Source organism: Clupea harengus, chromosome 7, assembly GCF_900700415.2.
Source record: "Clupea harengus chromosome 7, Ch_v2.0.2, whole genome shotgun sequence".
Classification (NCBI taxonomy): domain Eukaryota; kingdom Metazoa; phylum Chordata; class Actinopteri; order Clupeiformes; family Clupeidae; genus Clupea; species Clupea harengus.
In genome coordinates this window covers 18251143-18323231 of record NC_045158.1, presented here as the reverse complement: position 1 = coordinate 18323231, position 72089 = coordinate 18251143, and the positions used below count along the sequence as shown (strand labels likewise).

General features: G+C 42.7%; 4 protein-coding genes and 1 non-coding gene across 5 annotated transcripts; 2 read left to right on the top strand and 3 right to left on the bottom strand.

Moving 5' to 3' along the window:
• The first annotated feature begins 922 nt into the window (after window positions 1–922).
• Window positions 923–12228, top strand: LOC116221106 (zinc finger protein 883-like). The gene is made up of 4 exons (XM_031570716.2): window positions 923–2332; window positions 9381–9454; window positions 9900–10221; window positions 10628–12228. The coding sequence occupies exons 3-4, from the start codon at window positions 9969–9971 to the stop codon at window positions 12226–12228; spliced, it is 1854 nt and encodes a 617-aa protein (XP_031426576.1). The 5' UTR covers window positions 923–2332; window positions 9381–9454; window positions 9900–9968.
• A 5591-nt stretch (window positions 12229–17819) lies between these two features.
• On the bottom strand, window positions 17820–45711 carry LOC122133009 (NAC-alpha domain-containing protein 1-like). Its single transcript, XM_042708179.1, has 4 exons — window positions 45628–45711; window positions 44783–44923; window positions 44402–44491; window positions 17820–18515 (listed from the first exon to the last, which is right to left on the bottom strand). The coding sequence occupies exons 1-4, from the start codon at window positions 45709–45711 to the stop codon at window positions 18357–18359; spliced, it is 474 nt and encodes a 157-aa protein (XP_042564113.1). The 3' UTR covers window positions 17820–18356.
• Window positions 44571–44645, bottom strand: LOC116221224. Its single transcript, XR_004164070.1, has one exon. It is a non-coding gene; the product is annotated as a small nucleolar RNA SNORD59 (small nucleolar RNA).
• Window positions 45712–53736: 8025 nt separating the features above from the next.
• LOC105904452 (zinc finger protein 678-like) lies at window positions 53737–54989 on the top strand. The gene is made up of 2 exons (XM_031569978.2): window positions 53737–54154; window positions 54236–54989. The coding sequence occupies exons 1-2, from the start codon at window positions 53854–53856 to the stop codon at window positions 54838–54840; spliced, it is 906 nt and encodes a 301-aa protein (XP_031425838.1). The 5' UTR covers window positions 53737–53853; the 3' UTR covers window positions 54841–54989.
• Window positions 54990–62752: 7763 nt separating this feature from the next.
• LOC105906883 (hydroxycarboxylic acid receptor 2-like) lies at window positions 62753–63697 on the bottom strand. Its single transcript, XM_012835117.2, has one exon. The coding sequence runs from the start codon at window positions 63695–63697 to the stop codon at window positions 62753–62755; it is 945 nt and encodes a 314-aa protein (XP_012690571.2).
• Between the last annotated feature and the right edge of the window lie 8392 nt (window positions 63698–72089).

The window sequence follows — 72089 nt, the reverse complement described above, 5'->3', positions numbered from 1 at the left end:
CATAAAGAAGCCAGGAAAGGATCCCACTCTACCTGATAGTTATAGACCAATAGCATTGACCTCTCAAATGGGGAAAGTTATGGAAAGGATGGTCAATGATAGGCTAGTCTATTATTTCGAGACTAAAGGTATGATTAATGTATATCAGAGTGGTTTCAGAAGGGGTAAGAGCACTATGGATCCCATGGTATGTCTGGAACATGACATTAGGAAAGCCCAGGTAAATAAGGAGACTGTGTTGGTGGTATTTTTGGATATTGAAAAAGCCTATGATATGGTGTGGAAGCAGGGCCTTCTTATTAAGCTAAAACAGTTGGGAATAAGAGGGAGAGTGTATTGCTGGGTTAAGGATTTTTTATCAGAAAGGAAAATAGCAGTTAGGATTCATGGAGCTCTTAGTACACAATATGAGGTAGAGAACGGTATTCCTCAGGGCAGCATTATAAGTCCTCTACTATTCTCAATTGCCATTAATGACATTTTCAAGATGTTGATAGTTCTGTTGAGGTAGCACTATTTGCTGACGATAGAGCGGTATGGAAAAGAGGAAGAAATGTTGAATTCATTGTTAAGTAGTAGTAAAATTGAAAAAATGGGCATTTGAGTGGGGATTTAGATTCTCTGTGAATAAATCCAAGACTGGCTTTTGTTTACTAGAAAGAGGCATAGTAATGAGGTTCTAAAGATCAGAATATATGGCAATAAATTAGAAAGAGTGAGTTATTTTAGGTACCTGGGGCTGTGGTTTGTTCACAAGCTTCTGTGGGCATATCATATTGCTAAGGTGGTGGGAAAATGCAGGAAGGTACTGAATGTGATTTGAGGGGTGTTGATTGCGGGGCCAACCGGACTACATTAAGAACAATTTACACAGGATTAATAAGGTCTGTGATTGACTATGGATGTTTTATTCATGGGTCTGCTGCATCGACCATTTGATGAAACTTGATGTAGTCCAGTACAAAGCCCTGAGATTGTGTTGTGGAGCATGCAAGACCACTCCTGTAGCAGCAATACAGGTCGAAATGGGTGACATGCCATTAAGACTGAGAAGGGAACAGTTGGCGTTGGTTTACTGGACCAATCTTAAGGGACACAATAGTGAATAGGGCCACCCAAGTAAAAAAGTTTTGTTGCCCTGTCAGGAGAAGAAGCAGAGCTCAAGTTTTGGGTGGATAATAGAGCAAATTGCACAGGGAATGGAAGTTTCTGCTTTGAACGTAAGTTCAACTGCGACGTATTCCAGGGTTCCTCCATGGACGCTTGAGGAGGTGCCAGTAGATTGCTCTCTATTAGACCGTAGGGAGAAAGGTGATTGTGTGGATGACAGCGCTGTTGAAATGCATTGTAGGGTGCATTATCCTAATAGCATCCAGGTGTTTACAGATGCATCAAAAATAAGCAGGAAAGTTGGGGTGGCTTTTGTGGTCGCAGAGCTAAATGTAAAAGTGGCTAAAAGGATATCTGATGACTTGGCTGTGTTACGATTAGCTTTATTGTGGGTGGAAGATTATAGGCCCAAATGTGTGGCAATATGGTCTGACTCCAGTTCAGCTCTAGTCTCGTTAAAAAATATGTACTCTATATCAAGACAAGATATTGTGTATGAGGTGTTGCAGTTAGCAAATAGACTGCAGAAGTCAGGAATCAGAATTTCCTTTGGGTGGATTCAAGCACACATGGGAGTAAAAGGGAATGAACCGGCTGATAGATATGCAAAACAGGCAATACTGAAACAAGAAGTAGATATTAATGAACAACACAGTAAAGCAGAAGTTGGAAGTATCATTAAGAACAAGGTCAGATATATATGGTAATACAGGGGGAACATATCATATCACAAATGAGATTTGGACATGTGGGACTCAATAACAAGCTAGCAATAATTAACAAACATGCTGATGGACTCTGTGTTTGCGGATGTAGTCAAGAGACCATAGATAGATCATGTAGTAGTGTCCAATGTATCATCGGCAAATAAAGATACTTTGTAGTCTCCTGCAACAGGAAAAAGTTATACGGAAGTTATCAAACATACTACAAAAAACTCTGGAGATATTTGTTTTAATTTTATTTTTAATTTTCTGAAAGAAACACGTTTATTTGATAGGATTTAGTGTGTTCAGATCCACACTCCAGCTCAGAAGGTGGCGGTAATGCACACCATAAGTTACTTGCCAACCGCCATAAAACAAAAAAAAAGAAGAAAATAAGGTCAGTACGCGGCAAATCACGGCACGGCAATAGTTTGCTCGTTTGTTTACAGTTTAGTAGTGGATGTTAGTCCTGTGTCCTATTCCTTTCCGACATGTTTGTGCGTCACTGACGAACTGTAAGTCTGTTTTCTTGTAATATGAATGTACTCGAGAATTCCGTACTGTAATAACGTTGTTGGCTTAGCAGCTAGAATGTTAGTGTTTGTTAATATGTGGAGATGATAGTTATATGTCTGGCTACTCCAAACACAGTTGAGGCGAACTGTTACTGATGTTGGTGAATATTTTACACCTGTGTCATATATGTCACCTTCCTGGTATTATTATTTGTAGCGTGAGTAAGGATTCTATTCCAACCGCGATGATGTACGTTAATGGCATCAATCAAAGTAGTACTTCTAAAGCAGCTTGCACACTGCCCCAACAAACGCCAACATTCTCCAACTAACGCCAACATTCTAAAGTTGGCAGTTGTTGGCAGTAGTTGGTACCTGTCTTTAGAATGTCCAGTAAACCAACTGCCAGCTCCACACTGCTCAGACTTTTTCCAACTAGCTACTTATTTTTTCAATTGTGTGTTAAATTATTTTAAGATGGATGAGGTTGATACCTAGATTAACGTTTGCTTGTCAAAACATATTTGGAAAACAAGTAATTTGATTAGGGTGCCTAAATATTTGCACAGCCTATTTTTCACATTTGATTTCATTTCACACAACTAAACACTGCTACACTCAGTGGTTAAATTGGCTTTTGTGAGGAGGGGGAGCCCTTGTGTCAATGGTCATCTTTCAAAAGCATCTTTATTTATATCGCTCTCACATAAATTCTGAATTAATGCATTATTACACTAAAGGGGCTCTTTTTCCACTTCTAATGTGTAGGGGTTGAATAGTTTTTCAGACAAACAGGCTACAATTCAATTTATTATATTTTTAATATCATCAAACAACATTAAGAAACCTATTTATTATTAGCACATAACAAAGCTGCATGAAGAATATCAAATGTATGTTCATGAGTACATTAGTGCAGCTATCATTAATACAGACATTGGTATGTATACAGTATATCATCACTTGTTTCAGGATCATTGGAATCTATTACAGTTTTTCAAAATGACTTTGCACCAACAACCTTAAGTTAGCCTAAGTGAACTTAAATATTGTGTGTAATTCAGAGCTGAAACCACAACATAGGGACACATGTCCTTATATTATATTATCCTAGTATTTTAGCTAAACTGGTATTGTCAAAAATATATTTTTAAGCAAGTATTGGAAAACTAATAGTTGAATTTGATTATTTCAGTTAGGCCTATATTGCAAAGATCATAGGAATCTAGGTAACACTAAAGACCCCTTTGTTAGTCAATGAACTATGAAATAGGCTAACTAATTGTGTAACTTAATTGGAGACTGTAAACAGAGGCAATATTTTATTTATTTGTCAAAATTGGGATTATTGGCCTGATTATACAGTATGTGACAAGATCATTACGTGAAGATCCCCATCAACATGTAAACTGGATAATTTGATGATGCTATGCTGTCTTCAGAGTGTCAAGAGAACACGTAGGCTACAGGATTTGACATTTGCTAGCGGCTAGCTAGCCAGTGGTTTGTATGGTGTTGCTTGCTTTTTAGTGCGGGCGTCATTGGCCATCATAGGCGTTTGGCTGTGCCCTTGTTCACCTATGGATATTTGCTCCTTGATGCGAGTTCAACTGCACTTTGTCGCAAAGTTGTGCCATGTTTTTTCTTTGGGTTAGGATAGCTTGGCTAGTTGGCTATTAGGTTCTGTTCTGAATGAAGGCTAAGCTGCTTGGCTGCGTTCTTTAAGTTAGGTTAGTTTATTTGTTGTTTCAGGCTGAACTGTCAGTCTGAATACTAAAAACAGATCATAGAACACTAACCTTCTTCACACATTCTAGTGGTGGCGCTTTGATGGACAACTTATTAAAAACAACAATGATCCTTTAGAAAAACGTCTTAACAATCACCAAAGATTATAGGTGTCGATTTTTGACGTTCACTGACGTGCACTTCACGAGAGAATCAGTAGAATGCCTCTCATAATTCCATGTATCATTGATGGGCTACAGTTGTCTTGTGAGTTATATAATATCATATTGCAATGCGTTTGGTCAGGAGATGAAAAAATATTAAAAGTAGTATATGATTATTTTACACTGAGGGAGACGGGTCTGAGCTCCGGCGGGGTTTGTTGTGGATCTAAGGAGACGGAGCGCTCCGGCCCAATTTAACCTCTGGCTACACTAAATATCTTTGTCTGGAAAACACCCCAGTACTCAGTGTTAACTAGAAAATGAACAATATACCACTGTGATCTTTTTTTGGTGAAGACAGAGTAAATTATCATGCAGCCTCAGAGGGGTGCCAAAACTTTTTCATACAACAGCATAAAAGCAGGCGGCGTGCATATTAATATTTCGAAAACCAACGCGGTAAGTGGAACGAAGTGGGAGTGGCCGATAGCTAACCTAAGTGCAAACGTACTCCTGTAAAGTGTCAACATTAATATTAATATTTAGAAACACGTTTTCTTGCAGTGTTAAACGAGTCGTAGAAGTTGAAATACCGGTAGACATATCTCGAAAATCGTTCGTTTGGGGAAGCTAATACATAACGTTAATCTATAAATAGACTAGGACAAACTGGCCGATAACCATCATAACTTCGACATCCAAGAGAGCTCGAGGATGTTATGCACGCAAGTTGAGCCTAGTTGTCAAGGTAATGAGCTGTCAGAATGTTGGAGTTGCTCTACATTGGTCAGACATTCTCCAACTTTACCCGATCCGACCCGATCCGACTGAACATGTTGAACTCTTCCGACAATACCCGACTAACGCCAACATTCTCCAACTAACACCAACTGCCGGCCCACACTGACCCGACTGTTGGAGAATGTTGGCGTTAGTTGGAGAATGTTGGCGTTTGTCGGGGCAGTGTGGAAGCTGCTTAACGGTGCAAACCCATGACAGCGTAGCGTGCGAAGCGTAATTCTAAATCACATGCATTTCAACGGGAGGCAATATATTGTGACGTAGACCACCGTTTTGGGCGAAATAAACGCGATTTTCCCCGGCAGCGGCCTATCAGATTGTTTGTCTGACGGTTTGAAAATTGCAGGACTGTGGCGTTGTTTGGTCGTTTAATTTGCTAAAAAGAAAGGCTTGGATGGCCTTGTAAGGGCTTGTTGTTGTTGTTCCTGGTATGTTATATGTTTAATCCTGGGCTTATTTGAACAGAATGACAGTTTTGATATAAAGACAAGTGACTAGATAGCCTACTAACTGGCTAGCCTGCTAACTAGCTCACTAGTCCTGTCTGAAATGCTATTATCAGATTGTTTGGTGTTGTCTCTGACGATTTGAAAATTTCAGGACTAAGGCTATCTAGTCACTTGTCTTTTTATCCAGAAAAAAAGTTACAATAACAGGGTTTTTACATTGCTCAGTGTCTATTTCTCAGTAACTGTTAAAAAATCTGGAACCGGAAAAGAAAAGAATGGGCGGATAAACAAACATGGAGAAGGGCATAGACATATATACATAGATTGACTGCTTCAGAACGTTGCTGCGACGTGCCAACTCGCCGCCATCTTGGGGAGGTAAAGACTGGACTGTAAACAAACGCAAGTGAACGGTGGAGCTGCAGTGTTTCTGGATAAAAAGCTTAATAGCGTTTACATTTCTCAACCGATTTAATTGAGTCGTTTTTATATTCAAGGGTTTATGATCTACGTGGAGTACCAAGCAAAGTTTTGTCTCCATGTTACTTAGAATCTCGATAGTTAGGCTAAAATCGCCATAGACATATATACATACATGTGATAATGATGATAGACGCTCACTTTTCTGGTGCGCCCACAGCTCATTCACTTTGAAATACTGAAAAGAAATATAAACTCTCCAGTCTAAAATATCACCTAAATGCAAAACACACAGTTGATACCAGCAAATCATTCAACAAAACAGACAGTGGAGCGTTTTGTTTAAGTTAGAAGGAGAGAGAGAGAGAAAGAGAGCATGTATCTTGCAAGTATCATGTCAAAACTAGCGAAATTCACTGAATGTCCTAGTTTAATATAGTTACAACTGAATACGCAATTGGTTTGAAAAAACACGATTACCCAATTTATTTATTGTTTTCGATGCCATAGACTCAATGAAGCCTAAAAGACGATTTGCGAGTGACTGCTGGAATTTCGCCGCGACCACAGTCAAAGTCAAGGTCAAAGTAGCTTTATTGTCAATTACTTTGCATGTTAAGACATACAAAGGAATCGAAAAAACGTTTCCCACTCTCCCACGGTGAAACATATAAAGTGCACACGCACAACAACAGATAAGACAAGACATGTCCTACATATAGATATACATATAGATATAGATATAAACATACAGATACACGTACAGCAGCATAAGTTTTCTTAAAGTGAGGTTATGGTAGTGCAAAAAAAAGGCAGCAAAAAAGACATCCTGTGAGATGCATTTGTTACATTAGCAGTGCAAGTATAACAGTAAGTGGTTATGGTAAACGTAAGTGATAAAAGTGCAAGAGACAGTTTTGTTGCAGAGTCCTGAGTGATTTTTTTTTTAGGGAGGGTGGTGGGATTTCAGCCTCATATCAGAGAATTTAGCTTCCTGACAGCTTGGTGTATAAAGCTATTTCTGAGTCTGGTGGTGCGGCAACGGAGGCTCCTATACTTTCTTCCAGTGGGTAGGAGGCTGAACAGACTGTGTGCGGGGTGGCTGGTGTCACTCGCAATCGAGGTAGCTTTCCGGGTGAGGCGGGTGGTGTAAATGTCTTGCAGGGAAGGGAGTGGGAGTGGGGCACCAATGATCTTACCAGCTGTGTTCACTATACGTTGCAGTGCTTTCCTGCTGTGTTCAGTACAGCTACTGCCCCACACAGTGATGCAGCTGGACAGGATGCTTTCAATGGTGCCCCGGTAGAATGCGTTCAGGATGGGTATGGGAGCTTTCACTCGCTTGAGCTTGCGGAGGAAGTAGAGGCGCCGCTGGGCTTTCTTCGCCAGTGATGCAGAGTTGGTGGCCCAGGAGAGGTCCTCACTGATGTGCACCCCCAGGAATTTGGTGCTGCTCACTCGCTCCACAGCAGCACCATCGATGGTCAGTGGTGGGTGTTCAGTGTGGCTTTTCCTGAAGTCAACCACAATCTCCTTTGTTTTGCTGACATTCAGCAGGAACTTGTTGTTTCTGCACCACGTGGTCAAAAGGTTGACCTCCTTCCTGTAGTGGGTCTCATTGTTCTTGGTGATGAGACCCACCAGAGTTGTGTCGTCCGCAAACTTCACCATGTGATTGGTACTGTGGGTTGTTGTGCAGTCGTGAGTCAGCAGGGTGAAGAGCAGGGCCCGGTATGCGAACTGCTTGTGTAATTTGTTGCTTCGAACCGTGCAAAGAAGCTGTTGAGGTCGTTGAGCAGAGAGATGTTGTCGTTGCAGGCTTGTAGTCTGTTATGAACTGGATGCCCTGCCACAGGCTGCGTGGGTCTCTGCTGTCTTTGAAGTGGCTGGTTATTTTTTTTTTTTTTTTTTTTTTAGTAGTCCTGTTTTGCCCTACTGAAGCCACTGGACAGGCTGGCTCTCGCTGTTCTCAGGCCAATTCTATCCCCGGCTCTGAAGGCTTTGTCCCTGGCCATCAGCAGCCGATGGACAGCTCCTGTCAGCCATGGCTTCTTGTTAGCCCGAGTGATGATGGTCTTTGTGTGGGTCACATCATCTGTGCATTTGCGGATGTAAGAGCAGACAGTGTCTGTAAGCTCGTCATTGTCTATGTGGTTGTTGTGTGTAGCTGCTTGCTTGAACATGCCCCAGTCTGTTGTCGCAAGACAGTCCTGAAGAGCACACATTGATCCATCCAGCCACACTGAAATCTCCTTCCGAACCGGTTTTTCCACTTTCACCCTGGGCCTATATGCTGGCATTAGCATAACAGTGATGTGGTCGGAAAGTCCGATGTGGGGGAGGGGGGAGGCCTTGTATGCTCCTTTGTGTGAGGTATAGACCAAGTCCAAGGTGTTTTTCTCCCTTGTTGGGAAATTGACATGCTGATGGAGTTTTGGTAGTACAGTTTTAAGATTAGCCTGAACATTGATTTATTTTGTATTTAATACGTCCTTTAAGACTTTAGTCTTTAGGGGTGTGAAATGCTGTGAAAAATTATGCAATTTTGCCAAAACTCATGTTCATCTTGTTAGCTGAATGGCTGCACTGATATCCACTGTTTTGTTTTTGCACAGTACCTTTTGAAAAGATGTCTGGAATGTGTATGGGGACACTAGTTGTTGCACCATGACCATAACTTGCACTTTATTATGTTGTGCTATGCTCTATTGCACATGTTTTGTATGTCTTATGACATTTTGCTATCAAATATTTTAATAAAGAAGTACATGGAAAATCCTTTTTTTTTTTTTTTTACCGTGGTATCGAAATTGGCATCGAGAATCGTGTTATTTTACTGGTATTGGTACCTGATAGGTGAAAATTCACCCTAGTTACCTCAGGACTCCGGAGCTGCATATAAGTATATTTATTAGACAAACAACAATTGCAATCGGGCTCACTCCCAGCACAAGGCTGAAAGTGAAGCAATGATAAACACATTGCACAAGGTTTATATAGACAGAAGTTGAGCGTTCAGCAGAGATAACCACGTGGTGGATTTCTCACGTCCGAGGCAAGGATCAAGGTCGGAAGAAGCACAGTTCGACCCTTCTTATCACTTCTGGTCTAAACATGCTCTTGTACATATGCAGACTAAGTGGCACCTAATATTCTAAGTTACACACACGCAGAAACACAGAAAAGCCATGTTCCTGCTTACATAAGCACATGATTCATACAAGGAATATATTAATACAAAGCACTTGATTATTATATTCTTAAGTCATTAACAGTGTTTGGAAATTATCTCCATCAGTACCGACTACTGAATTTTTGGTATCGTGACACCCCTAATTGGCTGTTGAGCTCAAATATCATCAACCTCTTGCCAGAATCACAGACTACAACTTTTAATGCTTAACATTAACAAAAATGAATACATTTGTATTGCAAAAAGGTAAATCCATGGTAACCTTCTCTCTTTACTCGCAACCTCTTCTCCAGGTGTCTATCCTATTGTATGAACATAAAGATAAAGGTGCAGTACAAGAACAAGTCAGCAAGCATCTCAGAGAATTGTGAGTAAATAAACTTTTTCTATGCCAGTCACAATAGATGTACAGGCAAAGTTTTGTTGTAGGCCGGCCAAAGAGAAAGCCTTTTTAATTAATGTAAATTGTATTTACTAGTGTTACATTCTTAAAGTAAGGTACATCATCTCCATCACCGTTCAGGACACACATCCACCCCACCCCCCTACTACACTCCTTTGTGTAGTCTCAGCAGGTTGAGCTATGGCCATAATCCTTTGTCATGCTAGTTTGCATTCGAAAAGCTCCTACAGCTGATTGGCAAGTTTTGAATCCAGTAAGCTTATAGGTCAGAAAGAAGAACCATTATATTAACACCACAGAGTCAGATTAATGAACTCACATTTCTAAGGCTGGCACTGGGATGGTCTGCAAGTATACTGTATGTGTTATTCACCAGCAGTACAACTATACTGTTGTTCTTTTTTTGCAGATTTTCACTATATCGTTGCTTTGAAGGATAGTTTGAGTTTCCGTTTCCAAAACAGAACTAAAGTCAGAAATGTCTGGATTTACTGAACCATCACAACCGCTCATGTCAGTGAAGGAGATAAAAGAAGAAGAATTTGATTATTTCCTACAAGAGTATTTGACAATTCAGACAGTGGAAGAAAAGCCTGGAATGGAATGTGAAACCAAGACTGAAATGTACACGTCACCAACCATGAAAGAAGAGAAGTATTCACCAATGGAAATTAAAGATGAAGAAGAATTTGATTTAAGTGAATCTGGTCACCATGTCTCTTCTCCTACAAGTAAGTTGCTTGTTAATCGTTATGTGTTATGTATAGTTACACTGCTTGAATTTTAGAGAATGGCTAACTTGTGCTTTACAATGCGAGACCTATTCAGAGAACAGAGATACTTTGGGAATACCTTCCATATGGGATACTAGCTGCAGTCTGTTACATTCAAAAGAGAGAAAGTGTCTGTCATCATTTTTTCTCTAGCTCTGCAATTCATGTATGTGTATCTCTATTAACATTTACATAAATTCTCTAGGTAGTCACTTATCTTAAGTCACTCCCATGTGATGTACATTTCTAGCAAATAACCAATATATAAAAATAAATATAAAAAATATGTATCTGTTTTGTTAGAAATTACATCCCAGTGGGGAACAGTGAAGATATTGCTGATATTTTTTAAATAATCTTACAGAGGACATTCAAAGGATCCAATCTAACAAGAAGGGGAACTCTGAGGAAAAAAGAAACCTAGAAGACCTAACCGTGTATACGATGAAACATACTGGAGGAAAGCCAGTTCAGTGTTCTCAGGGTGGAACGACCTTTAATGGCACACCTGACCTCAAGAAACACCAGAGGATTCATACCACCAGTTGTGAAAAAAACGTTGGCCAAATGTCTCATCTCAAGACACACCAGAAGATCCATATTGGAGAAAAGCCACATCAGTGTTCTCAGTGTGGAAAGGCCTTTGGCCGCATGTCTCATCTCAAGAGACACCAGAGGATCCATACTGGGGAAAAGCCACATCAGTGTTCTCAGTGTGGAAAAACCTTTAGCTATCTTTCCAATCTCAAGTCACACCAGAGGATCCATACTGGGGAAAAGCCACATCAGTGTTTTCAGTGTGGAAAGACCTTTAACCGCATGTTTAGTCTCAAGACACACCAGAAGATCCATACTGGAGAAAAGCCACATCAGTGTTCACAGTGTGGAAAGACCTTTAGCCAAATGTCTAGTCTCAAGACACACCAGAAGATCCATATTGGAGAAAAGCCTCATCAGTGTTTACAGTGTGGAAAGACCTTTAACAGCACGTCTTGTCTCAAGATACACCAGAGGATCCATACTGGGGAAAAGCCACATCACTGTTCTCAGTGTGAAAAAACCTTTAACCATCTTTCCAATCTCAAGTCACACCAGAGGATCCATACTGGGGAAAAGCCACATCAGTGTTTTCAGTGTGGAAAGACCTTTAACCGCATGTCTAGTCTCAAGACACACCAGAAGATCCATACTGGAGAAAAGCCACATCAGTGTTCACAGTGTGGAAAGACCTTTAGCCAAATGTCTAGTCTCAAGACACACCAGAAGATCCATATTGGAGAAAAGCCTCATCAGTGTTTACAGTGTGGAAAGACCTTTAACAGCACGTCTTGTCTCAAGATACACCAGAGGATCCATACTGGGGAAAAGCCACATCAGTGTTCTCAGTGTGAAAAAACCTTTAACCATCTTTCCAATCTCAAGTCACACCAGAAGATCCATATTGGGGAAAAGCCACATCAGTGTTCTCAGTGTGGAAAGACCTTTAACCAAATGTCTAGTCTCCATAATCATCAGATGATCCATACTGGGGAAAAGCCACATCATTGTTTTCAGTGTGGAAAGACCTTTAACCGCATGTCTAGTCTCAAGAAACACCAGAGGATCCATACTGGGGAAAAGCCACATCAGTGTTCTCAGTGTGAAAAGGCCTTTAGCGAAATGTCTCATCTCAAGACACACCAGAGGATCCATACTGGGGAAAAGCCACATCAGTGTTCTCAGTGTGAAAAGGCCTTTAGCGTAATGTCTCATCTCAAGGCACACCAGAGGATCCATACTGGGGCAAAGCCACATCAGTGTTCTCAGTGTGAAAAGGCCTTTAGCGAAATGTCTAATCTCAAGGTACACAACAGGATACATACTGGGGAAAAGCCACATCAGTGTTCTACGTGTGGAAAGGCCTTTAACCAAATGTCTAATCTTAAGAGACACCAGAGGATCCATACTGGGGAAAAGCCACATTAGTGTTTTCAGTGTGGAAAGACCTTTAACCACATGTCTAGTCTCAAGACACACCAGATGATCCATACTGGGGTGTTACGACCCCCTGTGCCCCTGCGCACCCTGCCTGCAGTCCCTATACTGGCCATATGGAGGCAGCAGGCTGTGGACATGCAACGGAGCATAATGACCGGTGAGTATGGCGCCAGGTGTGGATATAAAAACACTGCTACGCCTGATGGGAGGCCCCTTCTCAGCTTCCGCTACTCTCACACACACTTTTGACAAATGCTCCTACTCACGTACATACCCACTTCACGCATCCACGCATCTTTGGAAACCCCTAGACTTTCTCCTTTGGATCAAACTTTGTAGTAAATAAATAGTCTTTTGTTACAATCCGCCACATTGTCTGTCTCTACCGTTTTTATGTTGCGACCCACGAGCCGGTCGTAACATGGGGAAAAGCCACATTAGTGTTTTCAGTGTGGAAAGACCTTTAACCACATGTCTAGTCTCAAGACACACCAGAGGATCCATACTGGGGAAAAGCCACATCAGTGTTCTCAGTGTGGAAAAACCTTTAACCATCTTTCCAATCTCAAGTCACACCAGAGGATCCATACTGGGGAAAAGCCACATCAGTGTTTTCAGTGTGGAAAGACCTTTAACGAAATGTCTAGTCTCCATAATCATCAGATGATCCATACTGGGGAAAAGCCACATCAGTGTTCTCTGTAGGTGGGTTTTCCTACCCATGTTTTAATGCTCATTTTCTCTATGCAAATATTTAATCCTGGTTGGAAACGCATGCGATGCGCATTAACTTCCCCAATGCGCATAGAAATACGATTCGTTGGAGGGAGGTAGTTTAACTAGTTATTCGAATTTAGTTAATGCGCTTAACGTAGATGGAAACAGTTTATTTGAGCGATTTGCGTCCTTTGTGTTTATGTTTACTGTAAATCCTCAAATAAAGACGGGATTCAATTAGAGGCCGGGCTTCAGATAGTAGCCGGGGGCGTGGTCGATACGGACAAATAAAGGCCGGGCCACGAATGCAGGCCGGGGTAAAATAAGGTACTGGTAGCCTGTTTTACTGTAGCCTACCAGCATCAGTCCATCAGCACAAAGCAGACATCACAATTTAATTTAATGCGTTTCATAAATACATGTTCTTCTCATGTTTAATGTTGTTGACTAATTTCATGGGCTGTTAGCAACAAAAAAAAGAAATGTTTCAGCCTACTAGGTGAATTTGTTATTATACAGTTACTTGCCAAAACGATAGAAGACATTCCTCTAAAATACCTTTTTTAATGATTTTGTTGCCGTTTCGTGATTTCCGCTAAGAAAAAAACTGTTCTTCAGGCTAATACAACTTTAAAGTTCCAGGTGTTGCGTAACAACCCATTACTTGCTGACTTCAAGTTACAATGACTTTCCTCTGCGTTAAATGACCGGACTACTTGCGGAATGATATGAAAGCTGTGAATTAGTCATTGGTCATTAACTTTTCGCAGTGGTGAATATCAACACATTGCAGACCTGCGAATGTTGGGGTGCCCCATTCAAATCAACGGAACTTTTTAGAACATTCTGAAGAGCCGTATAATAAGTAAGGAATAAAGGCCTGCCCCTAATACAAGCCTGCCCCAAAAAAAGGCCTGTGCGCTGTGCAGCCTAAGTAAATAAAAGACCCCGGCCACAATTTGAGGATTTACGGTATGGTCGGAGTTGGACTGTAGACTACGTCCTGTTGCAGTGAGACACAACCGTGTTGCTGGCTGCCCCGAATGTGATGTTCCTCTACTGCTTCTCAAACTGCCAGCTAATCAGGGGGTTATTCGTCGTAAGGGCTTAAGTTAAGTCGATCACCAAAACCATGATTTTCTGACGGTTCAGTGGCTACTGAACTCAAAGAAAAAGCCTCTTTTTTTTTCTCTGCTGGCGAGAACGCTTATGAAGAATACAAGACCATAATCATGGCAAAATCAAACACCGCCACCGCTGTGAGAGCAAGACAAGAAGCTGTGTATGGGACTGTGTATGGGCGGATATCTATGTATGTATTAATTCATCCAAGTGTGAGAGTGGTTGGGTGGGTAGAGGGGACGCTTAGTAATCTCAAGATTGCAAATTCGATTCCCCTCACCTCCTTACCAAGTGTAGTTTTACATTTCCTTGTAAGTCGATTTGAATAAAAGCCTCTGCTAAATGACTAAATGTAAATGTATTAATAAGAAATGCAATAACTTGTAGCAGTGAAAATAAATTGTGTGTATTTCTCTCTTCTTATCCTGAGTCCACCTTAATCATTTTGTACGATAATGATATGCTATGGTGTACTAATAACACTGTCATATCATTATGAGTGCTTTGTTCTCCGCATCACCGACACTACAAAAATGTACCACTCGCAAAAAAGCGCGAGACAGTCAATGCTCGGCTGTGGTGTTTGCAATAAATGGCTCGAGAAGGTCTTGATTCCTTGTCGGCTGCATCTGTAGCGCTCAACCAAGAACTCATCATGATGGACTAATGGATCTTGGCGATCGCGAAGAAGTCTCTCCCTATGAAGCGCCAATCTAACTAATATCGCTCCTTGGTCAATGGGATCACTCCTTTTTCCGGGGGTGTGGCAAGCGTATCCAGTTTAATTTAAATGAGCCTGCGCTGGAGCAGGTTAGAGCTAATTTATGTGTTGCTATGGTGATTTTATCAAGTTGCTTCCACGAACCTAAAGGAGGGACTTATATTATCTCATCCTGAAAATAATCTCGGTAAGGAGCTACGACAAATAGGGCCCAGACCCTCCAGGATTTCGCGATGTTGCGATCGCAACTTTTAACACAAATTCAAAGATGCCCCCGGAATTCAGCGCAACTTTCCAGCAAATTTGACAAATCATCATCGTCTCCCACAACTCCCTCCCTTCCGTGGCTACACCAAGGGCGGAAATTCTGCCCTGCGGACATGGTGCAGACACTAGCAGAGTTCTAATCCGTTGTAAACAATGAGAATGGCTACACCAGACGTGGAAACGGAATGCAGCCCATGTCCGCTGAGAATTCAGAAATAGATCTGGCTTCTTATGTACTGTTCCCGCTATGTGTTTTACACCACCAGAGCGTTAATGTAGGTAAGCAGACAGCCAAACTCGATTACACAAGCCAGGTAGCGAGCGCCTTGCTCCTTTATTGATTGTCAGGTGAAATTTATGAGTGAAACTGTAATACAGAAAATACTTAGAAGGTATACTAATCACAGCAAGTTACTATTATATTCGTTAAAATAAGACAACAACAGATTGCAGCACAGCTGGCTAACAAGTGCTAACATTAGCCATTAACGAAACTATGAATGAATAACGGTCATAGTAACATAAATGACTAATAATTAACACTGTTCATGGAAATGAAATTTAGGTCACTTAAACGTGTTGTTTATCACAGTATGAAACAGTTAAAACACGTAGTCATTGTTTGTGTAGTCACAAGGGTGTGAGGAAAAGCATAACACAAGGTTTACTTTGAGCATACCGTAACTAGCATATGTTTCTAGATAACTGTCTAACAGCTGTTGCCATTCCCACGAGACGAACATTTGAATGATGTCAAAGTAAAAGTCCAATACTATACTGTGTTAATTTCCATAACAACAATACACGCAATATACTGCTGACCTAAATAAGCAGAGGGCAGAACAGCCTATTTTGCTAAATTTTTGTAGTCCTGGTAATCTTTTGTTTGGCATGTTGGTAAGGTTATTTAGAGCAGGGTTTCCCAACCCATGGGCCGCGGAACACCATCCACTGGGCCTCGAAAATGTTTCAGGTTTTTTTTTCCCCCCACTAATTTTCCAAGAAGAACTGATTTTTAGTTGAGAACAATATTAATTTGGGCTGTCAAAGTTAATTCGTTAATCTATTAGATTGACGGAACAATCGACAAAACTAAAGTTGTATGTAGCCATCACAGAAGCAGCTCGTCTAAGTTATCACCTTAATGCAAAGCACCCGACAGAAAGCAGTCCCAGGTTAGATGCTCGCCAACCCACACTCGACTTCTCTAGGAAAATAACTAGACCAGTCCGTGCAAAGGTTACCAACGCTGTAGCTGTTTGGGTTGCCGGTGACTGTCAACATAGTTGAAGACGGTGGGCTGACCGAGGTGTTCCGAATTGCTTCAGGGGACAATTCTTACAATTTACCGCTGAGGGGCACCATTGTGTCTCGCATACATTCCTTGTATGACGGCGAGAGAGCACGAAAAAATGATAAAACCATTACAATTATAGATCACACATTTCTTTGCAAGTGGCCAAACTTGCGAAATCGGCAGGGGTTCAAATACTTATTTTCCCCACTGTATGAACCCCTGCCGATTTCGCAAGTTTGGCCACTTGCAAAGAAATGTGTGATCTATAATTGTAATGGTAGGTGTATTTTAACAGTGAGAAATAGAATATCAACAAACAAATCCAGAAAACTGCATTTTATAACATTTATGACTTTATTTGTATTTGATGCAGAAAATAAGTATTTGAACCCCCAAGCAAACAGCAAGAATTCTGGCTCCCAATGACCAGTTATGTGCCTAAGAAGCACACAGATTAGTCCTCATTAGGCCTAACAAGGTACACCTGATCTCAACTGGTGACGTGTATAAAAGAAACCTGTCCAAAGAATCATACTTCACACCTTCAACCTCACCACCATGGGCAAGACCAAAGAGTTGACCAAGGATGTCAGAGATAAGACTGTAGACCTGCACAAGGCTGGAATGGGTTACAAAACCATCGGCAAGCAGCTTGGTGAGAAGCAGACAACTATTGGTGCGATTATTCGTAAATGGAAGCAACACCAAACAACTGTCCATCGCTCTAGGTCTGGGGCTCCATGCAAGATATCCCCTCGTGCGGTATCGGTGATCATCCGAAAGGTGCAGAATAACCTCAGAACTACACAGGGGGAGCTTGTGGATGATCTCAAGGCAGCTGGGACCACAGTCACCAAGAAAACCATTGGCAACACACTACGCCGTCGTGGTTTGAAGTACTGCAGAACTCGCAAGGTCCCCCTGCTCAAGGAAGCACATGTACAGGGCCGTCTGAAGTTTGCCAATGAACACTTGAATGATTCTAAGGAGGATTGGGAGACAGGATGTGGTCAGATGAGACCAAAATCAAGCTCTTTGGCATCAACTCGACTTGCCGCGTTTGGAGGGGACTCCACTGCATTGAGGGGACTATGGATGGGGCCATGTAAATGTGGAATATTGGGCTTGAACCTCATTCCCTCATTCCCTCCCATTGAAAACGCAACCTTAAGGATTTGGAGAGGATCTGCAAAGAGGAGTGGACCAAAATCCCTCCTGAGATGTGTGTAAACCTGGTGACCAACTACAAGAAAAGTCTGACGTCTGTGCTTGCCAACAAGGGTTATTCCACCAAGTACTAAGTCATGTTTTGCTAGGGGTTCAAATACTTATTTTCTGCATCAAATGCAAATTAAGTCATAAATGTTATAAAATGCAGTTTTCTGGATTTTTTTGTTGATATTCTGTTTCTCACTGTTAAAATACACCTACTATTACAATTATAGATCACACATTTCTTTGCAAGTGGCCAAACTTGCGAAATCGGTAGGGGTTCAAATACTTATTTTCCCCACTGTACATCCCTATTTTTAAATATAATCTCATGGCATAATCACTCATCACTTATTATTATGTTGTTTTTTCCCACACTCAGTTCCCCAGTAAGCTTGATGTACAGAAAGTAAATAAGATTTTACCTTGTAGTCATCACATGTTGCACCCTCTGGAGTCCCAAAGGTGTTCATGTTGGCCCATGTCCCCTCTCCATCAGGGCGGTTGGGATTGCTTCCCTGCTCGCTTGACCACCGGTCCCCCACAGTGCATTTCCCATATAGGTTGTTCTCATGCACACTGGCTACCAGTGTCCATCCACCACCAGCTGTGGGCATGTCACAGTAGCTCTGGTACACTAGACCATTGGAGGTGGTGAGGTAATACAGACCATCTGAAATAAAATCATGCATGATCGATGAGAAAAACTGATTAAATACATTTTTAGTTTAGATATCACATGTAGTTAAACCAGTCCAAAAAGGGTAAATTCAATTTAAATTATCGAACAAAGGGGCTCACCTTCACGAGCACCATATTTCTGTTGAATTTCTCTGCAGCTACATCCAATAAAACGGACACTGTCCAGAATTTTCTCCCGTTCGTAATTGCCATTGTTAATATTGACACGATGGCCGTCAAGAGCAAGAAAAGCACCCCCTGTAGAAATGGAAAGGAAATATGAAAAATATTGAACATTTTGATTCACACAATTGTCACTTTAGTCACTTCATTGTAAGCATGACTAATCAAGATTTTTCCTGTTGATTAGTATATATATGAATATGATACATCAGCATAGAAACTGGAGCGTACCCTTGCTTTCTCATACTGTACAATCAGTATCATGTATCACAACGCCATCCTTAAGGCTTCTGGAAAGCTTACCAGGTTGACACTCGAAGGGCTGTGATAACAGTGCAAGCCATGTCAGCAGGAGAAGACCTCGCAACATGTTTGACAGACAAAATGGTCTCAGACACAAAGAACTACCTACTGTAAGATTCACAGCAGTGTTGTGTGCTGCAATGTTTCAAAGGTTAGCAGAGCAAAAGCACAATGAAGAACTATGAAGTAAGATTTTGACTTGAGGCTGGTTTTATACACTGTGGTTAGCCATAAATGACTCAAAACAAGTAAGTAATCATTAGGAAGTAATAAATACACCCACCCACACAGCATGTGCACAACACCCCCCCCCCCCCCCCCCCCCCCCCCCCACACACACACACACACACACACACACACAGCATGTGCACAACACACAAATCCATTCATGTGCAAAGGATACCTTATTCATTTTTGTCTCCTTCGTTAAATTGGATTCTTACTACATGTGATGGAGAGCCCTCACTACAGTTGAGTATGTGTTCTGACAGCCAGAGCTCTGAGAGCCTGGCTCTTTGTCATGTGTGTCAGGAGTGGGATGTCTTGCCCAGGCCATTGAAAGCGTGCCTGCTGTGTGCCCGGTAGATCCAGATGAACAAGCCTGGCTCTTTCGCATTGCGATCAGGATACAGGTTTATTACCCCATAGACTCGGGCAACTACACTACATTCAACATGCAGAATTTTACTAACACAACACGCACTGGCACCCAGAGACACCTTTATGTGTTTGTGTTGTGTCTTTGGTTGGGGTGACTTTCTGCTAGCAGAAAAACAAGGTTGAGCTTGGGTGTCCATTTGCCTCTACTTCAAGCATTACAACTAAGCAGGAGTGTTCTGTACAAGGGCGTAGGTTTGCATATGGTCCATAGGGACTAGTCACGACCAAAGTTTGGGAAAGACACAATTGTCCCCACCAATATTTTGTTAATTTGAATTGTCTGTAAAGGCATCCTGACCCAGTGAGCCCGACTCGTCCAACAGAGAAAGCCACTTGGGGCATTGCGCTGTTTGACTGTTGGCAAACTAGTCAATCCAGATGAAGCAAGGGTGTAGGTTTGCATATGGTCCATAAGGACTAGTCACGACCAAAGTTTGGGAAAGACACAATTGTCCGCACCAATATTTCGTTAATTTGAATTGCCTGTTAGAAAAAAATATTTTGCACAATATATTTGCAAACTCATTCGTATTTTTATCTACACTATGTTCGTCGCCCAGAAGAGTGAAAAATACATTTCCAAGTTTTCCAATGCGCCCTCGAGCCTGAGAGACAAGATGCTGTCATTTATTGGTTGAAAAGGCTCACGTTCTCAGCACGTGAAAGCAGAGCTACGGCTCTGTTCAATGTTACCCATGAATGTTATCATTCACACTGGCTATTTTGAGAATAAATGTTGAAGGTAGTGAAAAGGAGCTATCAATTGGGATGCCCAAACATATGTTTGGGATATCCAAAAAAGGACAACAAAAATAAGTGATGTTAATACTGTGATACTGTAAACAGACAGAGCTGAGCATGATATGGGTTTTGGACCTATGCATGTTAGGCAAAGGAGAGGACATGGCTAAACCACATGTGAGTTAGAGGACATGGCTAAACCACATGTGTGTTAGAGGACATGGCTAAACCATGATATGATTATTTTGGGCTAGACCTAAAACATGGAAGGCATGTTAATGATGTTTTTTGCTTTTGTTTACAGGGGGAAGTTATTGTGGGTTATTAATGTAGCCACTGAAATCTTTAAAAACAACCATCACTGGCCTGGTGCCATAAAGCTTATCTGAGAAGGAAATATTAATTGAGCCAGAGATGTTTCCTTCTAGGTTTTAGGTGAGTATAACCTACGTGTAATAAATCTTCAGTGTTCTGAAACCAAGTACTGTGTTTTGAAACACAAAGTATGGCATGGCAGGACACAAACGTTGGGAGAAATATTCGTAACGATGTTTCATCCACTACAGGACATTCAAACACATGCATTTAAATGGCACCTTTACAGACTACCTATAGTCAACAAGCCCATCTGCAGCTGCAAGGTTTTACCTCAGTTAAATAATGCAAACCTCCATTTCTGCCAATGGTGGGACTCGAACCGGAAACCTCTGCTCTCATAGAAATGCATATAAAAACAGAAGTTTAATGTTTAAAAAATGTTAGTCATGGAGGATTAGGCCATACAAAATCTCTTCCTTATTTTTTTTCTCCTTTTTCCTTTTTTCCTCTCTTTTCTTTTCCCCCTTCTTCCCCCCTTTTTCCTTTCAAATTTTATTTGAGGGTTTAAATAATACAAATGTAATGCGTTCGTATAAATACAGGAACATTATACTTCTTAAAGTCTACTCATTTTCTGCAGTGACTTACTTGTCCCTTAGAGAGGGTAAGAACCAGAAAATGGTTACCGGGTGCTAGGTCTAATGTTGTATAAAATCTGTCAATCATTAACAGCCAACGTCTACCTGAATACAACACCTTACCAGAGGTGGATAGTAACGCTGAAGTGATTTTTTTCTAATACATTTTGTATGTAGGAGTACATTTAATGCAGTATGCTTTTCACTCTTACTTGATAAATGATAGAAAACCAGGTACTTATACTACGTTACATTAGGCTACACACATCTCGCTACTTTTATATTAAATACATTTTATTCACACATGCACAGCTTCTAGCATACATACAACGCTGACTCCTCTGACTACATAACACACAGGCCTACGTTGACGTCGCATTGGCCTCTGGTTCGTAGCCCAAGTCAACGGCGGAGCGATATTAAACCGCTAAGACTGATACACATAGGCCTCCTGTCGGTTGGAAGGCTAGCCTACACAGAGCCTGCTTCAGATGTAACCTAAACATCTCATGTAATCTGACATTCCTCAAAATATAGTATGACTTCCAGCACTCCTAAACTCAACAAAGACACGGTTCCATTTCGTTCAGTGCACAATTTAATGGACTTTATTTTGTAGTAGCCTGTTAAGTTCACATAACTTCAACTATGTCCCAGCCATACACAGCAAAAACAGTTCTCCCATTTATCATCTTGTTAAAAAGTCAATATATGCCAACCAAATATCTGACAATCGCAAATATCTTAAAGTGGCAATACACCATTAATCAATACATCGTCAAACAACTGGCGACATTTATTTTTAACTGAATATTTAAAAAGGAATTCACAGTAGGCTAAGCAAAGAATCTAAGGATGCCTCTCTCTGTCTCCGTCATGTATTTCTTTAGATTTTCCAGACTGTTAGTGACCCACCTCAGTTTCTTTAGACTTTCCAGACTGTTAGTGACCCACCTCAGTTTCTTTAGACTTTCCAGACAGTTAGTGACCCACCTCAGTTTCTTTAGACTTTCCAGACTGTTAGTGACCCACCTCAGTTTCTTTAGACTTTCCAGACAGTTAGTGACCCACCTCAGTTTCTTTAGACTTTCCAGACAGTTAGTGACCCACCTCAGTTTCTTTAGACTTTCCAGACAGTTAGTGACCCACCTCAGTTTCTTTAGACTTTCCAGACTGTTAGTGACTATAAGTGACCCAGTGACTTATCCTCCATCACTATCAACCAAAGTCTCTTTTCAGGCTGTGAAGAAATCTGTCTCCACACTAGCAGCTGGAAGATTTCTGCAAGCAGGAGGTCATGAAGATATCAGCTGGTCACATTCTTTCAGTGTGTTTACTCTGCTTATGCATGTAATTACTAACTTACTAAATTACTTACTAAATTACTAACTTCTGCTTCTTCTATCTTTGGGATGCATTAATTAATACATTGGGATGGTTAATGTAGTTATTGGGTGGAAAAATGAACCAATGATTTGTGAAAAGCATAGACAGCATGGGGTCATGCCCTTCCGTTATGAAGAGATAAAGCCATCATTTGTCAGTAGAGAGCTGTCACATGGTGAAATTGCTGCCAGATTCTGCGTAGTGAGTGCTTTTTGGAACCAGACCAGGTTTAGTAATCAGAATATTGTTGAGGTTCTCCCAGAACTAACCCATACTTGGTTAATCTGCTCCAAGTGGTATTTCCTTTTGGTTGCTTCACTTTTAAGATGAGTTGTCTATACCTTTTAAAGTCATTGACGTGTGTGTACACAGTTCTAATGAAGTTGAGAGACTCTTACATGAGCACATCTCCATCTTATCAGCGGTAGAGGGGCTCTGGTACGTCATGATTTGTCTATCTGAAGTCACAGTGGCACGTAGAATCCAACAGGTTCATATCACCCACATATGCACATAAACACACCCCCCCACTCACCCACATATGCACATAAACACACCCCCTCACCCACCCACATTTGCACATAAACACAGCCCCACATCCACCCACACACAAACAAGGTTGAAGGCCTTTAAAATGTAAGCATCTGGGTAATCATAATGTCACTCAATTCTCTTTATATAATCTCTACTCATTTGATTTGAAATATGCATGCTGCGATGTCGCAGTTATAGTGCAATGATTTCTGGGTATGCCAGGCTGGGTATGCCAGCTGCGATCAATCAATGCAATTCTTGAGACATTACCTGCCATTTTTGAGTGTCTCTCTGCCATTGGATCCCTCATAGCTGTCGGTCTCAGAGCGAAGCTCTACAAGTTCTCAACAGTCTATTCACTTCTGATGTTTCAGACACTTCTGTCTGTAACTGAAGGACTACGCAAGTTCCTTCAGAAAGAGACTTTAGACCTGGCAGAAGCTTTTATCAGCAAACAAGCTGTATGTGACACACTGAGGGGCAAACGCACAGATGTATTTGCCACAGAGCTGTATGAGAGATCCCAAAGGCCCTGTGCCACACCCACAGTATCCCAGAACCAGATGCTAAGAAAAGGCGTAAACAGAGAAAAATGGATGATTTTGTGTTGGAATCAACCTTGGGTTCAGGCACAGAGTTGATCAGCTCACACACCTTGACAACAGAGTTGCTTTTCCCCTGTGTGGACCGGATGGTTAGTGAGCTTGAACAACGCTTTTCTAGTGTAGATGCAGGCCTGCTAAAAGGCATCCAGGCATGCAGCCCTAAATCTCAGAACTTCTTAAGTGAATCACACTTGGATGAGCTTGCCAAGCACTACAGCATTAATCTGAAAAAAGAGGAGATTCTGGTGGCCAGAAACTTCCTTGCCCGCAAAACAGAGGCTGGATGTCCACCCCGAGATATGCTAGCTGTGCACAACCTCCTAGACTCCGACATGTTTCCTTCTCTGAAGGCAATCTTTCAAGTTGCCTTAACAGTGCCTGTGAGCAGCTGCTCATGTGAGAGGTCCTTTAGTGCACTGCGTCGGCTGCACTCCTGGCTGCGTAAGACAATGGGGCAGAAAAGGCTTCACAGTCTTGCAGCCATGTCAATTGAAAGTGACATTCTAGGGGGACTGAGTCACAACACACTGATAGACCGCTTTGCCACCCTCAAAAACAGAAGGCATTCTTTGATGCTTCCACCCACTAAATAATCATTAATCTGTGATTCCATACCACCCCTGTCCCAATTGTCTGAAATCTCCTGTGCATTGGATTCTTTTTTTTTTAATAATTTGAATGTATTTTTGTGTATTTTTTTTTTTATCTGCCTCTAATGCTATCCTGGATCTAGTCCTATAGTGTTTTTCTCTGTACATTGCAATCCTTTAAAATAAAAGCAGAGAAAATTATTTCTCTCTTTATTTGAGAAAAGTTCATATTTGTGTTGTCAAATTTCACTATGACCCTGACATTCTGTCTCTTGTGTTATCATATACTGAATGCAAGCAAAACTACAGAGCAAAATCTATGGCGTCAGTTTAGTGCCAAAACTCACACATGCGAGGAAACGTCTATTCAAGTGAATTTCAGGTTTTCGCAAGCGTGAATTTCTTCTGCGCACTCAATTTTAGCAGCCGCGAGAGGAAATTCAACAACTGCGAGCGCAGAGACTGACATACTCTCTCGCGAAAACTTGGTCTGCTCGCTCGAATTTATCATACGCTCTCGCGAAAATTTGATCTGCTCGCTCGAAAGTATGACTTTTGGCAGTGTGTGGGCGGTTTTGGCAGTGTGTGGGCGGGAACCAAAGGAGGACGGGCTCTTTTCTGATTGGTCTTGCTTTGACAGCAGGAGAGCCATATTCACGACGAACCGTTTACCAAACTCCGTTAAGTAGCTACATATGTCTTTGTATGGTGAAGACTGATATTTAACGACGAACCGAAGTAACGGTACCCATTAAACACGTTTTGAATAAATACTAGTGGTGATTGTAGCATTTGACCCACGATCACTTTATTTATTCCTGGAAAAAGAGTCAGTTCTCGTGACATAGTCGCTGCTATGCCAGTAGGTAACATATCCAGCTACTAGCTAGCTTTAGATTCCTGCGCTAGCAAGAAGCCTTTGCTTGCTAACTGTTGAAGCTAGCTCTTGCTGCTGAGTTTTCAAAGTTGACTTCAATGTTTTAATGTAATTTATTCTATGGTCCGGGTGTTTTCACTGCTTTTAACACTGCTAGCTACAACAGGTAGCAGGCAAAGGCTTCTTGCTAGCGCAGGAATCTTCTGAGGCAGTCAGCGGAGCTCTAGAATCTTAGATCAGTAGTAGACTAGCTAGCAGCTAAACAATACAATTTAATAACATGAGAGGACAAGTCACGTTCGCAATTGCAAGTTCCAACTGTAAGAATGATGAACAAATTCAATAAAATGAACTTTGTGACTGAAATTACTGTTGTTTACTGTGTAGTGCTCAACACTTAATACTAGCAGCAAGCTTAAAGATAGCTAGTAGCTAACTATGTTACCTACTGGCAGATAACATCGGCTGTCACGAGAACTGACTCTTTTTCCTGGAATAAATAAAGTGATCGTGGGTCAAATGCCACAATCACCACTAGTATTTAATCAAAACAGCTTTAATGGGTGCCGTTACTTCGGTTCGTCATTAAATATCAGTTTCGCAATCAGCAATCGCAATTTCGCACATCAGTGCTTTTTGATGCTTCACCACCCAAGCTCTGTGAGATCAAGCGGGTAGTTTGGCGGGCAAGATCGGCGTCTGCTCCAGGGCCAAATAGGATACCATGCAAGCTGTATAAAAACTGCCTAAGTGTGCTGAAGCTTCTATGGACCCTGATGAAAACAGCTTGGACCTTGCGGAAAGGGGTGCTGAATGAAGAGGTCACCTTTATAATTGGCGGAGAAAACATCCCACGCATTGAAGACCAGCCCATCCGAAGTCTGGGGAGGCAATATACAGCCGGCCTCTCGGACAAGGAAATAGGAAAGACCACCCTGGAACAGCTCTCAGAAGGCCTGGCCAAAATCGACTCAAGCCAGTTACTTGGAAAGTAAAAGGTGTGGTGTTTCAATTTCACACTGTACCCAAGGGTAATGTGGCCGCTGAAGCTGTGCGAAGTCACCTCGTCAGCCGTGAGCAAGATGGATGCAAAGACCAGCTCGTTCATCCGCAAATAGGGCTAGGGCTTCCAAGGGCCCACTCATTGGCCAGCCTGTATGGAAAGAACACACTTCAGCTTCCCCTGAAATCTATCACCATAGGGTACAGGCAGGAGAAGGCAAGGCTGGTGATGGAGCTGAGGGACTCTGCAGATGAGACAGTGAGGGACATGGAAGCCCGGGTGTTGACTGGGAGGAAGTGGAGGGCCGAGGAGGAGGTGCAGAAGGCAGTGGGCATGCTGCAGCACCAGGAGACGGGGCGCGCTGGCCTTGGGTGGGGAGATCAGCCCATTCTGTGGTCCAGAGCTAGCAGGAAGGAGATGAAGGATCTTGTTATCTCTGAGGTGACAAAGATGAGGAAGAGTACAGGGTCAAGACAGTGGCGCAGGGGCAGCAGGGACGCTGGACGACGTGGGAGGGGTAGCGGGTCGGGTGGTGAGCTGGGCTGACTTCTGGAAACTGCCACAGGCTCGACTCAGTTTCCTCATCAGGGCAACCTACGACACTCTGCCCTCCCCCCGAAACCTCCAACAGTGGCTGGGCACGGAGCAGGCCTGTGACCCTGTGATCAATGCTTCCCTACAACACACTCTGTCAGGATGCAAGACCGCGCTAACCCAGGGCAGGTACGGATGGCGGCACGATCAGGTGCTGAGGAAACTGGCAGAGGTGGTGGAGAGGAAAAGGCAAGAGGCAAGCTTTGGGAGGCAGCCGCGGGGCCAGCAGTGGACCCATTTCCTTAGGGAAGGGGAAAAGAGGGACACTGTCAAAAGGAGACCAGCACCCACCCTTTTGTCGCCAGGAGTGGAATGGAAAATAGAGGTGGACTTGGGCAGGCAACTCTACTTCCCAGGGGAGATCTGCAGCACCACACTGAGGCCAGATGGGCCAAGACGGAGAGATCTGCACTGCTTGTGGAGCTGACGGTGCCATGGGAGGAGGGGATGGAGGGAGCCCACGAAAGGAAGATGGCAAAGTACTCTGACCTGGTTGGGGAGTGCAGGGAGAGCGGTTGAAGTATACGACTCTTTCCAGTGGAGGTTGGCAGGAGGGGGTTTGTGGGAAGCTCAATGACTCGCCTACTTAAAGAGCTAGGGCTGAGGGGCAAGGAGCTACACAAAGCCACCAAAGAGCTGTCTGAGGAAGCAGAGAAGGCAAGTTTTTGGCTTTGGTTAAGGAGGCGGGACAAGGCATGGGGAGCGAGCAACTCCTGAGGAAGGCTAGCTGCGGGGGGTGACTGGGAGACGTCCCTGTTCACTGCCCCGCCACCAGGAGATGTTCCGGGATAAGGGGCGAAACCTCTGTGAACGGTGGTCCCCGGCTGATGACCCCGCAGCTAGCCCAATGGGCACCGGTGGAGGTGCAGCAGGCCTAGAGCCTAGCAGGTGTTACCACCTACCTGTTCACACCAATTGTCTATGCAAGATGTCACTACCCGATGGTAGTCGCTACCTGATGGTAGTCGCGCATGCGTCACTTTGCGACACTGTCGACAGCAGAATACAATCGCTAGCTACAGTTTGTGGAACTTCGCGAAAGACGGTATACTTTAAGAAGCTTGGTCATTGTATACAGCTGTAAGTTCTTAACATTTGTATAATAAGGAAGTTAAAGATATACTGGATATCCAGATGTCATTTGTTCTCCCTGTCAAGTTCTATTGGCTAGCACATCAATGCTTTATTTGTTTTACCTACTGCTATATTTTTTCATTTCTTCATAATACAAACTTTTTGCCTAATTTACCCTGACTTCGTCTCCACACTTTTAATAATTCAATATTACATTAAATATACCCACATTATGCGTTGAGACAACCCCATATGTTGACGTTGAGCCTTATGCCGTAAACCGTTTGTGTCTAAGCATGCGTGACTACCATCGGGTAGTGACCATAGATATATATAAAGAATAGACGTCTCGTCCGCGTTGCCGGCCAACGGAGTCGAACGTCCACACATGATGGCCATCTTGCCACAGTCAGCTCGCTCACTCATAACATTGTGTTGGTAGTGGTACATGTACTTTTTAAATAACCATAACTTGCTCAATTTTCAACCGATTTTTAAACGGTTTGGTTTGTTATAAACATCAGAGATGTAGTTATGACACTGCATACTTATGAATAATGAATATGAATATACTTATAAAAAATATAATAATGTTCTAAAATAGGTACAAGATTTCCCTTTACAAATATACATCAAGAAATGCAGCATGTTGAAATCCATGCCATCCATGCCATCCATGCCATGGGTTTTCATATGAAAATAACATTAAACAGAACAGATAGGTGCAATAAATACACACATGCACAGGGTATTTATGTTATTTATGTTAAATCAATATATAGACTAAAACTCAGCATACAGAGTTTGCTAAAAAAGAAAGGCTTGAATGACATTGTAAGGGCTTGTTGTTGTTCCTGTTATGTTATATATTTAATCCCGGGCTTATTGGAACAGAATGATATAGTTTTGATATAAAGACAAGTGACTAGATAGCCCGCTAACTGGCTAGCCTGCTAACTAGCTCACTAGTCCAGTCTGTTATGCTATTTCCACAGGCTACACCACGCCCATTCAAAACGTTGGAAGTACAATGGCAACATGAGATATATGTATACTTTTATAATAGGAATATTACTACTATAAAACAATTATTTGAATTATTACATGTTTAGTTTAGACAAGTAATAATTCAAATTATTGTATTATAGTTGTAATATTCTTTTTATAAAAGTGACATTTATTTGCAGTAAAAAAGGTGCAAGATTTCCCTTTACAAATATACATCAAGAAATGCTGCATGTTGAAAATCCTCACCCTCTAGAGAGAACTAGACTACTGTGGAGGTATACACATGGAGGACAGAGATAAAAAATGACCCAAAAAACACGACGTTTATAACAAACCAAACCGTTTAAAAATCGGTTGAAAATTATGGTTATTTAAAAAGTACATGTACCACTACCAACACAATGATATGGGTGAGCGAGCTGACTGTGGCAAGATGGCCACCATGTGCGGACGTTCGTAAGACATCTAGCCTTTATATATATATCTATGATAGCGACTACCATCGGGTAGTGACAGAAGAGACTATGGAGGATTGCCTGTGCGCATGCGCAGATACAGTGCCCTCCACAATTATTGGCACCCTTAGTGAATGTGACCAAAACAGGCTATGAACAAATATGTCTTTGCTGTTTATCCTCTCAGTCTTTTACTCAAAATATTCAGAAAAATCTTACCTTTTCATTGAAGTAAAATTATTGAAAGAATTTTTTTTTTTTGACATTAAATAAAATATTTTTCTCCAAAACATGGGTGCCACAATTATTGGCACCCCTAGAAAATCTTATAATTAAAATCTAACTGAAGTATATTACCAGTTATGTTTTACATTTTTAAGTTCACCTGTTTGATTAGGAACTCTTTAGTGGTCAACCATGACTTCCTGTTTCACTCGGGTATAAATATGAGGTGACACAGGCCAAATACCCTTAGTCATTCATTCAAGATGGGAAAGACAAAAGAACACAGTGTCGAAGTGCGACAAAAAGTTGTTGAGCTGCAGAAATCCGGAAAAGGATATAAGAAAATATCTTAACAGTTGAAAATACCCATTTCCACAATCAGGGCAATAGTTAAGAAGTTCAAAGCGACAGGAGATGTAAGGAATCAGCCTGGAAGAGGACCTATCTGTAAATTGACCCCACGCACCGTGAGGAGGATGGTTCGACTGGCAAAAGAATCTCCAAGGATCACAGCTGGAGAATTGCAGAGGTAAATTGAGTCTTGGGTTCAGAAAGTCTCCAGAACTACCATCAGACGCCACCTCCATCACCACAAATTGTTTTGGAGGGTTGCCTGAAAAAAGCCTCTGCTGTCAATCAACAACAAACTAAAGCGCCTACAGTTTGCCAAATGTAAGTCAGACTTTCAATGGGACCGAGTTATATGGTCAGATGAGACCAAAATAAAGCTTTTTGGCAACAAACATCAAAGGTGGGTTTGGCGTAGACAGAAAGATAGCCATACAGAAGAGACCCCCATACCCAATGTGAAGTATGGTGGCGGATCTTTGATGTTGTGGGGCTGTTTTTCTTCCAAAGGCCCTAGACATCTTGTTAGGATACATGGTATCATGGACTCCATCAAATACCAGCAGATATTAAATGAAAACCTAACAGCCCCCTCCAGTAAGCTTAAAATGGGCTGTGGTTGGACCTTCCAGCAGGTCAATGATCCGAAGCACACCTCAAAATCAACACAAAAATTGTTCACCGACCACGGAATAAAGGTTTTGCCATGGCCATCACAGTCCCCCGACCTAAACCCCATAGAAAATCTGTCGGAAGAGCTGAAGCCGAGTATACAAGCGTTGACCTAAGAATCTGAAGGATCTGGAGAGATACTGTATGTAGGAATGGTCTCAGATGCCGTGCCATGTGTTCACCAACCTCATCACGCATTAAAGGAGAAGACTCAGAGCTGTTATCTTGGCAAAGGGAGGCTGCTCAAAACATTAAATTAAGGGGTGCCAATAATTGTGGCACACCTGTTTTGGAGAATAATATTGATTTAATGTCAACATTTTTTTTTCAATGAAATAATTTTACTTCAATGAAAAGGTAAGATTTTTGTGAATATTTTGAGTGAAAGACCAAGAGGATAAACAGCAAAGACATATTTTTTCATAGCATGTTTTGGTCACATTCACTAAGGGTGCCAATAATTGTGGAGGGCACTGTATCTGTTTTAGCAGCTGCTGGTCATTAGGTCAGTACGCGGTCAGTTCACAGTCAATGGAATTGCAGTTGGGAGAAGGACGACCCGGAAGTGGATGTTCACTTGTCTCGTGGAGTGTTTGTGCGGGAACTCAGCATTTTTTGTGTGTGTGAAGGAGTTGGAAAACAAAATATACACATAAATCGAACTGGTGGTTGTGCATAATCTGAACTGTGACTGGGTCTGAATATAAATAGTTTTGGGAGAATGGAGAGTGAGGAGGAGGAAGTTGAGGAGGGGAAATGGAGGCAGATTCCAGCGCATGGTAGAATTGAAGGGGCGACAAAAAGAACACGGGAGGATGGGGGAATTGAGAGTAGAGTGGTGCGAAGAAGAGTTGTAGAAGATGACTATAAGGTGGTTATAAAGTTCAAGGATGGACATGATATTCAGGCTGTGTCTCTCATTGCGTTAACTACGGCGCTTAATAAATCAATTGGGGAGGTAGAATTGGCACAAGTACTGCACGATGGTAGGCTTTTGATTAAGTGTAAGGATGTTGGACAACGAGATAAGGCTATGCTATAAAATAGGGGATATGTGAATGAATAAAATCCCAAAAGGAGCTGTATGCTGATAACTGAAATAGGTGACAATCGCCACAGGTTTGTCCAGTTAGAACATGAATGGATGCCAAAGTCCCAATGATGACGGATGAACTGTATTTATTTCCACACACACACTCGAGACATGAATTGAAGGATGCATAGGAATGAATGATGCCCGTGGACATAATTATCTTTGTAAAGGACCTATATATCCATTGGCTGACAATGATCGAATGATCCGTGGTTTGGCAAGGATGAAAGTGAATGGCTCTGAATGTAAATTGTCCGATGTACTTCTTGAAGCTCCTCTCCAGCTTTGCTTGACCAACAAAATGGCCAAAGGAGGGTCGGCCTTATATAGTGAGAGTAGGACTGAGAGGGCATGTCAGGGCATGATCTGAGGGGTAGCCTTGAAACCCAGCATGATGTGACCAAATGGTCAGTAAGATTGCACTGTGCACGAGCCGCACGGAACCCTGGGATCAACCGATAGGCTGACCTCTCTATAAACCCCAGGTCCCGTGAGTGGCCCGCACAGTGGGGTGCACAGCTGGATGCAGCTGGTGGAGGCAGCCTTTTTAACATATGCGATTAACGGCAATTTACAAAAAAGAGGTGTATGAGGTAAAAAGGTTTGGTGCACACAGGAAGGTAAGGGGTGTGATCTCTGGAATTCCTCTTGGTGAAAAGAGGAGTTGAAAAAGAACATATAGTAGACATTAAGCGTCTGCAGATGGTGAGGGAGGGTCAGAAAATCGATAGCACTTCAATTCTTTTGGAGTTTCAAGAAGAGGTCCTGCCAGCCAAAGTAATGATAGGATATATGTGTTTTAGTGTGAGGGAGTATGTCCCTCCTCCAATGCGTTGCTATAAGTGCCAGCGGTATGGTCACATCTCAACATTTTGTAAAAGAAATCAAAGGTGTGGGAAGTGTAGTGGAGATCATGAGTATGATTAATGTGAGTGTGATGTAAAAAAGTGTAGCAACTGTGGGGGAGGTCACACTGCAGCATATGATGGATGCCCTGTAAGGAAAAGGGCTGTAGTAGTGCTAAAGGTGAGAGCAGAGAAAAAGCTAACATATGCTCAGGCAATCAAAGTGGTTGATACAGAAAAGAAAGAAAGACAAACAAAATGTCAGCATCTCAACCAGAGCCATGTTAGCAATTCTGCAGTGGAATGCCAGAATTTTGAAGAAAAACACATAATTGTCAAAACTTAGTTGAATATAAGAGGAGGCAGTCAATAGTGAGGCGAATTGTAAGGAAAAGTAAAAAAGAGTACTGGATAAAGTTCTGTAATTCTATTGGGAGATATACCCCTATAGAAAGAGTTTGGGGAATGATTAGGAGGATGAGAGGGTGTGGTAGAAGCTATGGGTACCCAGTGATGCAAGATGGTGATAGTATGGTGACAAGTAATGAGGGAAAAGCAGAGCTGATAGACAAAGTTTTAGTGAAGGTGCACAGCTCAGACAATCTTAGCCAAGTGGAGAAGGAGGGAAGGGCAGACACTGTGGCTAGGTATTCAAATGTCCTTCTGGATGGAGCGGGGAGTAGTGAAGAGGGAGGAGTGCTAGATAAGCTGTTCTCAGTTACAGAGCTTAATAATGCACTAAGAAAGTTAGGTAAATCTACTCCAGGTCGGGATAGCATCTGCTATGGGATGTTGGAAAACCTTGGGGAAAGAGGTAAAGAATTTCTAGTCAAATTATTTAACAAGGTGTGGCAGGAGGGCACTATTCCAAGTTGTTGGAAAGAGTCAGTAGATATTCCCATAAAGAAGCCAGGAAAGGATCCCACTCTACCTGTTAGTTATAGACCAATAGCATTGACCTCTCAAATGGGGAAAGTTATGGAAAGGATGGTCAATGATAGGCTAGTCTATTATTTCGAGACTAAAGGTATGATTAATGTATATCAGAGTGGTTTCAGAAGGGGTAGGAGCACTATGGATCCCATGGTATGTCTGGAACATGACATTAGGAAAGCCCAGGTAGCTAAGGAGACTGTGTTGGCGGTATTTTTTGATATTGTAAAAGCCTATGATACGGTGTGGAAGCAGGGCCTTCTTATTAAGCTAAAACAGTTGGGAATAAGAGGGAGAGTGTATTGCTGGGTTAAGGATTTTTTATCAGAAAGGAAAATAGCAGTTAGGATTCATGGAGCTCTTAGTACACAATATGAGGTAGAGAACGGTAGTCCTCAGGGCAGCATTATAAGTCCTCTACTATTCTCAATTGCCATTAATGACATTTTTAAAGATGTTGATAGTTCTGTTGAGGTAGCACTATTTGCTGACGATAGAGCGGTATGGAAAAGAGGAAGAAATGTTGAATTTATTGTTAGTAAAATGCAGGAAAAAATTAGTAATATTGAAAACTGAGTGAGGATTTTGAGTGGGGATTTAGATTCTCTGTGAATAAATCCAAGACTGTCTTTTTTTTACTAGAAAGAGGCATATTAATGAGGATCTAAAGATCAGAATATATGGCAATAAATTAGAGAGAGTTATTTTAGGTACCTGGGGCTGTGGTTTGTTCACAAGCTTCTGTAGGCATATAATATTGCTAAGGTGGTGGGAAAATGCAGGAAGGTACTGAATGTGATTTGAGGTGTGTTGATTGGGGGGCCAACCGGACTGCATTAAGAACAATTTACACAGGATTAATACGGTCTCTGATTGACTATGGATGTTTTATTCATGGGTCTGCTGCATCGAGCCATATGATGAAACTTGATGTAGTCCAGTACAAAGCCCTGAGATTGTGTTGTGGAGCATGCAAGACCACTCCTGTAGCAGCAATACAGGTCGAAATGGGTGACATGCCATTATGACTGAGAAGGGAACAGTTGGCGTTCGTTTACTGGACCAATCTTAAGGGACACAATAGTGATCACCCAAGTAAAAAAGTTTTGTTGCCCTGTCAGGAGAAGAAGCAGAGCTCAAGTTTTGGGTGGATAATAGAGCAAATTGCACAGGGAATGGGAGTTTCTGCTTTGAACGTAAGTTCAACTGCGACGTATTCCAGGGTTCATCCATGGATGCTTGAGGAGGTGCCAGTAGATTGCTCTCTATTAGACCGTAGGGAGAATGGTGATTGTGTGGATGACAGCGCTTTTGAAATGCATTGTAGGGTGCATTATCCTAATAGCATCCAGGTGTAAAATCAAAAATAAGCAGGAAAGTTGGGGTGGCTTTTGTGGTCCCAGAGCTAAATGTAAAAGTGGCTAAAAGGATATCTGATGACTTGGCTGTGTTACGATTAGCTTCAGTGGCGTTTCTACATTAGGGGCAGGTGGGGCACTGCCCCACCAGATCCAGATGACGCTATTGTGCAGAAAGCTCAATACATTCGTACTTCGCGGCAAAATATATATTTTACATATATATAAAAATATATGCAAAGTAGCGTGAATATGTGTGTGAATAAACTTGACTCACAAGCATTATCGTCTTGTTTTGGAGTAATTTGATTCGTGTGTTTTTCTGTCTGTGCGCTTGCTCTGTGAAATGCTGCTCTCCGCTGTCCCTCCCTTTCCGGTGGGGCAACGGCCCACGCTGCCCCACCGTTACCATGGAAACACCAATGAGCGTGAACCACACAGGCCAAAGTTAACATTGAGCGGTGGGGCACTTTCAGATGTGCCCCACGAAATCTGCCTGGCAACTAGACTGGAATAATGCGAAAACCGCGAGACCTGTACCCCGTGACTAAGAAAAAAAACAACATACAGTCAGATCAATGCCAGTAACGGCACTGCTAGTTTGCTATCGCTAGATTTCGACTATTTTGGAAGTGTTTTTTAATTCAAACAATGAATAACGTAGATTATTTGTTGAGGGTGCAATTTAGTACATTGCCGCTGGAAGAAAAATTAGAAATCAACCGTTTGGGACCACAAAGACCAGACGACTTGATCCTGCTGCAGCCTGGTACGAAAGCGACTCAAACTTTCAAGACGGAATGGTATGACAGAAAGACATGGTTAACAGCTAGCACATCAAAACTAGCACTGTTCTGTTTCCCATGCCTTCTTTTTGGAATTGCCTATATGCCACGGTGAGCTAACGTACTTCCGCTTAAAATCTCAGCCACCACGTTCACTTCCGGTGCTATAGCATCCATCGTCCATATTGATTGTCCAAAACTAGTCAAGTGAAGAGAATCGACGAAAAAGTTCAAATGTCAGCGAACATATGGTACAACTGCTGAACACTGCTGGGTGCCTTTATGCCAGAATTCAACGTACAACGGTGTGCTTTGTGTTTTTTTTTTTTTTTTTAACCTTTCCTGTGGACGAGGAGCTTTCCTATGGGTAGTTGCCATGCTTCCTCGGACAAAGATATCCGTTTCTTTACCAGGTAAGGCAACTTCAGCCTTTTTACTAAAGGTAAACAGTGCCCAGGGAATGTCTCTAATGTTACCTAGATTGTAGAGGACAGTGTATTGGGTACGTGGCTACGTGTAGACTAAAATTAAGAGTGTTGGGTAAGCTACTTGGAAAATGTAGTGAGCTAAGCTACCAGTAAATGTAGCAAGCTAAGATACACAAACACAACAAAAGTAGCTCGCTACATGAGAAGCTACAGGTTGAATTGACATCACATGGTGTCAGTCAACATGCCAAGATACTTGTTTTATTTTCAAAAATCATGCCAGGTAAATTCTTCTGTGGTTAATATCAGGATAAGGTCTACCGGTACCTGCTATGTTAGTGAAATTCATAACAAAGGATAGTCGGGAATGCATCACATTTGTTTACAACTTAATAAAGTTGAATAACTTTAAAATGGGAATATCTACAAGATGCACACCTCTGTTCTGTTTCCCTAGGTTTGCATCACATGACCTGTTCATCCGTCCAGTCAGTCGGATCACATCATGAGGCTCAGTGAGGATTTGGATACCCCAGGAGCAGATCCAGGAATATTTTCAGATGAGCTATGTGCCCTGATGTGGCAGACTTCACGGAACTTGGTTGAGGTGATGCAGGACCACCAAAGCTGGTGCCACTCTGCACATTAACTCTGTTCTTTTGTAGCTTCTTCAATTTTGTGGGCTGTCTCCAGAGGTGTTTTAAGGGATGCCATGTGATGGTGTTGTTGTAGTGTGTAGATGAAAGAACAGGTAGAGGGCCCAAACCTGTAATCACAGAGTGGCAGCTGTGGGGGTGATGGGGCATCTGAGTGTGGGCAGGTTTCTGGGCACGGCCTTGGTTGGCATTTGGTAAGACCGCACGCTGCCCTCTTTAACAGGCTGAACACAGAGTCTACCAGCGGCACGTCACGGGAGATGGCCATAGTTGTGATCATGGGCACCAGATAACCCCAACATTGAGACAAGAGGGTTCAGGCAGAGGTGATTGTGACTCCTCTATACAGGTTACTCCTGTGATTTAAATAATAATAAAACTCTTATAAAACCAGAGAGACTTATTGTTTGTTTTTTATTTATTTATGTTAATTGCGATTGTACATTTTGTGTAAATATGCTTTGGCAACATTGTGTTGTATGCAGTCAAGCCAATAAAGCCATTTTAATTTAATTGAAATGTATAATGACGTGGTGATCTTAACTGTGATAAATGATAGGCTTAGATGATACACAAACAAGACCATGCAACATTGTAAGAAGTCATGTGCATTTATTAGAAATCACAAAGAAATGAGGACATTGTTTGACAGATGAATAAAGACAAGAATAATGACACTGGATGTCACTTCCACCATCTCCAGAGGTGATCCTTGAGCTGGTTCACTGCCCCTATGGCAACTATGTTTGCCTGCGAGTTTAACCAACTTTGACACTGATTTTGACAAAATGGGCAAAAACTTGAGGTGGCAACAAGTGGCTTATTGTTAAAAATACAACAATCATCCCAACTTTAGAAATTCAGGTCAGCCCCAAATTTAATTGCAAAGATGAACAGACCCACCACCTAGTAAGCACAAACACGTCAATACTACTTAAATACAATACTTGAGTTTTCTCAGGAACCTAAACTTAACCTGTGTGATGACTTTCCCTTACACTGTGAGGAGGTTGACTTTTCCTCATTGATCTGTAGCACTGACACCTAATTGTTAGCCCTGTCAGACCCTGGTCTGAAACTGTGATTAACATTAAAATTAGGGTTAAATACAATATATCAATAAGACACAGGACAAAATACAACAGTAATAAGGATGATTAGTGCAACTGATGTCAATGACGATGTCAATGAACGTTAACGTTAATGTCGTTAGCTATTCGCTAACATGTACGCTAGGCTAACATAAAACACTTAATTTGAACCTTACCGTCATAATTATGGACATAATTTGAAACGTACAGGTTGAATACTTTGTCCTTTCTTGCGGTGGTGGTGGTTGAATTAGCCTAGATAATTCTGCTCACGTCTGTCACTGATATTGTCGGGAGATCCAGGAGGAGCAGGTAAAAGATGCAGCCATTGTGGTTGTTGCGTTGCTAGACCGGAAGTGAACGTGGTGGCTGAGGCCGTGGAGCGGAAGTATGTGGCATATAGCCAATTGGTACAGTTCCGTTCTGCTAGCAACGATAACCCACAATAACCCCAGGAAGTAAAACGAAACGAGGAAGTAAAATGAGTTTGTTGTATCAAATGAAAGATTTTACAACAAACAACCCTGTTAATCGACTGGGTAATATAAAAACCTTTTATATGCAACGAGTTTTATTGTTCCATTTGTCCTAATGATCGGGAAAATAGTTAAAAGCGTGTTTGAAAGTTATAGTAGCCTATTTGTCATTATAAAGTCCTAATCTGTCTACTCGCTAGATCAGACTTTATAATGGTATTTTGTTAACTGTGCATTATATTAACTTGCTTTAAAACAAGGTAAGATATAGTGAGTTAATTTTAAGCGTACAGGATACTTTGATAATGACTAAGATGTAGCTGAAAATTGACAATTAATATTACTTTCATAGTAACATCAAAATGGGTTAAAAACGATTCACTGATGTTACAAAAGTATGATTTTCTTGTTTAAATATAGGGAACACTGACTAAACAGGCATCATTGCAAATATTGTAGTAAGAAACAGTAAAACACACAACAATCTGCTGATAAAAGGATTATGTCTTCAATAAAGTTGGTTGAACATGTTCAGAACACTGTAAAGAAAGGGTAAAAAATGTTTAGCAGTAATTAATCTGGCCATTCACTGTGAAAAAACACTTGACACACAGATCACACAGGTGAAAAGGGATTATCTCCAATGCCAGGGTATTGCCATGTGACACGTATCACTCTTTGCTGATGAAACTAAAGATTGTGTCTCAATGAAAGGGGGGTGGAATATGTTCAGGACACTCCAAACATTAAATAAAATGTGTGAAGTAGTTGAGATTTACGTCCCTGAATGCTCCACAATACTTTAAACATAGGTGATCAGACAGGCGATAATGCATTGTCTTCAATGGTAGGGCCATGTGACATGTATCACTCTTTGCTAAAAAAAACTAAAGATTGTGTCTCAATGAAAGGGGGGTGGAATATGTTCAGGACACTCCAAACATTAAATAAAATGTGTGAAGTAGTTGAGATTTACGTCCCTGAATGCTCCACAATACTTTAAACATAGGTGATCAGACAGGCGGAAATGCATTATCTTCAATGGCAGGGCCATGTGACATGTATCACTCTTTGAAAAAACTAAAGATTGTGTGTCAATGAAAGGGGGTGGAATATGTTCAGGACACTCCAAACATTAAATAAAATGTGTGAAGTAGTTGAGATTTACGTCCCTGAATGCTCCACAATACTTTAAACATAGGCCTACACACAGGCGAAAATGCATTTATTCAATGACAGGGCCATGTGACACGTATCACTCTATGCTGATGAAACTAAAGATTGTGTCTGAATGAAAGGGGGGTGGAATATGTTCAGGACACTCCAAACCTTAAATAAAATGTGTGAAGTAGTTGAGATTTACGTCCCTGAATGCTCCACAATACTTTAAACATAGGCCTACACACAGGCGAAAATGCATTACCTTCAATGGCAGGGCCATGTGATACGTATGACACTTTGCTGAAAAAACTAAAGATTGTGTCTCAATGAAAGGGGGGTGGAATATGTTCAGGACACTCCAAACATTAAATAAAATGTGTGAAGTAGTTGAGATTTACGTCCCTGAGTGCTCCACAATACTTTAAACGTACGTGTCACATGGCCCTGCCATTGAACATAATGCATTTTCGCCTGTCTGATCACCTATGTTTAAAGTATTGTGGAGCATTCAGGGACGTAAATCTCAACTACTTCACACATTTTATTTAATGTTTGGAGTGTCCTGAACATATTCCACCCCCCTTTCATTGAGACACAATCTTTAGTTTAATCAGCAAAGTGTCATACGTATCACATGGCCCTGCCATTGAAGTTAATGCATTTTCGCCTGTGTGTAGGCCTATGTTTAAAGTATTGTGGAGCCTTCAGGGACGTAAATCTCAACTACTTCACACATTTTATTTAATGTTTGGAGTGTCCTGAACATATTCTACCCCCCTTTCATTGAGACACAATCTTTAGTTTTTTCAGCAAAGAGTGATACATGTCACATGGCCCTGCCATTGAAGATAATGCATTTTCGCCTGTGTGTAGGCCTATGTTTAAAGTATTGTGGAGCATTCAGGGACGTAAATCTCAACTACTTCACACATTTTATTTAATGTTTGGAGTGTCCTGAACATATTCCACCCCACTTTTATTGAGACACAATCTTTAGTTTCATCAGCAAAGTGTGATACGTGTCACATGGCAATACCCTGGCATTGGAGATAATCCCTTTTCACCTGTGTGATCTGTGTGTCAAGTGTTTTTTCACAGTGAATGACCAGAATAATGACTGCTAAACATATTTTACCCTTTCTTTACAGTTCTGAACAAGTTCATCCAACTTTAATGAAGGCATAATCCTTTTATCAGCATATTGGGGTGTGTTTTACTTTTTCTTAACACAATATTGTGTGTTTAGTCATTGTTCATTATATTAAAACAAGAAAACCATACTTTTGTAACATCAGTGAATCGTTTTTAACCCATTTTGATGTTACTATGAAATTAATATCTCTGATAGTTTAAGAAAACACGGGGCTAATAAGGCACTTTTATTTTGAAAAATCGTAACCGGAAGTCGCTCGAGCTCATTTGCCTATAGTTGCTCACTGAACGCTGCTAATTGGTACTAATGCAGACTCAGTTTGGACAACGGATGGATTCAAATACCTGAAGCATCTGGCAGAAAGAACAGTGAAACACGAAAGCTGTAAAACCCATAATCAATTGGGACTATTGGGGCAGGTAAACATCATGGCACAGCTAGATAGTGCATATCAGCGGAATTTTACATTTTACATTTTAGAGCACAACAAACAGACGGAGGAGAATCGTTATGTACTGGGGAGGCTGATATGGTGCATAAAGCTCTGTGGGAAGTGCGAACTTTGAGACGATGTGCGAGACCAGGCTGCAAAGACACTAGGATTCTGTGAGTCAAACTTTTTTTTTTTTGGAGCTGATGGATGTATCAATGCAATCTGCAAGAACAAAGTTTCGTTCATTTAGCAGCATGTTTTGTTGCTGTTATTTGTTTCAGTTGTGCCTTTTGCTTCATATTGTATGCCACACGTGTGCCACAAGCTTAATAAATTATGCAAGTTATTTGAGCTATGTGTCTGTCTAATCTTTTTACTTTGTTGCAATCATTTTACTTTAATGCTGTATTATAGGCAACATCTTTGTGTCGCGCTGAAGCATGTGAAATGTATTTGAAATAGAATTTCTGCTGGCACTCAAAATGCAGCCCATAGCATATTTTACTGGTCTATATAGGCCTACTGCTTATAATAATCAGCTACCTCTATTTTTGTGACTGTGACATGACGTCATACAAAATTGCCCCATCAGAAATTTCAGGCTAAAATCGCCACTGATTAGCTTTATTGTGGGTGGAAGATTATAGGCCCAAATGTGTGGCAATATGGTCTGACTTCGGTTCAGCTCTAGTCTCGTAAAAAAAATATGTACTCTATATCAAGACAAGATATTGTGTATGAGGTGTTGCAGTTAGCAAATAGACTGCAGAAGTCAGGAATCAGAATTTCCTTTGGGTGGATTCAAGCGCACATGGGAGTAAAAGGGAATGAACCGGCTGATAGATATGCAAAACAGGCAATACTGAAACAAGAAGTAGATATTAATGAACAACAGAGTAAAGCAGAAGTTGGAAGTATCATTGAGAACAAGGTCAGATATATATGGTAATAAATGTGGGACCATGAAAGCACAGGAAGGAATTTATACAAAATTCAAAGAGTTGGGGGTAGCAGGAATACTGTAAGGAACAATCAGGAGGAACATATCATATCACAAATGAGATTTGGACATGTGGGACTCAATAACAAGCTAGCAATAATTAACAAACATGCTGATGGACTCTGTGTTTGCGGATGTAGTCAAGAGACCATAGATAGATCATGTAGTAGAGCAGTGTCCAATGTATCATCGGCAAATAAAGATACTTTATAGTCTCCTGCAACAGGAAAAGGTGATACGGAAGTTATCAAACATACTACAAAAAACTCTGGAGATATTTGTTTTAATTTTATTTTTCATTTTCTGAAAGAAACACGTTTATTTGATAGGATTTAGTGTGTTCAGATCCACACTCCAGTTCAGAAGGTGGCGATAATGCACACCATAAGTTACTTGCCAACCGCCATAAAACTCAAAAAATAAGAAAATAAGGTCAGTAGGCTACGCGGCAAATCACGGCACGGCAATAGTTTGCTCGTTTGTTTACAGTTTAGTAGTGGATGTTAGTCCTGTTTCCTATTCCTTTCCGACATATTGCGCGTCACTGACGAACTGTAAGTCTGTTTTCTTGTAATATGAATGTACTCGAGAATTCCGTACTGTAATAACGTTGTTGGCTTAGCAGCTAGAATGTTAGTGTTTGTTAATATGTGGAGATGATAGTTATATGTCTGGCTACTCCAAACACAGTTGAGGCGAACTGTTACTGATGTTGGTGAATATTTTACACCTGTGTCATATATGTCACCTTCCTGGTATTATTATTTGTAGCGTGAGTAAGGATTCTATTCCGACCGCGATGATGTACGTTAATGGCATCAATCAAAGTAATACTTCTAACGGTGCAAACCCATGACAGCGTAGCGTGCGAAGCGTAATTCTAAATCCCATGCATTTCAACGGGATGCAATATATTGTGACGTAGACCACCGTTTTGGTCAAAATAAACGAAAAAAAGGCAAATGAGGAGCGATTTTCCCCGGCAGCGGCCTATCAGATTGTTTTGTCTGACGGTTTGAAAATTGCAGGACTGTGGCGTCGTTTAATTTGCTAAAAAGAAAGGCTTGGATGGCTTTGTAAGGGCTTGTTGTTGTTCCTGGTATGTTATATGTTTAATCCTGGGTTTATTTGAAAAGAATGACAGTTTTGATATAAAGACAAGTGACTAGATAGCCTACTAACTGGCTAGCCTGCTAACTAGCTCACTAGTCCTGTCTGAAATGCTATTATCAGATTGTTTGGTGTTGTCTCTGACGATTTGAAAATTGCAGGACTAAGGCTATCTAGTCACTTGTCTTTTTATCCAAAAAAAGTTACAATAACAGGGTTTTTACATTGCTCAGTGTCTATTTCTCAGTAACTGTTAAAAAATCGAAGAACAAAAAGTTTTATGTACAAATTAGGGCTGGGCGAGTTAAAACGTTATTATCGCGTTAACTCATCAATTAATTAACGCCGACAATTATTTTATCGCGCATTAACGCAGGTTTTATTGTATTATTGTAAAAGTCTGTTGCCCTCAGGCTTTTATTTAGTAAAAGTCTGCTGCTGACTGCTGCGGAACCGGAAAAGAAAAGAATGGGCGGATAAACAAACATGGAGAAGGGCATAGACATATATACATAGATTGACTGCTTCAGAACGTTGCTGCGACGTGCCAACTCGCCGCCAACTCGCCGCCATCTTGGGGAGGTAAAGACTGGACTGTAAACAAACGCAAGTGAACGGTGGAGCTGCAGTCTTTCTGGATAAAAAGCCTAATAGCGTTTACATTTCTCAACCGATTTAATTGAGTCGTTTTTATATTCAAGGGTTTATGATCTACGTGGAGTACCAAGCAAAGTTTTGTCTCCATGTTACTTAGAATCTCGATAGTTTTGTGGTGCGCCCACAGCTCATTCACTTTGAAATACTGAAAAGAAATATAAACTATCTCCAGTCTAAAATATCACCTAAATGCAAAACACACAGTTGATACCAGCAAATCATTCAACAAAACAGACAGTGGAGCGAGGCTTCGGCAGACTACGTACAGCACAGTAACTGCCAGCAGTGAACTTTTTGGTGCTTCACCACACTAACATTAATGCCCTGGCAGTGGCAATAAGCTTTAGTTTTGTGTTTGTTTTGATAACATTGTTTAGGTTGAGATTTACACAAAGTATTTATTTAATTTAACTGCTACTATATAAAAATGCTGATGTTAAGTGTTTGCACAACAAATGTTATGGCACTTTAGTTCATATGGCAGTACATTTAAAATAACAGTGTCAAGTTCTAGGAATTGACAAACTGCACAATATCGACGTAATCCCATAAACTGCATTCCGACTCTAGAGGTGTTCTTGCAGACACACCAGTGCGACACCACCATACCTGAACCTCACCCTATACAGTCCTTTTCATCCGTTTACCAGTTTTGCAAAGGTGCAGCTTAGGGCCATGCATGTTATTCCCCTAACCCAAGTCAAGCAGTGAGAATGAATGTCCTTGCGACACTGTGCCACAAGTGACTAACCTCTTCCTCTTCACTCTCCTCCTGTACGGTGGGCGTCTCCCTGGATCTTGAACTTCTCTGTAGCTGGGCTTGCTGTGACATATCCTCCATCTGATCAGCAGAAAAATGCTTAAGTGACACCCTTTTGAGAGGTGGGATCATTACCAAGAACACATTCAATCTCATGATTCCCTCTCAGCCCAGATCCATTTGTCTTTATCAGACTCAGAAGATCGAAAGTCATGCTGTCCAATCATCACAAAGGCAAGACCATCTATTCATGCTTTGTTTTATTCTAACAATATTGCGAGGGGAGGGCAGCTGAAATACCAGAATGGAATGATGTACTACATAACTTCCATATTTTAAGATGGACTTTTCAACTGGGATTACTTGTCTTACCTTAGACTCACCAAATACAATGTAGGTATCTGAAGCAGGACTTTTGTACACGTCTGGTTTGGTGATGACGATGTTCTCGGATTTGAGGATGGTTACCCTGGTAACACCATTCACCTGGCGGAGACCCAGCTTGGACGTAGCCTAAGCAATATAGAGGGTAGAGATCAAGGAAAATGCAACAACCTCTAAAACATTCACAAAGTCCTCTGCTACACGTAACCGCAAACTTGGGACTGCATTTTGCTTCGACTTTTATAGTCCATCCTTTCTTGGCACAAAAAAACTACAGTATTGTTTGAACTGTGCCCTGTTCTCCAAACCTTGAAGTTTCAAAATAACTACAATGACCGTCACCATGAAAATTCTACAAATTGTCCGCAATCACAAAACACACATGGCACAGACTTTAGATAAGCGTGGCAAGAGAAAGACACAAATGATGAAGTTTAATAGCATGACTAGCCCACTGCAACACACAGACCAAGTACATTCTGCTTTGTTAAGTTTTGCTGACTTGCTCCTCATCAATTTCAGTAGCAGCTGCAAGCTATGAGAGGAAAAAAGTGCAATGTAACTTTTCTTCAAAAACCTATTAGTAGATCATATGTTTTCATATAATTTCATTTAATTTTCTTTCACAAAAGACGTCACAAAACAAAAAACGATCTGAAGTGCAACATTTACCAACAAAAACGGCACTCTAGCGCTGACCATCAGCACAAGTAAAAACATGAAATTGAAACATAAAATGAAGTTCTGATGCTCTTATCTGTGCCTGCTGTGTCTTTGTGCAGAATCCTGTTCCTCCAGCTCAGGAACAGACTCATCGCTGTCTGATTCAGTACCAGAACCGGTTGAGCACCCAGATAACCCAGTTCTAGTGAGCAACCAGAGGCAAACAGCAGCCAACCTGTGGCACCCTCAAGCATGAGTAGAACATGAACATAGCCTACAATCCAGATGACCATCAGAATAAAAGTGGAATTCTGCAATATTGGGGACGAAGGCTGATGTGCAATACAAGTAATGTATGTGGATTGTGGGTGGAATAGGTGTCACAATAGGTTTCAGATGAACTAATGATAAGAAAATGAAATCCAAACAAACAAAATCACACATAACCACCACCCAATTTCTCTTTCTGAAACAGTCCATTTTGAGCACCCTGTTTCTCTACCCTTTGAGCAAAAACTGAAAATAGTTTCAAAAAGCTTTTGTAGTCAAGTGCATTTACAAACAGTTGAGGAATAAAGTATAGAAAGCATACACACCTGTGGACATGAACCTCTTCTTTATGAAGACATCAAGTTGTAGAACTCTCATTCATTATTAACTCCACATTTGGTGAAAAAATAGTTTCATGCCATAAAGTGCGACTGCTTTAGTCTCTCACCTGTGGGGATCCTCCACTGCCCTACTTTCTCTCCCTCTTCCCCCCTCCAAAATGCTGCTCCTCCTCTTTCTCTGTCTGGTCCTCTTTCCACCAACATGACTCCTTCTCTGTCTTCATCTCCTACTACTGCTTTTGTGCCTGTAACTATACAATACAATAGCTATCCTAACCATTGATAATATGATTCATGACAAAGTGTGTGGAAATTCATAAACATGAATTGTACAAAGCACTTAGTAGGGCCAATGATTTTCCGTTTAAAAAAAATGCATTTTTCCGTTTCAGCTCATTTTGTTCACCCTGAGGTAGATTGATGGCTTAAAATGAGTGAATAATATGTGCCCTTCTTAGATTGTTGTTTGCCAGCCATCAACAGAACAGAAGACTAAAATGTTTTTGTTTTAAATGTGATTGGGAAGACGAGCGCGTGAATGTGACTGAATGTGGCTTCAGCGGAGATCTGTGGGTCAACCGTTGAAAAGGGGGGCGTGGCCGGAGCAGAGTTCAGCGCAGACGTGACATTTTCTCAGAGGTTTTGTTCTTTAATTAATGTTTGTTCATCGTTGCAATCGTTGTTGTGTTTATTTGAAAGAAATATAGCCTTGCAGCCAGCGTCGGAAATACACGAGGGCAAAGGGCAAAATTGCCCCTAAGAAATATAATTTTGCCCCTGATATGACTAGGAGAGGGGCAAAAAATGCCCCCATAATTTTCTGTAATAATAATTTAATGAACTTGTCAAAAACATCGTAGCCTATGACCCGGTCCAGTTGCCATTAAATGTTTTGATTTTCGCCTTGACTGATTGTTGCGTGTGCGTGAAGAACCGAACGTTCTAACAAACAATATTTGGAGCGCTTCTTAATCAGACCTGTGACTGCGAGAGTGAGGAGAAATGAGGATGAGCAAACACAGTCTCTGTCACCATCTCAGGTTCTAAAAGATAAAATTCACACACCCAGCGACCGTCGAAAACTGGAAGCTAGATTGGCTCGGGGTGGAGGATGACGACGAAAAAAAGACCCGAATTTTGTTGAAGGCATGTCGGACTTGTGGGCAACGAGTTGCCAAAGTCGTTGTCAATCCAGCACTGGCAAGTTCTTCTGCTGACTTCATCAAGGGGAGCGAAAACATACAGAAATACATGGCCTTTCGTCACCAGGCGCCAAGCAACACACCATCGCCTACGGTGAATGATAACTAGTAACAATAATTTTAGAAATGATTTAGTTCGGTTTAGCTAGTTTAATGATAGTTAGCTAACGTGAGCTAGCTCTGATAGTGTGTTAGCTACAAAGGCTTGCTTGCAAGCTAGCTAACCAGTCCTATCTGTATTTCCTGTAGGCCTACTATGGTAGGTACAACATGATTAAAAGGTAACACAAAAATCCATAAATACAATACGTTATTATTATAAAAAAGAAAGAAAAAACTATTGTAAATAGTTAAAAATGTAATAATAACAATAAATAACCACAAAGAAATAAGAATAAAATTGAATATGATTGTCTGATTTATGTTTGGTTTTTGTTAAAAAAATCTAAGAAAACACTTTGAATTCGTGGACTACTGCCTAATAGTCTTATTATTGCCATTTGATGACAATTGCCCATATACTGGAAGCCTAAATAAGTGTGTTTATTATTTTGAACAAAGGTTAAATGTTATTTCACAAGTTTCTAAAAGTGCCCCCATTTTTTTTGTTAAATGCCCCTGGATTTCAGTAAGTGGGGGCAAAAATTGCCCCCCAAAAAATATGTAAATTTCCTACTCTGCTTGCAGCCGAAAATACAGGGGAATTTGGGCGATTTGTATGAACAAAATGATGTTTCCATTTCAAAGGTGCAATTCCGTTTCAAAGTGTTGATTCCGCGAATTCCGTCCGTTTTCCGTTATCGCGGAAAATCATTGGCCCTAACTTAGGGATGTATTGTTGCTGAACAATTACAAGAAAAAAGTATGGACTAATGTGACAACGCTGTGGCAGGTGATTTGATCGGTGTACTTGGCAAAGTGACCTGTAGGTGCATGTCAAGAAAATCAGAGAAAGATCTAGAAACTTAAAGTAACACTATGCAACAATTTGACACTTTTTGAGGTATAGTTGTATAGGCAACTAGCTTTGGTACCATCCTCAAATTCATTTTGATAGCATATGGTCATGTGAAGGACAGATAAACACCTGTGTCTTCCCCACTAGTCGTCTAAGATATGCCCCAATGTAGTTCTGTGTAACGGGCTGGAACCCCTTGCAAGAATTGAAGAAAAGCTTTCACACGCATGACATTGCCAGCTATACTCCCAAAAGACACCAGTTAGTGTGTTGGCAAGCTTATATCAGTCTCAGCTGGGCTGTGGTGGGTTCTTGCATGCCTTTTAGGTAGTTAGCTTACTAGTCTTGGAACAGAACTCCGTATTGCTGCTTTAAAGGCACAGGTACACTTTTGGTCAAATTCATCTACTTGCTACTCACGCTCCTCTAGCTCTCTGTTCAGGATGTGTCCTCAAAATAACTTTGGTGTTCGTATAGTCTTGGCCCTGCAAATGGGAAACAATCCGTGCCAGTATGCTTTGATTGGCTGTAGGGATGCCACGAGAACCGATACTTACGATACCTTTCGGTACTAAAATAACAAAACACCGACGATGCCCATTTTTTTGAAGTACCGTAAGCACCGTGAGCGCCGATACCAGCTGTTTTTCACATGCAGATGTCATTCTTCAGACCAAAGGAGGTAATACTTCCAATTTAGCAAAGCACCTGAAAGACCGTAATCCGGATTTGTTTAAAGAATTCAAGGAGAGTTTTGATTCATATTAACAACATCCAAAGAATGCACTTTTTCTGTTTTTTTTAATCTGTCATACTGAAATACACGTTACATGATGTTTAAGATGGTGGGCACGTGTGTTACAATGGCTTATGTTATGTGCGTAGTTTAGGTTAGCTATGCTGTAGTTTTAACGTTAGCCTATAGCCTACCTTGGTTAGAAGGGGAGAGAGAGAGAGAGAAAGAGAGCATGTATCTTGCAAGTATCATGTCAAAACTAGTGAAATTCACTGAATGTCCTAGTTTAATATAGTTACAACTGAATATGCAATTGGTTTGAAAAAACACGATTACCCAATTTATTTATTGTTTTCGATGCCATAGACTCAATGTAGCCTAAAAGACGATTTACGAGTGACAGCTGGAATTTCGCCGCGACCACACTGAACATTGATTTATTTTGTATTTAATACTGTACGTCCTTTAACACTTTAGTCTTTAGGGGTGTGAAATGCTGTGAAAAATTATGCAATTTTGCCAAAACTCATGTTCATCTTGTTAGCTGAATGGCTGCACTGGGGCCCGTTCGTCGTAGGGTTGAAGCTAAGTTAATCAATTGGCCTTTTAGCCCGTTAAGATTAGCGAGCTGATTGAGAACAGCAAATATCGGTTCGTTAACGGCTGATCCGCATCCAAATCATGTGGTTAATTTCAACCAGGCTAAACTTATCATGACATATGCACGTGCACGTCCTACTTCAAAAGGCAGGAAAGGTCGATCACCAAAACACTGATTTTCTAACGGTATAATTAGGGATGCACGATATTGAATTTTAGCCGATATCCGATATGCCGATATTTACAAGCTCATTTTGGCCGATTGCCGATGCCGATGCCGATATATACACCTCTGCTTTTTAATTACTGAAAAGTCTCTCCTGTACTAGAATTAATCTGTTATTATGATAGGGTATTGCTGTAGATACGAGACATTAAAAACTTGATTTGTATCATTTTAGAAATAGACATTCACTCATGAAACTATTTAAATAATTTCAAATATGGCAGATTTATTTATATTTTCACGTCACAATTTTCATACTTGAACAGTACCAACTTGAACAACTACACTCTGGAAATGCAACTTGGCTAACTTGGCAAGCTAACGTTGGTTAACTGACTTACAGTTTAATAACATCCCTTCTAGGATTTCTAGACTAATCTATGTAAGGTTATTGCCAAGTTAGCTATATAAATTCCATATATGCAAAAGTAAGCCATGTACAGATAGCGTGGGCTCGTGACATAACGTTTCACATCCCGTCAAATGAGATCATCAACTTCGCTGGTGTCACGTAGCATGCAAGCTAACTAGCTAGTGTTGTAGCTAACTAGCAACTTATTAACTTCTATTAGCGCGCGACAGGTAATGTTGCAAAGCCTTGCACGCGAGTGGTCTGCATCTATGCATGCAACCTACATTACGGCCAAGCTGTCGTCTCCTCTTCCATCTCCTGAAAAGTTTCCTGACAAATAGCATGTCAACATCCTCTGATACTGTGAAGTACTGCCACACAGCCGACGTGTTGAATTACTTTGTTGGTGCTCATAGTAACCAAAACATTTGCTTCGCGTGCGCATAATTTGAACGTCACTTTATCGGCCAGGTACATCGGCAGAAATGTTCATATCAGGAGATGAACATGAACGCTTATGAAGAATACAAGACCATAATCATGGCAAAATTCAACACCGCCACCGCTGTGAGAGCAAGGTGTGTTGGGATGTTTATAGGGTGATATCTATGTATGAATACCTGACGGCAAGTGTCAACTGGTACAGAGGATCCCTCTACCGGTTCGAAACTGCAAGGTTGCTAGTTCGAATCCCCTTACCTCTTTCCTCGATATAGTTTTACATTTTCTTGTAAGTCGCTTTGAATAAAAGCGTCTGTTAAATCAGTGGTTCTCAAACTAGGGGTCGGGACCCCAAGTGGGGTCGGCAAACATTTTTTGGGGGTCGCGAAATGATCTTGCTGCCCTGTGCATCAACATATTAGGCTTTGACATGCTGTATAGTCTATCAGAAATTGTGTTTTCTACATCAGGGTGGATAATATAAACTAATATTGTCTCAGCAAGCAGTCTCATCATTCAAGATGAAACTGAATTTAGACCTATAATATCCTGTCAAAATGTGTGTGGGGTCGCGAGACTTGGCAAATGGATTTTATGGGGTCCCCAGACAAAAAGTTTGAGAACCACTGTGTTAAATGACTAAATGTATTAATAACAAATGCAATAAATTGAAGCAGTGAAAATAAATTGTCTGTATTTCTCTCTATTCTTATCATGAGTCCACCTTAATCATTTTCTACAATAATGATATGCTATGGTGTACTAATAACGCTCATATAATTATGAGTGCTTTGTTCTCCGCATCACCGACACTACAAAAATGTACCACTCGCAAAAAAGCGCAAGACAGTCAATGTTCGACTGTGGTGTTTGCAATAAATGACTCGAGAAGGGCTCTAATGATTCCTTGTCGGCTGAATCTGTAGCGCTCATACAAGAATAATGGATCTTGGCGATCGCAAAGAACTCTCTTCCTCCGCTAATCTATCTAATATCAGTCCTTGGTCAATGGGGTCACTCCTTTTTCCAGGGGTGTGGCAAGCTTATCCAGCTACACTTGAGTTAGCCTGCGCTGGAGCAGGTTAGTGCTAATCGATATGTTACTATGGTGATTTATCAAAAGTTGCTTCCACGAACCAAAAAGAGGGGCATTTTTTATCTTAGCCTGAAAATTAGCTCGCTAAACCGCTTAGCGAGCTACGACGAATACCCCCCTGATATCCACTGTTTTGCACTGTTGTTGTTTTTGCACAGTACTTTTTGAAAAGTCTGGATTGTGTCTGGGGACACTAGTTGTTGCACTATGACCATAAATTGCACTTTATTATGTTGTGCTATGCTCTATTGCACATGTTTTGTATGTCTTATGACATTTTGCCATCAAATATTTTAATAAAGAAGTTTTTTTTACCGTGGTATCGAAATTGGCATCGAGAATAGTGTTATTTTACTGGTATTGGTACCGACTACTGAATTTTTGGTATCGTTACACGCCTAATTGGCTGTTGATCTCAAATATCATCAACCTCTTGCCAGAATCACAGACTACAACTTTTAATGCTTAACATTAGCAAAAATAAATATGTGTACGAATTTGTATTGCAAAAAGGTAAATCCATGGTAACCTTCTCTCTTTACTCGCAACCTCTTCCCCAGGTGTCTATCCTATTGTATGAACATAAAGATAAAGGAGCAGTACAAGAACAAGTCAGCAAGCATCTCAGAGAATTGTGAGTAAATAAACTTTTTCTATGCCAGTCACAATAGATGTACAGGCAAAGTTTTGTTGTAGGCCTGCCAAAGAGAAAGCCTTTTTAATTAATGTAAATTGTATTTACTAGTGTTACATTCTTAAAGTAAGGTACATCATCTCCATCACCGTTCAGGACACACATCCACCCCACCCCCCTACTACACTCCTTTGTGTAGTCTCAGCAGGTTGAGCTATGGCCATAATCCTTTGTCATGCTAGTTTGCATTCGAAAAGCTACTACAGCGGATTGGCTAAGTTTGAATCCAGTAAGCTTATACGTAGGTCAGAAAGAAGAACCATTATATTAACACCACAGAGTCAGATTAATGAACTCACATTTCTAAGGCTGGCACTGGGATGGTCTGCAAGTATACTGTATGTGTTATTCACCAGCAGTACAACTATACTGTTGTTCTTTTTTTGCAGATTTTCACTATATCGTTGCTTGATAGTTTGAGTTTCTGTTTCCAAAACAGAACTAAAGTCAGAAATGTCTGGATTTACTGAACCATCACAACCGCTCATGTCAGTGAAGGAGATAAAAGAAGAAGAATGTGATGATTTCCTACAAGAGTATTTGACAATTCAGACAGTGGAAGAAAAGCCTGAAATGGAATGTGAAACCAAGACTGAAATGTACACGTCACCAACCATGAAAGAAGAAAAGTATTCACCAATGGAAATTAAAGATGAAGAAGAATTTGATTTAAGTGAATCTGGTCACCATGTCTCTTCTCCTACAAGTAAGTTGCTTGTTCATCGTTATGTGTTATGTATAGTTACACTGCTTGAATTTTAGAGAATGGCTAACTTGTGCTTCACAATGCGAGACCTATTCAGAGAACATAGATACTTTGGGAATACCTTCCTTATGGGATACTAGCTGCAGTCTGTTACATTCAAAAGAGAGAAAGTGTCTGTCATAATTTTTTCTCTAGCTCTGCAATTCATGTATGTGTATCTCTATTAACATTTACATAAATTCTCTAGGTAGACACTTATCTTAAGTCACTCCCATGTGATGTACATTTCTAGCAAATAACCAATATAGAAAAATAAATATCAAAAATATGTATCTGTTTTGTTAGAAATGACATCCCAGTGGGGAACAGTGAAGATATTGCTGATCTTTTTAAAATAATCTTACAGAGGACATTCAAAGGATCCAATCTAACAAGAGGGGGAACACTGAGGAAAAAATAAACAAAGACCTAACCATGCATACGATGAAACATACTGGAGGAAAGCCAGTTCAGTGTTCTCAGGGTGGAAAGACCTTTAATGGCACACCTGACCTCAAGAAACACCAGAGGATCCATACCACCAGTTGTGAAAAAAACGTTGGCCAAATGTCTCATCTCAAGACACACCAGAAGATCCATATTGGAGAAAAGCCACATCAGTGTTCTCAGTGTGGAAAGGCCTTTGGCCGCTTGTCTCATCTCAAGAGACACCAGAGGATCCATACTGGGGAAAAGCCACATCAGTGTTTTCAGTGTGAAAAGACCTTTAACCAAATGTCTAGTCTCAAGACACACCAGAAGATCCATATTGGAGAAAAGCCACATCAGTGTTTACAGTGTGGAAAGACCTTTAACCACAAGTCTAGTCTCAAAATACACCAGATGATCCATACTGGAGAAAAGCCACATCAGTGTTTTCAGTGTGGAAAGGCCTTCAGCCAAATGTCTAATCTCAAGGCACACCAGAGGGTTCACACTGGGGCAAGGCCACATCAGTGTTCTCAGTGTGGGAAGACCTTTAGTCAAATGTCTTATCTCAAGACACACCAGATGATCCATACTGGGGAAAAGCCACATCAGTGTTTTCATTGTGGAAAGACCTTTAACGAAATGTCTAGTCTCACGAACCACCAGAGAATCCATATGAGAAAGCTACATCAGTGTTCTCAGTGTGGAAAAACCTTTAACCATCTTTCCAATCTCAAGTCACACCAGAGGATCCATACTGGGGAAAAGCCATATCAGTGTTCTCAGTGTGAAAAAACCTTTAACCAAATGTCTAATCTCATCAGACACCAGAAGGTCCATACTGGAGAAAAGCCACATCAGTGTTTTCAGTGTGGAAAGACCTTTAAAGAAATGTCTAGTCTCAAGAAACACCAGAGGATCCATACTGGGGAAAAGCCACATCAGTGTTCTCAATGTGGAAAGACCTTTAACCAAATGTATAGTCTCAAGATACATCAGAGGATCCATACTGGGGAAAAGCCACATCAGTGTTCTCAGTGTGGAAAAACCTTTAACCATCTTTCTCATCTCAAGACACACCAGAGGATCCATACTGGGGAAAAGCCATATCAGTGTTCTCAGTGTGAAAAAACCTTTAACCAAATGTCTAGTCTCAAGACACACCAGAAGATCCATACTGGAGAAAAGCCACATCAGTGTTTTCAGTGTAGAAAGACCTTTAACGAAATGTCTAGTCTCAAGACACACCAGAAGATCCATATTGGAGAAAAGCCATATCAGGGTTCTCTTTAGGTGGGATTTCCTACCCATGTTTTAATGCTCATTTTCTTTAAGCAAATATTTACAATGCAATATGTACGGGTAGCCTATTGTAGCCTACCAGCATCAGTCCATCAGCACAAAGCAGACATCACAATTTAATTTAATGTGTTTCATAAATACATGTTCTTCTCATGTTTAATGTTGTTGGCTAATTTCATGGACTGTTAGTAATAAAAAAAGAAATGTTTCAGCCTACTAGGCGAATTTGTTATTATACAGTTGCTTGCCAAAACGATAGAAGACATTCCTCCAAAATACCTTTTTTTTAATGATTTTGTTGCTGTTTCGTGATTTCCGCCAAGAAAAAATTGTTCTTTAGGCTAATAGAACTTTAAAGTTCCAGGTGTTGCGTAGCAACCCATTACTTGCTGACTTCAAGTTACAATGACTTTCCGCTACGTTAAATGACCGGACTACTTGCAGAATGATATGAAAGATGTGAATTAGAAATTAGAAGCACAAAACCCGTTGCCAATGACAGCGGTCATTAACTTTTCGCAGTGGTGAATATCAACAAATTATAGACCTGCGAACGTTGGGGTGCCCCATTCAAATCAAGAAGAGCCGTATAATAAGTACGAAATATGGGCCTGCCCCTAATACAAGCCTGCAACCAAAAAAAGGCCTGTGCGCTGTGCAGCCTAAGTAAATAAAAGACCCTCGCCACAATTTGAGGATTTACGGTATGTTCGAAGTTGGTCTGTAGACTACGTCCTGTTGCAGTGAGAGACAACCGTGTTGCTGACTGCCCCGAATGTGATGTTCCTCTACTGCTTCTCAAACTGCCAGCTAATCAGGGGGTTATTCGTCGTAAGGGCTTAAGTTAAGTCGATCAATTGTCCTATTAGCCAGTTTGAATTACCGAGATGAATGAGAACTGGATATATCGGGTCATCGACGGCTTATCCGCGGTCTAACCATGTCGTTAATTTGAACCAGACTAAATTTATCAGGGCAAGTTTGCGTGCCCGTCCTACTTCAAAAGGGGGCAGGGTCGATCACCAAAACCATGATTTTCTGACGGTTCAATGGCTACTGAACTCAAAGAAAAAGCCTCTTTTTTTTCTCCGCTGGCGAGCAGGAGATGATCATGAACGCTTATGAAGAATACAAGTCCATAATCATGGCAAAATCAAACACCGCCACCGCTGTGAGAGCAAGACAAGAAGCTGTGTAGGGGGCTGTGTATGGGCGGATATCTATGTATGTATTAATTCATCCAAGTGTGAGAGTGGTTGGGTGCGTAGAGGGGACGCTTAGTAATCTCAAGGTTGCAAATTCGATTCCCCTCACCTCCTTACCAAGTGTAGTTTTACATTCACTTTTGAATAAAAGCGTCTGCTAAATGACTAAATATAAATGTATTAATAAGAAATGCAATAACTTGTAGCAGTGAAAATAAATTGCGTGTATTTCTCTCTTCTTATCATGAGTCCACCTTAATCATTTTCTACAATAATGATATGCTATGGTGTACTAATTTGTGAAAAGCATAGACAGCATGGTGTCATGCCCTTCCGTTATGAAGAGATAAAGCCATCATTTGTCAGTAGAGAGCTGTCACACGGTGAAATTGCTGCCAGATTCTGCGTAGTGTTGAATGAGCTGCAGATAGATGGACCCGCCAGCCAAAACATCGATCCTGTTACGAATGGTGGGTGTTGTGCAGAACTCAAACGCACGACTCAGCACAGGGGTAGATTCAGAAGAATAAACGTTTACTAGCAGGGTTCGGTACACAGGTAGGCAGTCCAAAAGTAGGCAAACAAATCCACACAGGGAATAGGCAGGAGAATAGTAATAGGGCAGGCAGAGGTCAGAAGCACGAGTAATCACTTGAACAAGGCAGAAGCGCTAAACGCTAGGAATACACGAGGAGCAGTGGAAACACAAGGAACATACCATCAAACACAAACTTTTACGACGACACAACGAGGAACAAGAAAACAAGGACTATATATACACACACAGGCAACAGATAACGAGGGACAGGTGAGAACAATCAGGGCAGACAAAGACACAGGTGGACTAAACAAGGGGAACCAACAGGACACAGGTGAAACCAATGATACACACAACCCGGGAGATTGGGAACAGGTGAGGGGTGGAGACACGGACAACAACAAGAGGGCACATGGCACAGACAAACAAACACAGGGAAAGCACATGGCGGGAACAAGGAAGCACGAGGACTAGACACGGGAACAAACATGCGACCACACAAGGGAGACAAACACAGAAATTAGACACGGACAGAACACAGACCTTACAGTACCCCCCCTCTAAGGGCCGGATTCCAGACGGCCCTAAACACAAACAGAACAAATCCACCTAGGGTGGGTGGAGGGGGTCCAGAGCAAGGCAGGCGGGCAGACCGGACCAGACAGCCCAAAAACACACAAACAGATCAAATCCACCTAGGGTGGGTGGAGGGGGTCCAGAGCAAGGCAGGCGGGCAGACCGGACCAGACAGCCCAAAAACACACAACAAACAGATCAAATCCACCTAGGGTGGGTGGAGGGGGTCCAGAGCAAGGCAGGCGGGCAGGCCGGGCCAGACAGAAGGCTGGAAAGAAGGGTCTGGTGGCTGACCGGGTGGACGGCCAAGCAAGGGCAGAATGTCTGGTGGCTGGCCGTGTGGGTGGCCAAACAGGGGCAGAGTCTTTGGCGGCCGACCGGGTGGATGTCCAAACAGAGGCAGAGTCTTTGACGACCGACCGGGTGGATGGCCAAACAGGGGCAGAGTCTTTGGCGACCGGCCGGGTGGGTGGCCAAACAGGGGCAGAGTCTTTGGCGACCGGCCGGGTGGGTGGCCAAACAGGGGCAGAGTCTTTGGCGACCGGCCAAACAGACCAACAATAAACACAACAACAACCCTAACAACAAATAGATGCCAGCGATATCGATTGGTGTTTGGGGTTGCAGGGCCAGTGGCTGGGGTAGACGTGGCACCTGGACTCGCTGGTTCATTAGGGCTGGCGGCACCGAACCCTGGGTCTGCTGCAGCTGGGACAGGGAACCCAGGAACACTGGAGACAGGATCCGAAGCGCCTGGGGCCGGCGCATGGACGCCTGGAACCGGCGCAAGGACACCTTGGACAGGAACGCCGGAGACGCTCGGGACCGGGACGCCTGAGGCGCTCGGGACAGGGGAGCCTGGGACGCTCGGGACCGGGGCGCCTGGGACGCTCGGGACAGGGGAGCCTGGGACGCTCGGGACAGGGGAGCCTGGGACGCTCGGGACAGGGGAGCCTGGGACGCTCGGGACAGGGGCGCCTGGGACGCTCGGGACAGGGGCGCCTGGGACGCTGGGGACAGGGGCGCCTGGGGCGCTCGGGACAGGGGCGCTCGGGACAGGGGCGCTCGGGACAGGGGCGCTCGGGACAGGGGCACTCCGGACAGGGGCGCTCGGGACAGGGGCACTCCGGCCAGGGGCGCTTGGAACAGCAGAGCCCTCAGCAGCGACGCCATCAGAAGGTGCTGCTGGACCGGTCTCGGCAGAGGGTGCTGCTGGGCCTGCATCGGAAACGGATGCTGGAGGATCTTGGTTGGCAGCTGTGGCAGCAGGGTCCGGGTCAGCTGCGGGGTGCGGGTCGGCAGCGGTGGCTGTAGGGTACACACAAGCTGGGTGAGCGTCGGCTGGGTCTGCTGGGTCAGCGACGGCCGGGTCTGCAGGGTCAGCGACGGCCGGGTCTGCAGGGTGAGCGACGGCTCGGTCTGCAGGGTGAGCGGCGGCTTGATCTGCGGCGGCTGGTTCTGCAGGGTCAGCGACGGCCGGGTCTGCAGGGTCAGCGACGGCCGGGTCTGCAGGGTGAGCAACGGCTCGGTCTGCAGGGAGAGCGGCGGCTTGATCTGCGGCGGCTGGTTCTGCTGTGGCGTAGGCCTCAGTGGCGTCACCATCAGCAATTTCTTCAGAGACTGCTTCAAGGACAGCAGCGACAGAGGCTGCTTCGGGGTTGCTAGCAACAGAGGCTACGTCGGGGGCAGCAGTGGGTGCTTCGGGAGCGGTAGCGACGGAGGCTACGTCAGTGGCATCAGAGGCTGCTTCAGGGACAGCAGCGACAGAGGCTGCTTCGGGGTTGCTAGCAACAGAGACTACGTCGGGGGCAGCAGTGGGTGCTTTGGGAGCGGTAGCGACGGAGGCTACGTCAGTGGCATCAGAGGCTGCTTCTGGGGTGGTAGCGACAGAGGCTACGTCGGGGGTGGTAGCGTCGGAGGCTGCTTCCGGGGCGGCAGCGTCAGAGGATGCTTCTGGGGTGGTAGCGACAGAGGCTACGTCGGGGGCGGCAGCGTCAGAGGCTGCTTCTGGGGTGGTAGCGACAGAGGCTACGTCGGGGGCGGCAGCGTCAGAGGCTGCTTCGGGGGTGGCAGCATCAGAAGCTGCTTCGGGAGAGGCAGAGGCTGCTTTGGGAGTGATAGCGACGGAGGCTACATCTGGGGCAGCAGAGACGACCTCGGAGGCGGCAGCGTCAGAAGCTGCTTCTGGGGCGGTAGCAACGGAGGCTACTTCAGGGGCGGCAGCGTCAGAGGCTGCTTCTGGGGCGGCAGCGTCAAAGGCGGCTTCGGGGGAGGCAGAGGCTGCTTTGGGAGTGGTAGCGACGGAAGCTACATCTGGGGCAGCAGCGACGACCTCGGAGGCGGCAGCGTCAGAGGCTGCTTCGAGGGTGGCAGAGGCTGCATCGATGGCAGCAGAAGCTGCATCGAGCAAGGCAGCGCCAGAGGCTTCTTTGGGTGTGACAGAAAATCTTTCCAATGCTACAAAGGCAGCTTCGAGGGCGGCGGAGCTTGCTTCAAGGGTGGAAGCTCCAAAGGCTGCGTTGACGGCGTCAGAGACCGCTTTGATGGTGGCCTTGGTAGAGGCTGCTTCGAGGTTGACAGCGTCAGAAGCTCTTCCTAGGGCGACTGCGGCTGTCCTGACGGCGGGAGGCAGGAGACGGGGAGTCGGAGCTGAAGCCAGAGCAGTATTGGCGAGTGAAGCTGAAACCCTGGAGCCGGAATCCAGGCGGCATGGAACCGGAGCTGGAGAGGGAGGTGCAGCGAGGGAATCCCAACGATCCAGGAGCTGCTCGAATTGTCCCAACAGCAGGTTCAGGGACTTCAGGGAACTTCTCCCTTGCTCCTCTATTCCCCTTGTCACGAGGCAGAGAGAGGAGGCTTGTTTGCTCAAACTGAGTCTGAGCACTGAGTCTGAGTCGGCTGAGTCCATCTTTGGTGTCGTCGTACTCTTACGAATGGTGGGTGTTGTGCAGAACTCAAACGCACGACTCAGCACAGGGGTAGATTCAGAAGAATAAACGTTTACTAGCAGGGTTCGGTACACAGGTAGGCAGTCCAAAAGTAGGCAAACAAATCCACACAGGGAATAGGCAGGAGAATAGTAATAGGGCAGGCAGAGGTCAGAAGCACGAGTAATCACTTGAACAAGGCAGAAGCGCTAAACGCTAGGAATACACGAGGAGCAGTGGAAACACAAGGAACATACCATCAAACACAAACTTTTACGACGACACAACGAGGAACAAGAAAACAAGGACTATATATACACACACAGGCAACAGATAACGAGGGACAGGTGAGAACAATCAGGGCAGACAAAGACACAGGTGGACTAAACAAGGGGAACCAACAGGACACAGGTGAAACCAATGATACACACAACCCGGGAGATTGGGAACAGGTGAGGGGTGGAGACACGGACAACAACAAGAGGGCACATGGCACAGACAAACAAACACAGGGAAAGCACATGGCGGGAACAAGGAAGCACGAGGACTAGACACGGGAACAAACATGCGACCACACAAGGGAGACAAACACAGAAATTAGACACGGACAGAACACAGACCTTACAGATCCTGATGCATCTTAAGCTTGAGTCATGTTTGACAAACCTATATAAATGTATTCTTGCTGAAAACTGCTTAAGAGTGAAATAACAGGATCAAGAAACAACCGTTGATAGAATAGAACATGCTGTGTGAAATGTGCTTACATGCTGTACGGAAATGTTTTCGTCCTGTAAGACAATGTATGTGTTTAAGTTTGCTGAAATATTCGTACGTGTCTAAGAAAATGTGCTTGAGTGTGCTGAAAGACGAAAGAACAGCCAGAGAAAACAGGAAGTGTACATTGGGGCCCTGAGTGTCAGTCTGGAAATGTGCAAAGTAGAGATTACGAACAAGTCAGGCAGAGGCGAACACATGCATGACTAGGGAAAACATTTATGCTACAGAAAAAGGCATTAAGCAACCAACTGCGAAACGGATGACCAAATATGGGTATAATATGTTTTATATTGATGCTTGTAAACATTGATCTGCCTGCTTCTCATTCCCCCACCCCACCACCCCCTTTTATCTCTCTACCTGGCTGGCCCCAAGCAGATGCCCCCCCCCCCCCTTATGGGGGTTTCTGCTCAAGGTTTCCCCTGTTCTTTTTTTGCCACCATCACCTTAGTGTTTGCTTGAGGGAGTTCAGGCTCTGGACTCTGTAAACCGCCTTGGGAAAATTTGAATCGTTATTGCCACTATATAAATAAAGAAAGATTGAGTTGAATTGAATTAATGGTATTGTAATAAAACATGTATATATATTAAAATGCAGGTGGTAGAATATGCTAAATAAATTGCTCTGTAAATTAATAAACTTGATCAACTTAATTTCATTAAACACTAAGGATGTCGGTTCCATACTGCATGGTGACACATGAACTGATGAGGAGAGAGAAGTATCAGACTCAAACCTTTGGGTGTGTGTTTGGCAGCAGTACATAAGAGCCCTAAACGGTTATGACATTCCACGTAGTCTGCTGCACTTATGGGGAAGGGGAGCATGTTGATACACAATAAAAATGTACAATAAGTGAACTTAGCAACCAATTAAACATTTCTCACGTGGTGCTATTCACAATCTGCAAGTGTGCTGCTGTTACAACTTTCGCTGTCATTCACACCCATCAGTCCTACACATTCAGAACATGCATTGATAGATATCTGCCAATAGAGGGCAGTATTGCAGTGAAAGACTTTCAGCAACCTAGGGGCTGACCCAGCATGTTGTCTTTGAACACACTATGAATCAGGAAATCTAAACTTCAGTTAATTCTGTGTATTGATTCGAGGTCAATCCACCAAGAATCTGTCCTTTAATGTGTTGGTTGTATTGTGATAGATTATTGTCTATGTACAGTTACTTTAACTGTAACATAGTTCAAGCTGGCAACACACTTTTAATTAACTGTAACATAGTTCAAGCTGGCAACACACTTTTAATTAGTTTTATCTAAATGTGTTCTTATTAGGTTTCATCAGACTTTGCAACATCTCAGTGTGATGTTTTAGCATGTTGATGACATTTTAACATGTTGTAAAAGGTTCTTTCTTCATCTTCTTTTTTTTCTATTGTAAAATATATATTCACAAAATATTAGATATGTTATGTTTGACAATTGATAATTACCATACACTTTTATAAGTGATGTACTGATGAATGATATTATGCAGAACATTTCATATTTTACAGAAGTGCAAAGGAAAAAACATTTAATTCAGTGATGAAGAAACTTGAATCAGAATATATTTAATAGGTCACATCAAATAGCCTATTTGTGTTGCAACATTTACTCAATATTTGTACATCTATTAATAAATTACATGAACAATAATACATGAATATATGTTTTGTCTTAATGCTTACATAGTAGGCCTAATTAAAAAAAAATAGTTTTGTACCTTTTTATATTTGATAAAAGTGAGAAAAATAGAGTATTTCTTCAATTAAAACAGTAAGCACTATGTTACTACATGAGTGAAATGTGTCTCCATGTTGAGCAGCGGGAGCCTCAGACCCCTCACTCCTGTCTGTCAGCCTGGGAGCTGCTGTCTTAAGTCCCGTCCTCCCCTGTGTCCACCGTCCCCTCTGTGCTCTGGAGTCTCACCAGCTGTCTGCACACCCGCTGGAAGGCGGGGCTGGAGAAGTAGAAAAGCACAGGGTCCAGTATGCTGTTGAGGTAGGTGAGGGTCAGTGTGGCGTAGAAGACCCCGTTCATTACGGATTTGCACGACTTCTGCGACCACACCTTCACCCAGATCAGCACCTGGAACACTTTGCTGGGCAGGAAGCACACTACGAACACCACCATCACCATGGCCAGGGAGGAGATGGTCCTCTTCATGTCGCCGTGGTGATCCAGATGCCTGCGCCTGAGCTCCGAGATTATGCGGAGTGAGCAGACGAGGATCAGAGCCAGGGGGACTAAGAAGATGATCACAAATGACGCAGTCCTGGACAAGAGGGAAGCAGGGGCCACAGTCAGGCACACCAGGAAGCTCTCGCACTGCATGGCATTTCCCACCGCCAGCTGCTGTGGTACCTTCAGGAAATGTGCGTTCAGGGAGACGGTGAGCACCCACACTGCCACAGCGGCGCCTGTAGCGGAGGCAGCGGAGGCAGAGTTGAGGCGGTGGTGGGGGTTCAGCACGCGCACATACCTGTCCAGGGTGATGAGCGTCAGGAAGGCGATGCCGCTGCCACGGTTCAGGGCCACTAGGAAGAGGAATATACGGCAGAAGACATCACCGAACTTCCAGTCCATTTTGGAGAGGTAGTAGCTGGCACGGAACAGCAGCACCATGTTGAGGAAGAAGTCGGCCAGGGCCAGGTTGAAGAGGAGGACGGTGCTGCTCTTCCAGGGCCTCATGTGCCAGCAGAAGACCCAGAGGGCAAAGCCATTGGCCTGGACACCCAGCAGGAACTCTATGATAATCAGAGGAGGCAGCGCTCTGGGGAGCAGCTCACCCTGGTAGGGACAGCAGCCGTTCACTGACATCGTCATGCCACTGTGAACGGAACTCTGGCCCTCTGAATGAAATATGAACAGTTCAGCAGCGGCGGTTTTATTTTCACACACAAATATTGATGCCTGGAAGTTGAGACAGACCACATATTAACATGGAATGAGGAACTAAACTTTACATGGCCCTCTGCCACCTCCCAGAAGTGACTTGCATCTCCACCACTGTGTCAGGTCTCTGTCTAGGCCATTTAAATGTCCAAGATTTACACTGGAGTGTAGATCTACACTGGAAGTGTAAATCTTCTAATCAATCATGGCCATTAAGGCAGAATAAGAAACAGAAAAACGGTATGCATTTATTTGTCTGATAAGCAAATACACTTTTTATTGTTATCAAACACAGAAGGAATCTCTGAGCTTTAAATCAGCTTGATGTCTATAGTTGTATCATATGTTGACAGATTCGTGTACCTGTTAAAGTGGCCATCTTTTGCTCAGTTCACCAGAATGTCTTCAAGGAAGACATTATACATACTCTGGATTTAGTCTAATTCCAATTTGGGCATTCTCCCCTCTTCTTCCTAAGAGGTGTCATCCATTTGGGATACAAAAACCCTGATAAGTGAACAACCTCAAACCATGTGCTCAGCCCGCATGCACTGTTAAATCTCTATCAGTAGATGGCAGTAAATGAATGAACTGGCTGCAATGACTCTATCTGCTCTAAGATAACTCTTCACATATAGCGAAGGGAGAGCATGGTCACCCCACCCAGACTCGAACCCAGGTCTACATGGTGCCAACCATGCACTCTGACCGCAACGCCAAAGAGCCAGGCTCGATGGTATGGCAGTCAGAGCACATACTCATCTGTAGTGACGATCACATCGTCACAATCACTGTATGAAATGGAACAGCAAAAACAACAATTCAATCCACTGAAGCTATGGAGGTTGTGAAAGGTCATTCACACTATCTCATATTCACAGGGAAGTGACCCCCACCTCTTCAGTCTTTCATCAGAAATGAAGATCTGTTTGTTAAGGTTTGTGGTCCCAATTCAAAGTCACATGCTAATGAAAGTAAGAAGCTCCACACACTCTTATCAGGTGATGTGAATCAATCAATCAATCAATTATTTAACTGAGCAAGTAATCACTCTCTTTCTGTCTTCCTTGCAATTAAGCAATCTCACCACTACATTTACATTTAGTCAACGCTTTTATCCAAAGCGACTTACATATGTGTGACTTACAATGTATACACATTTTACATTTTTACATTTACACTGATGGCACACTGCACATCAGGAGCAATTAGGGGTTCAGTGTCTTGCTCAAGGACGCTTCGACAGGGAATCGAACTAGCAACTTTCTGATTACTAAACGACTTCTCTACCACTGTACCACTGTCGCCCCCCGTCATGCCCACTATATGCCACTACTACACACTGCACCCTTAAGTTCCTTAATGCATTCCAGTAAGCAGAGTCCCTACTGCTTGGGGCCCCCAGAGTCCCTAGAAATGCTTTGTGTCTCTGATACATTAAGGTTAAAGTATGTTTATATGTTTAAGTATATAAGGATGCTTAAGATATTAAGAATGTATCCTCACAGCTATGTATCCTCACAAACTGCTTTGTCAGCATGAAATCACAGATTAAACACTCCACTCCAGAGAGACAGAAGCTCGTGTCTGTGATCCAGGAAGTAGAGAGGAAGAACAGTAAGGCAGCATGCGTGTGACAGCGTGAGCGTGACGGTGTGAGCATGACGGCGACTCGCCGGCGGCCGCAGGAAGGAGGGGGGGGGGGGGAGACAGAGATGAAGACAGACACAGTGGAGGCTCATCCTGTCATCTGTGTGAGACGCGTGAAATCACATGAAGCCCGAGCAGCCTCACAGACATGACGGTCAGACAACAGCTGCAAGGGGGCCGGCACTGGAGGACAGAGACATGACAAGAAAGAGCGTGTACAACTGACAGTGTGATGGCACATTGAGGGATACAGTAAACAGTGATGTTTTAAGTCCTAAACATTCAAATCTAAATCTGCATCTTACAGTACAGCACCTTTAAATGGAAATCTGATCCAGAAAGTTTGTCAAGTAAATCCTTTTCATCCTTTTATTTTAGGGGCTATGCTTGTTGAGCATTGTATCTGTGTCGCTCTCAGTATTTTCCTTGTTAATTGTTTAATGTATATTTCTCATATTTATTTATTTTTTTTAAGATTTATTTATGGGCTTTTTAGTCTTTATTTGAATAAGACAGTGAAGTATTTTTGGACAGGAAGTGAGGAGGAGTGAAGAGGTGGGGAGAGGATCGGGAAACGACAGCAGGCCAGAATCGAACCTGTATCCGCGCGGGCATTGTAGCCTGTAAATGGGGGGCTTATTGGACAACAAGGGGAACCTGAGGTGAAAAAAAGCACAACCATTTCAGTGAAGACGTCCAGTGAGAGGTCCAGCTCGTCACTCCATACAGTCCACATTCCCGGCCTCTCAGTCTGTGATAAAATCCCATGAATCACATTCATGACAAGCCTTCGCCGCAGCGCTGCAACCTGAACCTGGCCTTCCTCCTGCTCATGAGTGGCCTGGCAGCAGCTGTCACCGGTGGAGATTTACTACAGGGCGCCGGGGCAGGAGTCATCTGATCCACTCACCTCACTGCTGCCTCCAGCTTTGATCCACAGCGCGGTGACTCAAGGGGTGGGGGCATGGGGTTGAGGAAGGGACGTTCAGGGGGACATGTGGGTGCAGATGGATGTGGAACCTCCGGTCTTCCCTCCTTTTCGGGGTCAGTAGTAAAACCTTCTTCTGAATGAGGAATGATGATGATGACGACGATGAAGATGATGGTGGCGGTGGCGGTAGTGGTGATAATTGTCAGACCAAAGCCCAACCACCCCCACCCTCAACACACACACACACACACACACACACACACACACACACACACGAAGAGAGCAGAAGAGGTCCTGAAATAGATGTCTGTTATGGTATGTTATGGCATGGCTGTTTGTGTTGACTGACAGAACACTGCAGATGATACACTCCAGGGCTGTTTGTGTTTGTGTGTGAGATAGAGAGAGAAAGAGAGCGAGAGAGAGAGAGAGAGAGAGAGAGAGAGAGAGAGAGAGACAGAGTTAGAGAGAGAGAGAGAGTTAGAGAGAGACAGAGTTAGAGAGAGAGAGAGATAAAGAGTGGTCAGCATGAATCAGGACTCATTTGCTAATGGCACGTCCTCTCTTCCCCAGCTACCAACCATATAAATCACACTGGCTACTGCAGTGCGGTCTCTCTCTATATATTTCTATTTCTCCCTCTCTCTCTCCCTCCTTCTTTCTCTCAGGCCCTATCTTTCCCTTCTAACTCTCTCCCTCTTCTCTCTGGCAGCATTGTTTATGTCTGCTGTCTGTCTGCATTCTCCTGTTCTTTCTCTCGATCTTTCCTCCACCTCTAACTCTCCCTCTCTCTCCTCCATCTCTCTCTCTGCCCTATCTCCATCTCTCTCCCTCTCTCCCTTTCTCTCTTCCTCATCTCTAGCGCTCTCCCTACCTCCTCCAGCTCTCTCCCTCTCTCCCTCTCTCTCTCTCTCTCTCTCTCTCTCTCTCTCTCTCTCTCTCTCTCTCTCTCTTCATCACCTCTGTCTCTCTCCCCCGTCTATTTCTCCCTGTCACCTCATTGGGCTTAGCCTCTTGTTACGTAATGGGAACTGATTGGATGCCAGTTTGGAAGCTGCTCTTGAAATTTTAGTCAGTAATGGGGAACACACACACACACACACACACACACACACACACACACACGCACTATAGCAGGAGTTTCTTCCCTTTAACAGTTGCAGTTAACCCAAGGACTATAGGAACTGCAAAATCACATAATTTAACCAAGCAGATATATTACAATTTAAACCTACTAGAAAACCCATCACATTTCCACACATGCTTTACCACAAGACATGCAATGCAACGCAGCATGTAGAGGACTGGCCAAGCCTGGCACACATCTCAGCCCTATCCTCACTGAGGGGGTTCAAGGGTGAGGGTGTCTGATTACAGTACTTTGCTCTCCTAGCAGAGACACTTTGGCAGATGGCAGAACTACTAAACGCCCTGCTCATGCCCCAGTCAGAGGAAGTTGGCACAGGTCAGGGGGGCATCTGGGGTCAAGTCATACTACCCAGCATGCACTCCTCCCTTACCCGTTCCATACAGCCATACTTGTACTTTTAACATCATGTTAAACATGTGTTTGTGTTCCGAACCAGCCTAAAATATGCACCTTGGTGAGGTCTCTGGCCAAGGTCCTGAAACACCTTGCAGGACTGGACTCTGGGCTCTGGGACCAGGTCACACTACCCAGCATGCACTTACACTTTACACCATCCATCCAAACTCCTTCTTTCAACACCACGTAAACACACCATCACAGAGAAATGTAGAGCAAGTGCCATGCATGTCAGCACGGTCACTGCCAAAACACATACCAATAGCCACTACCAATGTCAGGTCCATGCATACAATCCATGTAAACACTTCCATGAAATTACTATCATGCACTTCCATTCATGTGGTAGTACACGTATAGCCATATATTTGGAAATCTAGCTACTATGCAACCATAAAATAAAAGGGAACATATAACAAATGTTACATATTGAATAGATACCCGTCTACTAGTCTGGCACTCACACGCACTCACGCACACACGGTTTATTTGAAATCTGTGAAAGACATGTCATCTCCACTGCCCAATCCTTTCTCTTTGAGGTAGATTATATTGGCCCCTCCCCTCTCCATCACCCTATGGGAACAAAAACAAACAGAACAAAAACCCTGCATGATAACAGAGGGCTTTATGGCGTGTCTAGTTGGCGCTCATCTGATAAGGTGCTTGTGGACTAATGGAAGGCGGGGGAGGTTTGATAGCATTTAATATGCAACCTCTCACTCTGCAATACAAAATAACATCCACTGCACAAACACACACACACACACACACACACACACACACACACAAAATGCATCCAACATTACATGTCTCTCTATCCATTAATAGTGATTTAAACCCAGAGACATAAGAGGTGTGGCTTTCAAATAACGAGACTGTTATCACTAGTATATATGAGTTATACAAGTATGCTAAGTTTTCTTCATTAAAATTGAATTACAGCATTAGTCTCATTATGTAATATCCACACCTCGTATGTTTAAATTGTGCCTTTCTTTGTCCCTCTCTCATCAGCGGTTCACACTCAAATGGCTGTGAGTGCAACTGTGCACATGTCTGGCTGCAGCATGTGCCTCGCTTCACTGTGGAGCTGCTCTTGTGTGAGTGTGGATCAGATGGGGCCGAGAGCCACACACTCAGGTGGGACCATCACTCTGTAGGCTTGACACGAGCAAACCAGGGCCAGATGAGACAGTCAGCCATAGTCACAGAATTCGAAAGAGTTGTCCAGGTTCCATATTCCATGTGTAACATATGGGATCTCAAGAGTTCTCTGACAGCCCTCACACAGTATAACTCGCTGGGTTTAGTATCTTTACTATTGTGATCCTTGATGAATACTGAAACCATGCTGAGATTTGTTGAAATAATCGTTTTGGGTCAAGGTTCCTTAGACTAAAAGGTAATTTGTATATAATCTATGGCACATATCTGACATGAATATGACTACAAAATAGCTCAAATGTCACATAGATTCATGTCACACAGATACACACACATTCATGCACACTTACTAACAAACACACACACACACAGGTACCACATGTTTCATATTCTATGTTTCTGTATTTTCAATGTTTGCTTTGGCAACAATTTTTTCTTTAAATGGTCATTAATGAAGCGTGCTGAATCGAATGAAATTGAGAGGGGGGTGTGAGAGAGAGACCTTTTACCTTTGCACCCTTATCTCTCTCTCTCTCACACACACACACACACACACACACACACACACACACACACATCCTCTCTCTCTCTTTACTCTAATCCCTTCATTCATCAGGAGAGAAGCAGGCAGTCCCAGTGTGAGCTCATGTGGGCACACACACACACACACACACACACACACACACACACACACACACACACACACACACACACACACACACACACACACACACACACTCTCTTTCTCTCTCACCGGTGATCCTTTGAGCTGGATACTCTCCTTAGCTGCTGGAGCTGCTGGAGCTGCTGTCAGTACTCTCTCTCTCTCTCTCTCTCATTTTTCTGTCTTTCTCTCTCTACCTCTCTTATACTCTCTCTTGCTCTCTCTTTCTCTTTCGGTACCGAAAGGTATCGCTCTCTCTCTCTCTCTCTCTCTCTCTCGCTCCACCCTCCCTCTCTGCTGCCCTGAGGGGTTTTTGTCCCACAGGGCGGACGGGGCAGACACTAAGGTCTCTGCAGCAGCTGCTACACCTCTTGTCCTGTAAGGGAGTCACTACAACAGCAGAAGGCAGACCGATAAACAGACGGATGGGCGGACAGACAGACAGACCGTAGTGGGATCTGACAGCACAGGGATAGTGGATTCCTTCTTTGTGGAGTTGCTTTGGAGAAGACTTTACCCTCACCCTCACCACCCCACCCAACCACCACCATCCACTGCTCCTCCACCCTCTACTCCGTTTCGCACCTGCTGTTGTGGGAGAGGGGGGGGACAGACCTGCGCCCCCCCACGGCCCGCCATCACACTTGGGAGTCATGGCGAAGTTTCTGGTGGAACTCCTGGGCTGTACCCTGCCTGAGAAGAGCTCATCACCCATGATCGAGGTAAGAGGAAAACGCAACGACACACACCTGAACACACTTCCTCACAATCAGGACCCTTAAAGGCTCAGTTCATGATTCTGGTGAAAGGTTGTTGATATTTAAGCTCAACAGACAATCCCGTAACACATCTTCTTTCCATGCACATGAGGCAATGTGTTGATTGGCTGGAATAGTTTATCGCTTGGTCCGAGTCACTTTGTTTGTTTCCCATTTACAGAGCCAGAACTGAGTACAGTCCTACGTTTTTTGGAGCACAGACACAAAACGATATGTTTATGAGGTTCCACTTTGTGTTCCATGTGCTATCGCATTATGTGCTTTTGTAATGAAATTACAGTTTTGTACAGTGTGCTTTCTTGAGTACATGTTCTCAGACTTTGCTAACCCCCAACCATAACCCTTATCTTAAACCAAAGTACTTTTTATACCAACATATACTGATGTAAGAAATACATTGTATAAATTGTGTTAAGCTCTATAAGTACGTGTCTATTTAGGATATTTAACAATAACAATGACAACTGTGAGGCTACTCTGGTGATAGTGCATTGAATTGAAAGACTTTATTGTCATTGGATTTGCATACAATGAAATTTGGATGTATTGAGGTTATTTATTGTAAAAGCTATGTTAAGCATTGTGTCTCTTAGCATTATATTCACAAACAGACTCTGAAACTGAAATCACACACAACAAAATCAGTAAGAGAGAAATCAGAGAGACAGTTGTGCCAATATTCTGTAACTGCGGCTACATTTATTATCACCATTGATCCATCTCATCACACACTATGTCACAGTTATCTTATTGATCACCAATAAGCTTTGATCAGCACCTAACACATGAAATTAACCATAATCATGTGAGTGGTCAGGCATTTTGGATGACCACTGAGCACTACTCAGAAGAACTATAGAAGAACTATCCTTAGTCCTATACCAAGTGATCTGCAGACAGCTACGTGTTGACATGTTAGGATTCTGGGCATCTGCGTTTGCAGTGCAGTGAGTGATTACCGTTAGCCATGTGCCTCCCAAGCACAAAAGCACCAGTGGCCATCAAAGGGGCCTGATTCCTTTGACCTGACAGGTGTTGTATACCATGGCAGTGTTTTGTTGAGGAAATCTAAAATTGTCCTTTGGTAAATACACACGACAAAATCAACCAATGGAAGATAACGAGAAAATAACCATGAATGAGAGACTGGTGTGCCAAAACATTAGTGTACACTGTAACAGCAGATGATAATATCAGATATATTTCGCTTTCAATGCGGCCTGTTTCTTTAACCTGACACGTGTCATGTACCATGCTAGAGTTTCGTTGAAATCTAAAACTCTCTTTTGGTAAACAGCTGCAGCGGGACGCACTGTAATTTGACAGTGGGTATTACATGTGTGTTCCACCTCTCTAAGAAGATTGAGAGCAGATTGTTGTAAACATCAGTGGGATGAGAATTTGGGGTTAGGGGGGGGTGGGAGTGTTGTACGTTATGCATGTTTGTGTGTATGTCTTTTTGTATGCGTATTTCTGTTGGCCAATTTATGTGACGAACTGGAAAAACAGTCAATTTCCGATTTTATAGTTTGAAGTGTCCACATAGACTTTCCTTGCTCATCATGTTAGTGAGTCATGTT

Excerpts from the sequence above, each read along its gene's own strand:
- LOC105904452 (XM_031569978.2), top strand. The coding sequence starts at position 53,854 with ATGTCTAGTCTCAAGACACACCAGAAGATCCATATTGGAGAAAAGCCA. Across the intron at positions 54,155-54,235 it reads CCATACTGGGGAAAAGCCAC|ATCAGTGTTCTCAGTGTGGA; the intron begins ATCAGTGTTTTC and ends TGAGAAAGCTAC.
- LOC116221106 (XM_031570716.2), top strand. The coding sequence starts at position 9,969 with ATGTCTGGATTTACTGAACCATCACAACCGCTCATGTCAGTGAAGGAG. Across the intron at positions 10,222-10,627 it reads CCATGTCTCTTCTCCTACAA|AGGACATTCAAAGGATCCAA; the intron begins GTAAGTTGCTTG and ends ATAATCTTACAG.
- LOC122133009 (XM_042708179.1), bottom strand. The coding sequence starts at position 45,711 with ATGCTTGAGGGTGCCACAGGTTGGCTGCTGTTTGCCTCTGGTTGCTCA. Across the intron at positions 44,492-44,782 it reads TTGTATTTGGTGAGTCTAAG|ATGGAGGATATGTCACAGCA; the intron begins GTAAGACAAGTA and ends TCTGCTGATCAG. Across the intron at positions 18,516-44,401 it reads AGGAGAGTGAAGAGGAAGAG|GGGGTGCTTTTCTTGCTCTT; the intron begins GTTAGTCACTTG and ends CCATTTCTACAG.
- LOC105906883 (XM_012835117.2), bottom strand. The coding sequence starts at position 63,697 with ATGTCAGTGAACGGCTGCTGTCCCTACCAGGGTGAGCTGCTCCCCAGA.